General features: G+C 45.6%; 2 protein-coding genes and 1 non-coding gene across 7 annotated transcripts; 2 read left to right on the top strand and 1 right to left on the bottom strand.

The window, feature by feature from the left end:
- Positions 1–8771: 8771 nt before the first annotated feature.
- PET117 (PET117 cytochrome c oxidase chaperone) lies at positions 8772–11922 on the top strand. Its single transcript, XM_065892293.1, has 2 exons — positions 8772–8867; positions 11773–11922. Exons 1-2 carry the CDS (start codon positions 8772–8774, stop codon positions 11920–11922), a joined length of 246 nt encoding a protein of 81 aa, XP_065748365.1.
- On the top strand, positions 11773–51451 carry KAT14 (lysine acetyltransferase 14). 5 transcript variants are annotated; one of them, XM_065892289.1, is made up of 10 exons: positions 11773–12482; positions 14893–15011; positions 19538–19659; positions 33639–33820; positions 35411–35827; positions 35942–36507; positions 45649–45785; positions 46694–46869; positions 48639–48829; positions 50793–51451. In XM_065892289.1, the coding sequence occupies exons 1-10, from the start codon at positions 12224–12226 to the stop codon at positions 50964–50966; spliced, it is 2343 nt and encodes a 780-aa protein (XP_065748361.1). In that variant the 5' UTR covers positions 11773–12223; the 3' UTR covers positions 50967–51451. The 5 variants fall into 5 exon arrangements, with proteins under 5 accessions (XP_065748361.1, XP_065748360.1, XP_065748362.1 ...); XM_065892288.1 differs by having other exon boundaries at positions 12224–12482; positions 35408–35827; positions 50793–51066; XM_065892290.1 differs by having other exon boundaries at positions 12224–12482; positions 35408–35827; positions 46760–46869; positions 50793–50966.
- TRNAD-GUC (transfer RNA aspartic acid (anticodon GUC)) lies at positions 37434–37506 on the bottom strand. The gene has a single exon. It is a non-coding gene; the product is annotated as a tRNA-Asp (tRNA).
- Positions 51452–70634: the final 19183 nt, after the last annotated feature.

The following is a 70634-nucleotide window of genomic DNA, read 5'->3' on the forward strand; positions in this document are numbered from 1 at the left end:
AGCTGCGGGGACCTGGCCCTGATTCAAGCCCACACAACAGAAGCCAAATTACACACTCAGTGGTGAAAGCATTTTTTCAAATCCCGCCCTTGTGTGAGTGCAGGTGGAACAAGCACTGGGTGACCACATTGTTCAAACACAGGGAGATGACTGTACCCCCTGCCACTTAGTCTCCATTGCGTGTTTCTTCTCCAAGCCGCTGGTCTCCAACTGTCCTTCTTTTTGATGTTTCCTCTTACTTTGCAGAGACTGCAGGGGAGTGCAGAGGGTAGTATGCTATTCTAAAGAGTTTGGGGCTTTATCCTATAGGACTGGGGAGCCACTGAGAGGTTTTTAAGAAGGTCAGAGTCATATTTTTGTCTTAGAAAATAAGTGCAATCTGATGGCATTGGTTAGGTCTCCCAGTGGTTTTACTTAGCAAGAAGTATCGCGCAAGCAATCAATTTCAAAGGGACTTCAAGGTTTGAAAACAACTCAGCAAGGGTGCGGGAGCCTGCAGCTCCCGGGCTTCCAGAGCACCTGAGCTCCTGAAGTTTGCATGTCATCACGAGCCTCTTCTCCAGCTCTAATCAGAGCTGACTTTAAAGGGACAGGAGCTGTGAATGGAGCACCGCTGTCCCCTCCAGGAGAGCAGTGGTCACTCTGGGCACATCTGGGTCAGTCCAAAGCTGAAAAAGGCAGGAGCTGACATGATCACTGGATAACCAGGATACTAGAATAAGGGCAGATACACAAGGTTCTGAAGTTCTGTCTGCAAAGCAAATTGTGTTAAATTAGCCATGCTCCCTAATCTTTGTCCCATCCTGATAAACATTTAAAAAAAGGATATTTGTGCATCTCACTGGAATCAACTTGAGGGAGCTTAGATAATTCTAAATGGAGCTTTGTGGATAATAATTACTTACATTTTCTTTACTGATATAAAAAATAAAAATAAAAATCTATGATACTATAAATTATTGGGAAAATAATAAAAACAAAGTATTGGGTAGATTTAAATTGATAACAATTCTGTGATTTTTTTTTTTAAATGAAAAACTAGAGCATGCTTCCCTGCATCTAACTTTTTTATATCAAGTTTTCTGTTTAAAATGTCTGCACACAATTCCTGATTCAGACATTTTTTTTAAATTCCTTAACTATTTATTTATTTATTTTTAATTATTATTTATTTATTTTTGGCTGTGTTGGGTCTTCGTTTCTGTGCAAGGGCTTTCTCCAGTTTTGGCAAGCGGGGACCACTCTTCATCGCGGTGAGCGGGCCTCTCACTATCGTGGCCACTCTTGTTGCAGAGCACAGGCTCCAGACGTGTAAGCTCAGTAGTTGTGGCTCACGGGCCCAGTTGCTCCGCGGAATGTGGGATCTTCCCAGACCAGGGCTCGAGCCCGTGTCCCCTGAATCAGCAGGCAGATTCTCAACCACTGAGCCACCAGGGAAGCCCCCTGATTCAGACATTTTAAATGATAATCTCTTCAATTTTTTTAAGCATAGTTAATTTACAATGTTGTGTTAGTTTCAAGTATATAACAAAGTGATTCAGTTATATATATACATAGCTATACAGTAGGTCCTTCTTCTTTACCTATTTTATTTGGTACATTGTGTATAGTACTGCACACATGTTAATCCCAAACTCCTAATTTATCTCCCCCACCCCATCCCTTTTGGTAACCATAAGTTTGTTTTCTATGTCTGTGAGTTTATTTCTGTTTTGCAAATAAGTTCATTTGTATCATTTTTTTTAAAATTCCACATATAAGTGATACCATATATTTGTCTTTATCTGACTTACTTCACTTAATATGATATTTTCAATCCTTGATAGTCATCATGGAGAAAAAACTTTCTTGGTGCATGAAGTGGTGATAAAATGTGAAGCCATTCATAATTTTAGGTAAGATTTTGTATAGCAGTAGGTCATGCATATAGGTATGAGCACAGAATCCATGTACCACTTGATTAATCTTCACGGATACCCAGTAGCAGCACCCAGATCAGGAAACAGAATGACATCAGCATCCCAGAAGCCCCATTCACACCCCATTCTCCCAGTAAATACTCTCCCGCCGTGCCCCCCCGCCCCGCCCCCCCCAAAGCACTGTGCTGACTTGTGCAAGTGGGATTTATACAGATATGCTTGCACGTGTGTTCGGGTGCATACACGTAGCAGTTCTGCAGGGCCTCCATCTGGCGCCGAGGTTTCTGGGTCACCAGGTTCGCACCTGTTCAGCTCCAGCACATTCAGCTGAAGTGGTTCCAACAGACATTCCTACCAGGAGTACAGAGCGTTCCACCTGTTCTATGTCTTTGCCAACATGTGATATTGTCAGTTAAAGCCATTATTTTTTAACAATGATTCATAAATTCACAGCAGTCAAAGTTACATTTAAAGCTGTTACATTTAACAGCTCTTTTCTTCCATTAACAACCAGTAACGCTGACGTTTTTCTCTGACTATGTGACTGGATTTTGAATCCAAAAGAACTCAGCCACACCAAGTATTTTGAAACCACGAAACTCTAATGCACAGTCTGGGCAAGCAGGGTGAGAGCGCTCCCGCTGCAGCCAGCTGGGATGTCACCGAAACGCCCTCCAAGCTGCAAATGAACAGACTTTTCCTGAGGATGCAAAGACAAGGATTCCCCTCCCCCCAGGCCGAGGGGGGTGGTCCCCATCTCATGACTCCCGGGGAAATACTGAAGGCTCACTGGCCGGGGCGTGGCAGGCATCACCGCCCCACACCTGGCTTGGTGCACTCACGCTGCTGATTCCTCCTCTCAACCAGCAAGCCCAGGAGGCAGCAGGCATATCATCATCCCCACAGTACAGAGGGGGAAACCGAGGCCCCAAGAGGTCAGGGACTGTCCCCACTGAAGCCAGAAGCCCTTTGCTGCTGTAGAGCTTCGCTCACAGATGCCACCTTCTGAGAACAACATCCCACTGGAGGACTGCAGGCTCCTACAAAGGGAGGAATGGGAGACCTGAAAACTGAACCCCAGAGGCCCACGTGAACGGGGCACAGAAGTCAGGTGAATATCCCGAGAGGCCAATGCTATGACCTCAGGACCTACAGATCACCTGTGTGTCCATTCTTAGCGGCCTCCCTTTCTTTCCACTCCTCCCTTTCTTTAAGTAGCTGAAGTATGGAATTGGAAGAGTCTACATATACACGTTTTCCCTATCCACCGAAGATATGTTTTCTGTTTTAAACTTTTAAACCAGGTGAGTTTAATCTTTTATGTCTTTTGAAAACAAAACAAAAAACCAATTAGGTTGCTCTGTAACTTTCAGGCTGTGGACCCTGGGCAAGTTACCTACTGCTCTGTGCCTCAGTTGCCTCATCTGTAAAATGGGGATAATAATAGCACCTACTGTGAAGATGAAATAAGTTGATACATATAAACGGCTTTATGTTTTTTCACCTTCTTTTAACAACTTTATTGAAATAGTAATTAACAAACCTTGAAGTTTACCCTTTTAAAGTGTACAATTCAGTGGTTTAGTAGATTTACAGAGCTGTGAACCCATCACCATGATCTAATTCTAGAACATTTCATCTCCCCAAAAAGAACTCATTAGCAGTCACTCCACACCTTCCAACAGCCCCTGCCCTTGGCAACCAGTAATCTACTTTCTGTTTCTATGGATCTCCCTATTCTGGACATTTTATATAAATGGGATCATACAATACCTGGTCTTTTGTGACTAGCTTCTTTTACTTAGCATAGTGGGTTTAAGATATCAATATTCATCTGTGTTGTATTGGGTGTCAATGTTACATTTCTCTCTTTTTTGAGTGTGTATATGTGTGTGTATGTACATAATTTATTTTTCTTCTTGGTCCTTAAAATTTTGTCTAAAATTTCTTTTTTCCCCAACTTTATTGAGATATACTTACAAATAAACATTGTACATGCTTAAGGTGTACACTGTGATGATTTGATATACATTGTGAAATGATTACTACAATCAAGGTAATTAGTACATCCAACACGTCACATAGTTTACCTTTTTTTTGTGTGGTGAGAATACTTAAGATCTACTCTCCTAGCAAATTTCCAGTATACAAGTATTTTTAACTATAGTCACCCCTGTGTATATTAGATCCCCAGAATTTATTTATCTTATAATTGAAATTATAAGATAAATAAATTTTTCATGGGTCAACAGGCCCATGAAAAGGCACTCAACATCAGTAACCATCAGGGAAATGCAAATCAAAACCACAATGAGATATCACAGACACCTGTTAGAATGGCTATTATCAAAAAGATAAGAGAATTCCCTGGCGGTCCAGTGGTTAAGACTCCACATTTTCAATGCTGGGGCCCGGGGTTCAATCCCTGGTTGGGGAACTATGATCCCTGCAAGCTGAGTGGCTCGGCCAAGAAAAACAAAAACAAAAAACCAAAAAGATAAGAGATAACAAGCATTAGTGAGGATGTGGTGAAAGGGAACCCTTGTGCACTGATTGGTAGGAAAGTAAGTTGGTACAGCCATTGTGGAAAATAGTATGGAGGTTCCTCAAAAAATTAACTAGAACTACTGTATGATCCAGCAATCCCACGGTTGGGTATATATCCAAACAAAATGAAATCAGGATCTCGAAGAGTATCTGCATCCCCACATTCATTGAAACATTATTCAAAATAGCCAAGATATGAAAACAACCTAAGTATCCACTGACAGAAGAATGGATAAAGAAGGTGTGGGATATGTATACAACGAGATATTATTCAGCCATAAAAAAGAAGGAAATCCGGGAGGACATTTTATTATGCTAAGTGAAATAAGCTGGACACAGAAAGACACTATGCTGTCACTTATATGTGGAATCTAAAAATGTCAAAGTCACAGAAGCAGAGAGTAGAATGGTGGTTGCTAGGGGCTGGGGGGTGGGGCAAGTGAGGAGATGCTGGTCCAAGGATAAACAGCTTTAAAATGTGCATGGTGCCTGAATGTGCTGAGGGTTTGCACATCATGAAGTGACTCTTTTCACCCTCCCTGTAGGTGTGTGGGCCTCAATTTTAAATCTTCCACCCTATAGTAGAAGCTCTGCCTGTACTTATTTCTGTGATTACTTCAGGACCACCTCTCACGCAGTGGTTAAGCAGGACTTTTCCATTGAGTAGGCATTAGTGATGATTTACCACAGAGAGAAAGGGAGTGAAGAACTCAAGACAAGCTGGCACCTGGCTCCCAGAGTGCTGGAAGGTCCTGACAGAGATCTGGGTCTTGAACCTTCTCCTGTGTCAGGTGATGCTGACTCTGGAGCAGTAGATCCACACCTGGACTTAACTTTGGGGAACAGATAATTGCTGTCTTAGTCAGCTTGGGCTACTATAACAAAAATACCATAGACTGGGCAGCTTAAACAACAGACATTTATTTCTCACAGTTTCGGAGGCTGGGAAGTCTGAGATCAGGGTGCCTGCCTGGTCAGGTTCTAGTGAGGGTCTCTTCCTGGTTTGCGGGTGCCATCTGTTTGTGTGTCTAGTCTCTTTTCCTTCTTATAAGGACACTAACCCCCTCATGGGGGCCCCACCCTCATGACTTCATCTAAACCTAATTGCCTTCTAAAGGTGCCACCTCTTAATACCATCCCGTTGGGGATTATGATTTCAACATAAGAATTTGAGGGAGACACAAACACGCAGAACATAAGAACTGCTACTTGACTGATAACAATCACCTGTCTCCCTGTCTTTTTTATTGTGTTTATTTGATACTAGTCTGTCTTCCTTCCAGGTGTTCAGCTGTGTGAGGGATGGGGGCTGCCTTGAATCTACTGCTCCTGGTAATTTCAATCAGGGTCTGTTGGAAAAAAAATGAGCCAACCAGCAAGTCTGGACTTTCCATTTTGAAAATGTATTCATTGGTAGAAACCCTTCAAGTTGTCTCAGAAAACTGTTTTTATTCAAACATACTGGACACACTTAAAAATATACTGAGACTAGATGGAAATTGTTTAATGAAAAAAAAATTTGGTTTCAATGTTTGATGATGTGCAGTCACTCTCACAACTCTAATTTATGTGACAATAACCACAGAAAACATCCTGCTTAGGTTTACAAATAGTTAAACAGATAGTCCATTTCTGAATTTGATACCTTTAACACATAAAGGATTTTTTTTTCTTTTTGGGTGGTGACTGGCAGCTTGCGGGATTTTAAGGTGTTTTTTTGTTTTTTTTGCGGTACGCAGGCCTCTCAGTGTTGTGGCCTCCCCTGTTGCAGAGCACAGGCTCTGGACATGCAGGTTCAGTGGCCATGGCTCACGGGCCGAGCCGCTCCGCGGCACGTGGGATCCTCCTGGACCGAGGCACGAACCCACGTCCCCTGCACCGGCAGGCGGACTCCCAACCACTGCGCCACCAGGGAAGCCCGCTTGTGGGATTTTAGTTCCCCATACAGGGAATGAATCCAGGCCTGGGCAGTGAAAACGCAAATCCTAACCACTGGGCCGCCAGAGAATTCCCCATAACGGATTTTATTTTTTATTTATTTATTTTTTTTGCGGTACGTGGGCCTCTCACTGTTGTGGCCTCTCCCGTCGTGGAGCAGAGGCTCTAGACGTGCAGGCTCAGCGGCCAGGGCTCACGGGCCCAGCCACTCCACGGCATGTGGGATCTTCCCAGACCGGGGCACGAACCCGCATCCCCTGCATCGGCAGGCGGACTCTCAACCGCTGCGCCACCAGGGAAGCCCTTATTTTATTTTTTAAATTTTATTTTATTTATTTGGCTGTATTGGGTCTTAGTTGCGGCATGCAGGATCTTTGTTGCGGCATGAGGGATCTTTCGTTGCGGAGCATGGACTTCTTTCTAGTTGTGGTGTGTGGGCTCCAGAGTGCACAGGTGGGCTTCTCTCTAGTTGTGGCACAAAGGCTCAGTAGTTGCAGCACACGGGCTTAGTTGCCCCATGGCAAGTGGGATCTTAGTTCCCCGACCAGGGATATGAACCCATGTCCCCTGCTTTGGAAGGTGGATTCTTAACCACTGGACCACCAGGGAAGTCCCCCTATAAGGGATTTTAAAAAGTAGAATAACAATACATTTCAAGAAAACAAGCTGAAACATCAGTCATGATAGAATGAAAGGCCATCTCACTCTGACATACATTCTAAAGACATGCAGCTTTATTGAAGATGCACTGAGTTAGAGGAAAAAATACCTGGAATCTACCACAAGTAAAAAGCAGTCGAATATAGATTTTTTTTTCTTTAGAGAATAAACACCCAAATATGTCCTGAATTAAATTGCTTCTAACTCCAAGGTCAGCACAGGGACCCCGTTCTCCAATTCAATGGTGCTTCTTCCTCTGCTGAGAAAAATGCTGCAGACAAAATGACATTTGAAAAGGGTATTTGCGCTTTTTAAATTTATTTTTATCTTATTACATTTCTTTTTAAAAGTAATTAATTAATCCATTTATTTTTGGCCGCGTTGGGTCTTCGTTGCTGTGCACGGGCTTTCTCTAGTTGTGGTGGGCAGGGTCTACTCTTTGTTGCCGTGTGCGGGCTTCTCGTTGTTGTGGCTTCTCCTGTTGCAGAGCACGGGCTCTAGGCGCGCAGGCTTCAGTAGTTGTGGCACGTGAGCTCAGTAGTTATGGCTTGCGGGCTCTAGAGCTCAGGCTCAGTAGTTGTGGCACACGCGCTTAGCTGCTCTGCAGCATGTGGGATCTTCCCGGGCCAGGGCACGAACTCATGTCCCCTTATTGGCAGGCGGATTCTTAACCACTGCGCCACCAGGGAAGCCCTTATTACACTTCTTGAGAGCAACACTCACCTCAAGCCATTGACGCTCTCACAACAGACGATGGAACAGCAAGGCACTACAGAGATCAATGTCGAAGATGCCCTGGGGTGAGGCTAACGGAGACTCAGCCCAAATCAACAGCGTCCACAGTTGCTTGCCCAGGAGGAAGTTTGTCCTTTGGGAATTCTAGTGGGAAAGAATGACTTGATGATAATACCTTTTCACTGGAAAGCCCACCCTCTGTGTGCACCTTGCACAGTACCTTCTGCGGCGGTTCTCGACGCTATGCTTCGCTCGATCATTTCGGGCATCTGAGGGCGGGAACTGGGTGTAGAAGGGATGCCACAAGGATTATCTGGGCGACAAGGGAACAGCGCCTTTCGTGCCAGCAGGCGAAGACATGCCGCTGCCCAGAGAGCTTGCTCTGTAGCCAGAAGGCTTTTTGATGTCAAGAAAAACCAGACCTGACCCGCCACCCCACAGCGTCAAGGTGAAAGCAGGTGACCGTGTCTACAGCATCTAACGAGAAAAACTCCATCTCCTGGCACCTCCCCGCCGAAAGGGCAACGAGGGCTGCGTTTGGTGAGGCTGGCGTTGAGCGAGGCAGCCCCGCGCTCCGAAGGGATGCGCGCGGTCAAGGGTCCGCAAGGTACCGGGTCCGGCATCCCGCCCCCCGGACTCTCCCGCCGCTGGGGGCAGGTGATGAACTGAGAGGGCTCCCCGCCTTGGGTGGTGCTGGGGCCAGCTCTAGGCCGGGGCTCTTGGAAGTGTTATTACCCGCCCGCCCGCAGGGCAGGGAGGGGATGCCTGCGATTCCTTGGCCCTACCGGAAGCCGCGCTTTCCGCGGAACCTGGGCATTGCTCGGAGCTCGGCTCTCGACTGCTCGCGCCTGGCGGCAGCTGGGGCTCTGCGCTCGAGGGGTCGAGCCTGGCCCGCCCCGGCAAGGGCGCGCGCTCGGCGGCGGCCCTGGGCCTGGGGCACGGGGAGCGGAGGCTGCGGCGGCCGGCGTTGGAATGTCGGGGAGCTCGAAGGTGGTGCTGGGCGTCTCGGTGGTGCTGACGGCGGCCACCGTGGCGGGCGTGCATATGAAGCAGCGGCAGGACCAGCAGGTAGGTGTTACGTGCCCGCGCCTTCGGGCCCGCGCGGCGGCGGAGGCCTGGGGCCTGGGGTCCGGCTCCGCGTGGCGCCGCTTCCTCCTTGCCTTTCCTTTCTCCCCTCCCACCTCCGAGGCGGAGAGACCGCTCCCTGGGGCATCCGGGAAGTGTGGGCGGTGGTCCCCGGTGCTCTGGGCCGGCCCCGCCCCCGCCCCGCGGGTGTCGAAGAGCTGGTGAGGCTTCCCCCGCCTCTCGCTTTCGGGAATTGGGAGATATACTCGTGTGGGGGGTGGGTTTTTCCTTCTTAAGGAACAGTTTGCTATGGAAACTAGATTCTGGGGACGATAGAGATAGCGGCTTCCAATTTTTCTCTTTCCGGTGGTTTTATGTGGGGAAACAACCTTGACTTGACCGCTCAGGGGCCTGTCAGTCTTGCTGTGTCTCCTAGTCTTATTTTCTTCCTTTTCCCATCGGCTGACGTTACTGCCGGGCCCCCGTGCGCCACGCTCCGCCCCGGGCGCCTCGGGAAACAGAGATGAATATGCGCAGCTGCTCCGGGGGCGAAGGCCGAGCGCGAGCAGGGGCAGCCGGGGTGTGTGGGGCGGGGGGAGGGGTGCGGTGGAGCCCGGTTGGCCCGAGGTGGACGCAGGCCGCTGGGTAAGTCACTGTAAACAGGCTTGTTTGCGTGGGACCGCGCCGGGTGCTAGGGGTGCAGAGATGCAGCAGGTGAGGCCTTTGTCCCGTGTTCACACTCTGGAAGTCAGAGGAGAGGAAGCCTGTGATGATACAAGATTTTAGGGGAGGGAATGAAATGATTAATGGTGACAGGGCGCGGAAGAGATTAGAGATTGGGATTAATGTAGCCGTTCTAAGGGGTTAGCTTTTGGAACAGAAGCGGGAGATTTTCTTCTCTAAGAAGGAAAAGATGGTGGCTGGAGAAAATTTGAGATAGGCTAGAAGATGCTATGTCAGATGTAGCTCTGAGGTCAGCGAGCAGGGAGTTTCCGAGTATGGAGTACGGCTGGGTGAAAGCTTGGTTCTGATCTCCAGCTACACGTGCGATTGTTCCTGGAAGTTTTTACCAGGTAGCAGCCTGGGCCCTGCTCCTGACCTATTGAATCAGAATCTCTTGGGGATGCGGATCCCACTTAGGTATGCTTTAAAAGCGACCCAGGGATTCTAACATGCAGCCAGGGTTGAGAACCACTGTCAGAATGGGACAAGTGTAAGGTTTAGGTATTTGGAAGTTAGAGGTTGAGATTGACCGGAATAACCTGTGTTTGTTTTACGTCCAATTATTCATTGCGGGGTTACTTTCTAGCAGCGGGAAAGAGGAGGACAAATGTTTGACACAGTGGGTGTGTTGGAAGGTTCAAGGAAGCAAGAAATAAAACGATGACTGTTGTCCCCCATTGTTTCCTGACTGACTGCCACATACCAGGCGCTGTACTAAGCACTTTACATACATCAGCCTTGATCATCACAGGAGCCCAGCAAAACCAGCAGTGAGTACTACAGGAGGAGCCGCGTTCTAGGTGTTAGAGCTGTGATGGTGAAGAGGTCTCGGAGCTTAGTAAGGTAGTCAAGTGGAAGTTGCAGGAGGGATGTGCGAGGCAGTTGGCACAGACTTTGAAACCTGGAGGAAACTAGCGAATGCTGGATGGAGAGCAAGATCCCAAGCCGAGTGCTAAAGTCCCTGAGAAAGGAGGGGAGGACCTCAGAGCAGGTGTGGACGGTGTGGGCTTTGGGGCTTGGGTGGCGTGTGTAGGTGTGTCCTGATGGAAGAAGCACAGGAGAGGATGAGCTGGGGAGGGAGGAGTGGAATGAGAGCCTCCGATTCTGCCTGGAGATCTTGCCAGGGGCACAGGGTTCAGGACAGTTGGTTTTCAGTTGTGTTATCAGTCCCAGGACTCTTAAATTACCCAGCTTCCCCTGTAATGGGGACTGGAGCCCTAGGCCTGGAGGAGGGCCAGCAAGTAGGTACTTGGTGAATTGTTAAAATAGACATAGTAGTAATTAAAAAAAACCCTACCCAGGCCCTGCCCCCATTATTCTGCCTCACAAGGCCACTGTTAAGTTATTAGAGTATTTTATGACCTGTAAAGTGTAAGTTATTAGTAATGACTGGATTGATGCTTTAGAAAGTCTCATCTTAGATGCCAGGTCCATATTCTGGAATTTTCTACCTGTCTTTAGTGTTTATCAAAGTAACGACCATCAATGGGCCGTTATTTTTTCCTGTGCTGGTAGCGTTCTTTTTCCCCTTCTCTCCCCATTATGTAATTGTAATTTTTACCTTTTCTCTGTACATAATAGAAGAAGCCGAGTTCTTTACTTTCTTGCATCCTTACAGTTTGTTCAAATTTTAGTAATTTTCTTTCTTGGATGTTTATTATTCAATTAGGACAATTGCTACCAGGAATGTAGTTCACAGTTACTCAAGTAACTCTCATCAAGTTGTTTTTTCTTTTTCTTTGGCTGAGCCCTTGCTTGCAGGATCTTAGTTCCTTGACCAGGGATAGTGTCCATGCCCCTTGAAGTGGAAGTGCGGAGTCCTAACCACTGGACCGCCAGGGAAGTCCCTCATCAAGTTTTTAAAGCACCATATATTAACTAAACTTTTAAAATTCAGCATAGTGGCAGTTTTTCTTTTTTAATTGTTATTTCCCATTTTTATATTAAATGATGCAAAATTTCTTAAAGTATGATGAGAGGTCTATAATAATACTATCACGCTACCAAGTTAATTTGATGGTTTATTACATTTACATCTACACAGAAAGTTAAAATAGAAATTGAGTACTTGGAATCTGAGAGTTTTAAGTGTATTTTGGTAACACTGATTTTAGGACTTGAATGACACAAGGAAGGGAACCACCTGTTCCGAGTTTCACTAAAATCTGTTTCTTAACATTTTTAGAGGCTTCGTGACGGAGTGATCAGAGACATTGAGAGGCAAAATCGGAAAAAAGAAAATATTCGTCTTTTGGGAGAACAGATTCTTCTGACTGAGCAACTTGAAGCAGAAAGAGAGAAGATGGTGTTGGCAAAAGGATCTCAAAAAACGTGACTTGAAATGCGTGTGAGATATTGATGGAACAGACAGCGTTAAGTGTGTGTGAGTGTTGATGGAGAACAGCTTAGTGAGATCTTCAGCCTTTTTGTGGTCACCGTCCTTTTAAACTTGATCAGGAAAAGGACGATGGATCGTATATTCTAAATAATTGCTTTAAGTGCCCCTTGTGTCTCAGTAGAGTCAGGCAGACGCTCTTCTGAGAGTTTGTTTGTGTGGTCAGCAAGGAGCCCCTTCAAGCTTAGTGTCCAGAAACTGGGATTGTTCCTGAGAGCACTGAACCTGCAAGCCGGGAAGGATGGAGAGTAACATCCATCTGAGCAGTCTGATCAGTCGGCACGACGATGAAGCCACAAGAACGTCCACCTCGGAGGGGCTGGAGGAGGGGGAGGTGGAGGGGGAGACTCTGCTGATCGTCGAGTCAGAGGACCAGGCGTCTGTGGACTTGTCTCATGACCAGAGCGGGGACTCCCTGAACAGTGATGAAGGGGACGTGTCGTGGATGGAGGAGCAGCTGTCCTACTTCTGCGACAAGTGCCAGAAGTGGATCCCAGCCAGTAAGAGCTTCTCCTTTCCTTTCCTTTGTCAATTCCTGCAGGAAGGTTTGTTTTTCTAACCTGTGAGAGAAACATGAATGTGAAAGAGACCCCAATAAAAAGATAACTCCTATATTTATTATTAGTGTAGTTGATTAACTGCAAATTTATATAAAACATAAACACATTTGTACTAATATATATTACTGCCAACCTCTATCACGTTGTTAAATTAACGTTCTCAATTGTAACCCAAATAAAAATTAGAAAATTGGAAATTCTGTGTTACTTAAAGAATTAGCCACATTTTTCTATCAGGGTCACGTTATTGTGGTTTTGGGGCCAAATTCTAGGCCCAGTGTAGAGCTAAACTTCAGACTCATAAGCATAACTGGTAGTGTCTAACTTACATGGAAAACAACTGCTATAGTATGTTGATATAAGGTCAGAATTAGGAGATTAAATATGTATTATGCCTTTTTCTAGGGCCATTCGTGTTTTCTCCTTGCTGGCCTCCTTGATCTGCTGGCCGTAGATACACACAATAAGGTGCTTTGCCAGTCATCAGGGCTCTTAACCAAAACAGGATGTTTCCATTAGGTGGAGAGTAGTAAAGACGTATGTACTAGAGGGATACTCTGTGTAATAGAATTTGTAACTAGGTCAGAGAAATTTATATATGTGTATGTGTATATATATTGTTGTGAACTGGGTCATTTTCTGGTATGTGGAGGTGTTTTTAAGATGGATTCATCGTTAATAAATTAACACCATTTTCACAGAAAGCAAACCTAAAATTTATTATAAGTTAGCTAGTTTTTGCTTTCCAGCTGTCTCTGCTTATAGATTCAGGGTTCTGCCTGAAAGCCTGGGTGGCTTTCCCCCATCCTCACAGCCTGCGCTGTAGATGCTCTGCCTCCTGGGGCCCCTGCTAACTGCTCCAGCCTTTCTCCTTCGTGCCCTCCTATCCCCACATGGAAACAGAGCTTTGCACTTAGGGTGAGCTTTTCCTTCTCCACAAGCAGTTCGTTCTTTTTCTTATAAATTTATTTTATTTATTTATTTTTGGCTGCGTTGGGTCTTTGTTGCTGCACGCTCGTTTTCTCTAGTTGTGGTGAGTGGGGTCTACTCTTCATTGCAGTGCGAGAGCTTCTCATTGTGGTGGCTTCTCTTGTTGCGGAGCACGGGCTCTAGAGCGCAGGCTCAGTAGTGTGGCGTACAGGCTTAGTTGCTCCATGGCACGTGGAATCTTCCCAGGCCAGTGCTCGAACCCGTGTCCCCTGTGTTGACAGGCGGATTCTTAACCACTGCATCACGAGGGAAGCCCAAGCAGTTCTTTCTTATCCCTAGGACTTTGTGCATGTAAATTTCCTCTGTGGAACGCGTGTCTCTACAGCCTCTGTACTCCCCGCCCCACACACAAACACCTCTTCACGTGCCAATTCTAGCCATCCTTCAGGCCCCCGTCCACCTCACTTTTTCTAGTGCTGCTGTCTTCCTCATGTGGGTGGGCACCTCTTTTACGTGCTCTCACGTTGCCCCACAGCACCCATCACATCCCTCTCCAGGGTTTCCATGTCTCCCAGAGCATCAGCATCAGCTGGGGAACTTCAGAAAATGCTCTGCTTCCAGAGGTTGATTTATTTTGCAGGGGATAGACCCGGGCATATATATTTTTTTTTTAATTTTAAAAAATGTTTTATTGTGGTACGCGGGCCTCTCACTGTTGTGGCCTCTCGTTGCGGAGCACAGGCTCCTGATGCACAGGCTCAGCGGCCATGAATCACGGGCCCAGCCGCTCCGCGGCATATGGGATCCTCCCGGACCGGGGCACGAACCCGTGTCCCCTGCATCGGCAGGCGGACTCTCAACCACTGCGCCACCAGGGAAGCCCCCGACCTGGGCATATTTAAAACACAAAACTTCCTGGGTGGTTCTGATGTACAGTCCGGGTGGAGAGCCTCTGTGCTGCTGTGATTACCTACTCTCTCCTCTGTAGCCCTCACCATATCTGTAAGCCTCTGAGAGCCAGCACCGCGTCTGTCTCAGGTGTTGTGTTCCTGGTTCCTAGCCCAGTGGCACAGTGGGAGCTCAGATGTTTTCTTGGAAGAATGTGTGAGGAGACCTCCTGTAGGGGTCGGGAATGTTAACAGTTGGAACAGCCAGTGAGAACAATCCTACCTGCCTTTCCAGTGTCTCTTCTGAAAGTCCGAGGACCACAGAGCTATCTTCGTGGGCATGCACTTGATGTTAGAAGAATAAAAACGTTCTCTACTCCCTTCCCCATCCCCATCCTGCCCTCACGGGCTGGCTGAAAGAAAAGGAAAAACACAGCCTGGGAAACTTGGGTAATGGCTGGTAGATTGATGAAAACTTTGGGTTACCTCTGTTCTAGATCCACCTGTGATGTGCCTTTTTGTTTTCCTCCTAGGTCAGCTGAGGGAACAGCTCAGTTACCTTAAGGGCGATAATTTTTTTAGGTTTACTTGTTCTGATTGCTCTGAAGATGGCAAGGAGCAGTATGAGCGGCTGAAGCTGACATGGCAGCAAGTGAGTTAAAGCTCTTCCTCTAGAATTCATGGGGTTGGTCCCCGCCCGCCCCTGCGAAATTTATTGGAATAAGTAACTAGGGAATGAGGAACCTACATACGAGCTTCTGAGTTGTTTTGAGGGTCACTTTATTTCACAATGAAAATCATACTGAATGTGTGGAGAAAGGAGTTCTTAGTAAAAATACTGCCACTTAGTGAATTGGGTTTGAGATTCTGAAAATCCCACCCATGGTTTCATTTATACATAATACCAAACTCTGATTTTAATCGAAGAGGTTCACATTTTTTTTAGCAGCTATTTTTAGAAAAATAAAACCATTCTAAAAAATATAAAGATGCTGAATCAATATGCTACACACCTGAAACTAGCAACTAGTTGTATATTGTAGAGCAGCTGTACTTAAATTAAAAAAAAAGTAAAGATGGTCACCGTAATCCCAGCCAACTATAGCCCGAACAGTATCTTTTAACTGATCTCCAGGTTGTATTAATTTTTTGTTTTTATATTAATATGTTTATAACAAGGCACCAATGTTATATGCAGGCTTTAAGTTCTAAAAATGTATTAGACATCACTCACTCAGTTTTTATGTTTATTCATTCGACAAATACTGAGTGCACATGAGGAACCAGGCATTGTTCTAGGCCTGGAGAGTAGAATCTCGTGGAGACCAGCTGATCCTTCTAGCTGTTTCTTCGTGGTGAGTGAGACAGCCAAGACCCTAGCCCCAGGCAGTAGACATTTATTTTAGATGATAGGCAGACAAATAAACAAGTTAATTACCCCTAGCACTTTTTGCTGTGAAGGAAATAAACAGGGTAATGAGAAAGATTTTAGGTTGTACCCTCCAAGGCACTTAGGGTGTTCCTTGTAAATTGTAGCTGTGTTTGCAGCCAGAGGCTATGTGTTAATTATCAGTGCTTTATTAGGACATCTGTTGAAATCTGTCAGTGGTGATCTTAGGGAGCCTTTTTGGACTTGCCTGAAAATATGTAAGTAGAAAATGAACGGAAGTTTGTATTGAGGATACAGTCTCATGAATATTCTAACTGGGATTTTTTTAAAAGTGTGCATGGGATACTGTGTCTAGGCAAGGTCAGATTAATATTAGTAGATTATTCTGATGTGTGCACACGTAGGCAGATTTGCATTTGGCCTGCAGGTAGCTTCTCATAAAATTGTAAAATGGAAGAAGAGCAGATGTATGTAATTTGTTACTTTCAAGACTATGAGTTTTCTGTGGAGATTCTTTTTAGAAGAAAAAGTGGCTTTTGATTATATTGCTCAATATATTGGCAGTATTGGCTCAATTTGCTTTTTTTTCTTTTTTTTTGCGGTACGCGGGCCTTTCCCTGCTGTGGCCTCTCCCGTTGTGGAGCACAGGCTCTGGACACGCAGGCTCAGCGGCCATGGCTCACGGGCCCAGCCGCTCCACGGCATGTGGGATCTTCCCGGACCAGGGCACGAACCCGTGTCCCCTGCATTGGCAGGCGGACTCTCAACCACTGCACCACCAGGGAAGCCCTTAATTTGCTTATTTAATCAGACTAACATCTCTTGAAAATTATTTTTTCACTTCCAAAAGACATATGGATAATAAATACCCTGGGATAATGAAGTGAAAACTGGGACCAGACACATCTGTTTCTTGGAAAACTACTGCCCATTGTTTCTAGTTGCATCTCTTTTTCTTTCTCTCTCTCTCCCCCTCCCTTTCTTCCTGTCTCTCCCTCTCTCCCTCTCCCTCTCTCCCTCTCCCTCTCCCTCTCTCTCTCTCCCCCCTCTCTCTTTCTCTCTCTCTCTCCCTCTCTCTCTCTCTTTCCCTCTCCCTCTCTCTCCCTCTGTCCCTCTCTCTCTCCCTCTCTCCCTCTCTCTCCCTCCCCCTCTCTCCCTCTTTCTCCCTCCCCCTCTCCCTCTCCCTCTCCCTCTGTCTCTCTCACACAAGAGCTAAAAGAGGATCCGTTGGTGGAATAGACTCTATTGATGTCATATTCCAATTGGAGTGTGGGTTTTCTTTGTTTTAAGTCTTAAATTTTGTTGATTTATCAAAATAAGAAGTAGAAATGCTTGTTTATATTACAAAATGCCAACAGTGATGGGGTGACTAAAAGGCCCCTTCCACACATTTTCTGTGTCCTCCTCCTTGGTGATGTGTGAACAACAGTCTGAAAAGTAGGGAAGCTATCAAGTAGGGTAGTTTTTACGTTCTCGTCCTAGACACGCTCATTATCTTTCTACATGCTCTTCAGCAGATACTTGGGAGGTGCCCTCTGGGCTGTGCCAGCCTGAGCAAGGCCTTGGAGCTGTGCTGGTTCCCAGGGCCAGCCTGTTACTATGAGCTTGGACTGGTGGTGTAAGAGCAGAAACGCAACTGGGATTCGTTCTTTAAGATTACAAATTCCAGAAGAGCGGGAAAACCGTGTCCTTCATGATTGGATTTTTAGTTTGCTCAGTAAATATGGTGATAATAGGAAAAGTTATTTGCAAGTAAGTATGTGAATTTTAACTTTCGAAAGTCATGAAACGTTTCCAAAAAAAAAGTACCGGAAATGAAACAACATACTTGTGTCTGTACCACGGCGATTAACAGTGAATACATGTTTCCAAGTTACTCTAGGAGTCTGAGTGGGCAGAAGAGCTCATTCCATCCTTTTCTTAAGGTATTTCTTGAGCAATAGCGTTCTTAAATTGTAGTAAAATATATGTAACAGGGCTTCCCTGGTGGTGCAGTGGTTAAGAATCCGCCTGCCAATGCAGGGGACATGGGTTTGAGCCCTGGTCTGGGAAGATCCCACATGCTGCGGAGCAACTAAACCTATCACAACTACTGAGCCTGTGCTCTAGAGCCCGCGAGCCACTACAACTGAGCCCACGTGCTACAACTACTGAAGCCCGCGCGCCTAGAGCCCGTGCTCTTCAGCAAGAGAAGCCACCACAATGAGAAGCCCACGCACCTCAGCGAAGAGTAGCTCCCACTTGCTGCAACTAGAGGAAGCCTGTGCACAGCAACAAAGACACAAGGCAGCCAAAAAGAAATTAATAAATTTATAAAAATGTATATATACATAACAAAGCTTACCCTTTCCACCGTCTTTAAGCATACAGTTCAGTGGCATTAAGCACATTCACATTGTTTTGCAACCATCACCACCATCATCTCCAGGAAGTGCTCATCTCCCAAAGTGAAATCCTGTGTCTATTAAACGACGACTCCCTGTGAACGATAACTTTAAAGGGAGAGGTTTGTTGGCTGATGCAGACCCGATGCAAAAATGAGTGGAACGATTTGAAAAGTCTGTTCATGGGGTTAATTGGCAGACTGTCTGCAAATTTTACAAGTTTAAGGATGGGGGAAGTTGAGACTTGGTAGGAGCATCAGAATCACCGCGCCCCTTTGAGGGTGTGGTTGTAGGTCTCCCTGTTGGGCCATCGGGATTTGGGGCTGTGAACATCGATATCGGGGAGCGTGAACTGCAGTCTGTTAGACCCTGTACAGCCTTGGGCGGCTACTCATGGAAAGAAGAGTTATGGAAGGATTCTCTTCTTAGGTTCTGCCCCCTTTTCAATTGCGCTGGCCCAAAATTAATCATTATTTTTATTAGGTTGAAAACATGGTTTTGAATAGCATGTGTAGTTTCTTGTCCATTTATGATTACAAAATTGCATTTAGATGCAAAGAGAAATGTCTAATAGGATAATCACTGAAAATGTTAAAAAGGATTATTTCTTGATGGTGGATTTAAAATGATTTTTACTTCCTTCTTTGCTCTTTTCTCTTTTAGTGAAGTCTTTTACAGTGAGACTGTGTTATTCATATTTCTGCAAAGTACTTTCCCATTTGGGGCTGTGAATTCATTATCTGTTAAATACAAAGTTGGATTAGATGTGCAGCTGGGGGTGTCCTCCTCTCTGAGGATGGGCCAGGCAGCCAGGCCTTTCAGGTCCCTGCCCCTTGTCTATTCTGATTTCATCTCAGGAACAGTTTCCACAGCTGAGAAAGGCTAAACCCAGAGTGGATGGTACCTCATGTTAACTTCAGCTCTGAAATTCTGAGAGTCTATTGTTTCTGCCCTCTAAAGAGCTTAGAAAAGTATATGTGCAGGGGTGATGCTTGGAATATTTAGTAAAGGTCAGCACTGTCTGTCAGAAATGCCGGCTGGAGCAGGCCCTGTGGCCTCCTGATACCATTGGTTAACACGGTGTTCAGCGCTGACTTTGAGTGGTGGAGGGGGACTGGGATGGGGGCTGCTTAGGGCAGTAGTCACTCATCACCAGTTCAGCCACACAGCAGCCTTGCACATGTAACATGGGAGGAACAAGTGCACGTGATTAAGGGGAACAGTGATGCTCATCTATGGAAAGCAAAAAGGGAAGTAGGATTCTATCCTGAGAATATTCCAAGATACTATCCTTCCTTTTCCCCCCTCTATTCATACTCAGAGTATAAAACAACACACGTTCCCCCCTGAAGTTTACCATCCCTGTCTGTGCTTTTCTCCCAGCCTATTCTGCTTCTGTTTCAGGTGGTCATGCTGGCGATGTACAACTTGTCCCTGGAAGGTAGTGGGCGTCAGGGCTATTTCCGGTGGAAAGAAGACATCTGCGCTTTCATTGAGAAACATTGGACTTTTTTGCTTGGGAATAGGTAATGTGATTTTTAAAAAATCTTATACTTGAATGAAGATGTAAAGAATAAAGTATATGAGACTTGAGACAGCCTAATGCTGGCCTTTAGAGAATTAGAGTAATTACTTGTGGCAGTTACTGAGAATTTTTTAATCCAGAAAATGTTGTTACTTGAAGTTAAAAATCGAAGTAGAAGTTTACATAATGACGAGGGTAGGTTTCCATACTTCTTATCCTACCTTCGGAGGAAACTGTTGGTTTCTACTGAGCAGGAAGACAGTTGAACAGATTCTTAGAATGTTAAAAAATAGAGACTTTGATTAAATGAGGCAGTTTAATAGTTGGATAGGTGACTAATTTGAGGATAGAGGAATATTATGTCCTTTAAAATCAGTGCCTTGTAGGAGGTCAGAAGACGAGAAATGATGGCAGTTATTGACGGCACTCATTTAAGTTGCTCTTGGTTAATTATTAGTATTTGTGTTTATTAACTCTGGGAGGTAGAAATCATTGTATACTGTTTGGTATTCACAGTGCTTGGCCAAGTCTGGGCACATTAACACGCATATGGTTTATTCCTTTGATACTCTTTTCATCATGATGCTTTGAATTTGCTGCTGAGTGCTTCTCCGTGACCCCTCCTTGGTTCATCAGACTTAGGGATGCCGGGGCACAGACATACACACCAGATGTTTTAACTAAGGGTCCATGTGCATCTAGCAAGATTTTTATTGCTATTAGAGGTTAGCAAGTTTGCAGTTGCATTGGTGGATTGTTTGAGATTCTTTCTTTTTTTAAAAAAAAAAAAGTATTTTATTTATTTGGCTGTGTTGGATCTTAGTTGTGGCATGCGGGCTCTTAGTTGTGGTATGTGGGATCTAGTTCCCTGACCAGGGATTGAACCCGGGCCCCCTGCATTGGGAGCATGGAGTTTTAACCACTGGACCACTAGGGAAGTGGTGTTTGAAATTCTGATTGTTAGTTGCCTTCTGAAGTCCTGTGTCAGATTCATAAATCTTGCATGATTGGGTCAGTGTGGACATGATAAAGGTCAGAGCAGGGAGTTTGTGCTTGTCCTCACTCGGAACTCCTTGCAGCCCGTTTTCTCGGGTGCTGAAAAGTCACAGCTCTGCCAAAGTTGCTGAGGAATCATGGAGGGGTGACCTTCTGCAGGCTGCTGTGAGGGAAAAATAGAATTGAAAAATAGAACTAAGAAAAGAATTGACAGCATAACTGGTTCTTTTTCTTAAAGAAAGGAAATCTGTTGTCTTAGTTTAATGATGTAGCTCTATTTATGGAACTTAATACACCCCATTTATAAGGGACAAGGAAGGGAAAAAAACTGATAAAATTAGATCTTGGAATGTTTTCATGATCTTTCATTGCTGTTCCGCCTGGTGGATTGTCTTCTGGAAGAAGTTGGATTTAAATTGCCTGTTTTAAGGAAGTTGGCGTATTTTAGCAGCAGGTGTTCAGTTTCATTTGTTCATTTCTAGAGCGTGTTCTGAGAGGCATCAGCTGAGGCTCTTTTTCTTTTCAATACTTCTGCTGAAAGACATTAATTACTCTCCAGCTTCTTGTAATTTAACCATTAAACTAGTGGGTTTTGGCCATATTAGTGTATCACTTGAATTATCGTTTACTTATTTAAATCATGTCACTGAAAAAAAAGAAACTTCACACCACCATGGTAAGTGGAAAGTCTATATCACTTACATAAATAGAATGAAACTGTAAAAATAAGTGCACTAAAAATAAAGCAATGCTATTGACTTGTAGCTAGATCCCATGACCTGTAAAGGCAATCTGAAACACTCTTTCTTTTTTTTATCATATGATACCATCTATATGTTTTTTTCATCCAGGTGTATTGATATGTAATTGACATACAGCACTTGTATGAGTTTAAGGTGTACAGCATAATGATTTGACGTACATACATCATGAAATGATGACCACAAAGTTTAATGAACATCCATCATCTCATAGATATAAAATTAAATAAATAGAAAAAATTTTTTTTCCTGTGATAAGACCTCTTAGGATTTACTCTCGACAGCTTTCCTGTATAACATTCAGCAGTGTTAATTATATTTATCACATTGTACAGTACATCACTAGTACTTATTTATCTTATAATGGGAAGTTTATCCCCCCACCTCTGGAAAATCTGTTGTCTTTTTCTATGAGTTTGTTTTTGAAGTATAATTGATCTACAACACTACATTTGTTCCTGTTACACAACATAGTGATTCAGTATTTCCATATGTTTCAAACTGATCACCATGGTATGTCTAGTTACCATACGTCACCATACAAAGATACTACATAATTATTGACTGTTTTTCCGTACACTATACATTTCATACCTGTGACTTATTTATTTTGCAACTGGAAGTTTGTACTTCTTAATTTCCCTCACCTATTTCTACCCTCTCCCCACTCTCCTCCCCTCTTGCAAGCACCTGTTTGTTCTCTGTATCTGTGACTGTTGCTGTTTTATTATGTTTCTTCATTTGTTTTTTTTTTCGGCTTCCACATATAACTGAAATCGTATAGTATTTGTCTTTCTCTGACTTATTTCATATAATACCCTTAGCATAATGCCCTCTAGGTCCATACATGTTGTCACAGATGGCAAGATTTCATTCTTTTTTATAGCTGAATAATATCCAATTGTGTATGTGTGTGTATCATATCTTTTTTTTCACATCTTTATTGGAGTATTATTGCTTTACAATGTTATGTTAGTTTCAGCTCTATAACAAAGTGAATCAGCTATATGTACACATATATCCCCATATCTGCTCTATCTTGCATCTCCCTCCCACCCCTCTAGGTGGTCACAAAGCACTGAGCTGATCTCCCTGTGCTATGCAGCTGCTTCCTGCTAGCTATTTTACATTTGAGAGTGTATATATGTCAGTGCTACTCTCTCACTTCATCCCAGCTTCCCGTTCCAACTCCCCGTGTCCTCAAATCCATTCTGTACGTCTGCGTCTTTATTCCTGTCCTGCCTCTAGGTTCATCAGAAACTTTTTTTTTTTTTTTGGATTCCATATATATGTGTTAGCATACGGTATTTGTTTTTCTCTTTCTGACTTACTTCACTCTGTGTGACAGACTCTGGGTCTGTCTACCTCACTACGAATAACTCAGTTTCGTTTCTTCTTATGGCTGAGTAATACTCCATTGTATATCTGTGCCACATCTTCTTTATCCATTTATCTGTCAGTGGACATTTAGGTTGCTTCCATATCCTGGCTACTGTAAATAGTGCTGCAGTGAACATTGTGGTACATGACTCTTTTTGAATTATGGTTTTCTCAGGGTATATGCCCAGTAGTAGGATTGCTGGGTCATATGGTAGTTCTACTTTTAGTTTTTTAAGGAACTTCCATACTGTTCTCCATAGTGGTTGTATCAATTTACATTCCCACCAACAGTGCAAGAGGGTTCCGTTTCCTCCACACCCTCTCCAGCATTTATTGTTTGTAGATTTTTTGGTGATGGCCATTCTGACCGGTGTGAGGTGATACCTCATTGTAGTTTTGATTTGCATTTCTATAATGATTAGTGATGTTGAGCATCCTTTCATGTGTTTGTTGGCAATCTGTATATCTTCTTTGGAGAAATGTCTGTTTAGATCTTCTGCCTATTTTTGGATTGGGTTGTTTGTTTTTTTGATATTGACTTGCATGAGCTGCTTGTATATTTTGGAGGTTAATCCTTTGTCAGTTGCTTCGTTTGCAAATATTTTCTCCCATTCTGAGGGTTGTCTTTTGGTCTTGTTTATGGTTTCCTTTGCTGTGCAAAAGCTTTTAAGTTTCATTAGGTCCCATTTGTTTGTCTTTATTTCTATTTCTCTAAGAGGTGGTTCAAAAAGGATCTTGCTGTGATTTATGTCAAAGAGTGTTCTTCCTATGTTTTCCTCTAAGAGTTTTTTTTTAAAAATTAATTTAATTATTTTTGTCTGTGTTGGGTCTTTGTTACTGCGTGTGGGCTTTCTCTGGTTGCAGTGAGAGGGGGCTACGCTTCGTTGCAGTGCACGGGCTTCTCATTTCAGTGGCTTCTCTTGTTGAGCATGGGCTCTAGGGTGTGTGGACTTCAGTAGTTGTGGCATGTGGGCTCAGTAGTTGTGGCTCACAGGCTGTAGAGCGCAGGCTCAGTAGTTGTGGCACACGGGCTTAGTTGCTCCATGGCATGTGGGATCTTGCCTGACCAGGACTCGAACCCGTGTCTCCTGCATTGGCAGGCGGATTCTTAACAACTGTGCCACCAGGGAAGTCCCCTTCTAAGAGTTTTTACTGTCTGGCCGTACATTTCGGTCTTAAATTCATTTTGAGTTTATTTTTGTGTATGGTGTTAGGAAGTGTTCTAATTTCATTCTTTTACATGTAGCTGTCCAGTTTTCCCAGCACCGCTTACTGAAGAGGCTGTCTTTTCGCCATTGTATATTTTTGCCTCCTTTATCAAAGATAAGATGACCATAGGTGCGTGGGTGTATCTTTGGGCTTTTCTATCTTGTTCCATTGATCTATATTTCTGTTTTTGTGCCAGTACCATACTATCTTGATTACTGTAGCTTTGTAGTATAGTCTGAAGTCAGGGAGGCTGATTCCTCCAGCTCTGTTTTTCTTTCTCAAGATTGCTTTGGCCATTTGTATTTCCATACAAATTGTAAAATTTTTTTGTTCTAGTTCTGTGAAAAATACCATTGGTAGTTTGATAGTTTAATGCATTTAGACTGCATTGAATCTGTAGATTGCTTTGGGCCGTATAGTCATTTTCACAGCGTTGATTCTTCCAATCCAAGAACATGGTATATCTCTCCATCTGTTTGTATTGTCTTTGATTTCTTTTATCAGTGTCTTATAGTTTTCTGCATATAGGCCTTTCTCCTTTGGTAGGTTTATTCCTAGGTATTTTATTCTTTTTGTTGCAATGGTAAGTGGAAGTGTTTCCTTAATTTCTCTCTCAAATTTTTCAATGTTGTATAGGAATGTGAGAGATTTCTGTGCATTAATTTTGTATCCTGCTTCTTTACCAAATTCATTGATTAGCTCTAGTAGTTTTCTGGTAGCATCTTTAGGATTCTCTATGTATAGTATCATGTAATCTACAAACAGTGACAGTTTTACTTCTTTTCCAATTTGTATTCCTTTTATTTCTTTTTCTTCTCTGATTGCCGTGGCTAAAATTTCCAAAACGTATGTTGAATAATAGTGGTGAGAGTGGACATCCTTGTCTTGTTCCTGATCTCAGAGGAAATGGTTTCAGTTTTTCACCATTGAGAACGATGTTGGCTGTGGGTCTGTCATATATGGTCTTTATTATGTTGAGATAGGTTCCCTCTGTGCCCACTGTCTGGAGAGTTTTTATCATAAATGGGTGTTGAATTTTGTCGAAAGCTTTTTCTGCATCTATTGAGATGATCATATGGTTTTTCTCCTTCAATATGTTAATGTGGTGTATCACATTGTTTGATTTGTGTATATTGAAGAATCCTTGCATTCCTGGGATAAACCCCACTTGATCATGCTGTATGATCCTTTTAATGTGCTGTTGGATTCTGTTTGCTGGTGTTTTGTTGAGGAGCTTTGCGTCTATGTTCATCAGTGATATTGGCCCGTAGTTTTCTTTTTTTGTGATATCTTTGTATGGTTTTGGTATCAGGGTGATGGTGGCCTAGTAGAATGAGTTTGGGAGTGTTACTCCCTCTGCTATATTTTGGAAGAGTTTGAGAAGGGCAGGTGTTAGCTATTCGTATTTTCATCGTATTTTCATCGTAGGTCATCGTATTTTCATTGTCATTTGTTTCTAGGTATTTTTAAACTTCCTCTTTGATTTCTTCACTGATTCTTTGTTATTTAGTAGTGTATTGTTTAGCCTCCATGTGTTTGTATTTTTTACAGTTTTTTTTTCCGGTAATTGATATCTAGTCTCATAATGTTGTGGTTGGAAAAGATACTTGATACGATTTCAGTTTTCTTAAATTTACTGAGGCTTGATTCGTGACCCAAGATATGATCTATCCTGGAGAATGTTTCATGTGCACTTGAGAAGAAAGTGTATTCTGTTGTTTTTGGGTGGTATGTCCTATAAATAACAAACTATCTGGTCTGATGTGTCATTTAAAGCTTGTGTTTCCTTATTTATTTTCATTTTGGATGATCTGTGCATTCGTGAAAGTGGGGTGTTAAAGGCCCCTACTATTATTGTGTTACTGTCGATTTCCCTTTTTATGGCTGTTAGCATTTGCTTTATGTATTGAGGTGCTCCTATGTTGGGTGCATAAATATTTACAATTGTTATATCTTCTTCTTGGATTAATCCCTTGATCATTATGTAGTGTCCTTCTTTGTCTCTTTATTGTAAAGTCTGTTTTTTCTGATATGAGTATTGCTACTCCAGCTTTTTTTTTTTTTTTTAGTGGTAGGTGGGCCTCTCACTGCTGTGGCCTCTCCCATTGCAGAGCACAGGCTCCGGACGCGCAGGCTCAGTAGCCATGGCTCACGGGCCCAACCACTCTGCGGCATGTAGGATCTTCCCAGACCGGGACACGAACCCGTGTCCCCTGCATCGGCAGGCGGACTCTCAACCCCTGCGCCACTAGGGAAGCCCACTCCAGCTTTCTTTTGATTTCCATTTGTATGGAATATCTTTTTCTATCCCCTCATTTTCAGTCTGTACGTGTCCCTAGGTCCGAAGTGGGTCTCTTGTAGGCAGCATCTATACGGATCTTGTTTTTGTATCCATTCAGCCAATCTGTGTCTTTTAGTTGGAGCATTTAATCCATTTACATTTAAGGTAATTATCAATATGTATGTTCCCATTACCATTTTCTTAATTGTTTTGGGTTTGTTTTTGTAGGTCTTTTCCTTCTCTTGTGTTTCCTGCCTAGAGAAGTTGCTTTAGCTTTTGTTGTAAAACTGGTTTGGTGGTGCTGAATTCTCTTAACTTTTGCTTGTCTTCAAAGTTTTAATTTGGGACTTCCCTGGTGGCGCAGCGGTTGGGAGTCCTCCTGCTGATGTAGGGGACACAGGTTCGCGCCCCGGTTTTAATGCATTTAATGTTTTCCTAGAGGGCTCTGAGACTGTTCCCAATTCTTTTCATTCTTTTTTCTTTATTCTGCTCTGCGGCAGTTATTTCCATTATTCTCCATTCTTCTGCTTCAGTTTTTCTGCTATTGATTCCTTCTAGAGAATTTTTAATTTCATTTATTGTGTTGTTCATTATTGTTTGTTTGCTCTTTATTTCTTCTAGATCCTTGTTAAAGGTTTCTTGAATTTTCACAATTCGATTTCCGAGATTTTGGATCATCTTTACTATCATTACTCTGAATTCTTTTTCAGGTACACTGCCTATTTCCTCTTCATTTGTTTGGTCTGGTGGGTTTTTACCTTGCTCCCTCATCTGCTGCATATTTCTCTGTTCTCTCATTTTGTTTAACTTACTGTGTTTGGGGTCTCCTTTTTGCAGGCTGCAGGTTCGTAGTTCGTCTTATTTCTGGCGTCTGCTCCCAGTGGGTGAGGTTGGTTCAATGGCTTGGGTATGCTTCCTGGTGGGGCGGGACTGGTGCCTGTGTTCTGGTGGGTGGGGCTGGATCTTGTTGCTCTTTGGGCAGGGCCTCATCCGGTGGTGTGTTTTGGGGTGTCTGTGAACTTAGTATGACTTTAGGCAGCCTCTCTGCTAATGGGTGGGGTTGTGTTCCTGTCTTGCTAGTTGTTTAGTATGGGGCATCCAGCACTGGAGCTGAGTCTTAGTGTTGAGACAGAGATCTCTGGGAGAGCTCTCTCCAATTAATATTACATGGGGCTGGGAGGCCTCTGGTGGTCCAGTGTCCTGGACTTGGCTCTCCCACCTCGCAGGCTCAGGCCCGACACCCGGCCGGAGCACCAAGACCCTGCCAGCTTCACAGCACAGAAGAAAAGGAAGAAAGAAAAAAATTAAAAACAGAGCCCCAAAACAAATGGTAAAAGCAAAACTAAACAGACAAGGGACTTCCCTGGTGGTGTAGTGGTTAAGAATCTGCCTGTCAGTACAGGGGATGTGGGTTCGATCCCTGGTCTGGGAAGATCCCACGTGCCACAGAGCAGCTAAGCCTGTGCGCCACAAGTACTGAGCCTGTGCTCTAGAACCCGCAAGCCACAACTACTGAGCTCACGCCCAACAGCTACTGAAGCCCATGCCCCTAGAGCCTGTGCTCTGCAACAAGAGAAGCCACCATGTACTGCAATGAAGAGTAGCCCCTGCTCGCCACAACTAGAGAAAGCCTGCACACAGCAACAAAGACCCAACACAGCCAAAAAATAAAAAATAACAGACAAAATCACACAAAGAAACATATACACACATACACACACACACATACTCACAAAGAGAACAAAAAAAAAGGAAGATAGCAACCAAACCAATAAACCCACCAATGAAAACAAGCACTAAAAACTAAACTAAGAGAAACATAGCACCAAAAACAAATCAAATGCAGAAAGCAAACCCCAAGACTGCAGTAGCTCCCAAAGTCCACCACCTCAGTTTTGGGAACATTTGTTGTCTCTTCATGCATGTATTCCACAGATGCAGGGTTTATCAAGCCGATTGAGGGGTTTTACTCCACTGCTCCTGAGGTTGCATGGAGAAATTTCCCTTTCTTTTCTTTGTTCGCACAGCTCCTGGGGTTCAGCTTTGGTTTTGGTCCCACCTCTACGTGTAGGCTGCCCTCAGGCCTCTGTTCCCTGCCCAGACAGGAGGGTGTTAAAGTAGCGGCTGATTAGGGCTCTCTTGCTCACTCAAGCCAGGGAGAGGGAGGGGTACGGTAGTCATAATTGGAACGTGGGACGTGCCTGTGGCAGCAGAGACCAGCATGATATTACAACAGCCTGAGGCATGCTGTGTGCTCTCCCAGGGAAGTTGGCCCTGGATCACAGGACCCTGGCAGTGGCGTGCTGCACAGGCTCCCAGGGGGGTGTGGGTAGTGACCTGCACTTGCACACAGGATTCTTGGTGGCAGTGGCGGCAGCGGTAGTGGTCCATGCCTGTCTCTGGGGTGCGAGATGATAGCTGCGGCTTGCACCCATCTCTGGAGCTTGCTTGGGCGGTGCTCTGCTGTCTGTGGGCACACAGAGCAAGAAGCCCTTCTCCTTGTGCACTCTGAAATTATGATCTCTTGCCTCTCCGGCAGGTCCAGACTTTTTCCTGGTCTCCCTCCTGGCTAGCTGTGGCGCACTGGCCCCCTTCAGTTTGTCTTCACGCAGCCAACCCTAGTCCTCTCCCTGAGGTCTGACCTCCAAAGCCCAAGCCTCAACTCCCAGCTCCCACCCACCCCGATGGGTGAGCAGACAGGCGTCTCAGGCTGGTGAGTGCTGGTTGGCACCGATCCTCTGTGTGGGAATCTCTCTGCTTTGCCCTCTGCACCCCTGTTGCTATGCTCTCCTCTGTGGCTCCGAAGCTTCCCCCCTCCAGCACCCGCAGTCTCCGCCTGCGAAGGGGCTTCCTAGTATGTGGAAACTTTTCCTCCTTCACAGCTCCCTCCCAGAGGCGAAGGTCCTGTCCCTATTCTTTTGTCTCTTGTTTTTTCTTTTGCCCTACCCAGGTATGTGGGGATTTTCTTGGCTTTTGGGAAGTCTGAGGTCTTATGCCAGCATTCAGTTGGTGTTCTGTAGGAGTTGTTCCACGTGTAATTGTTTTTTTGACGTATTTGTGGGGAGGAAGGTGATCTCCACATCTTACTCCTCCACCACCTTGAAGGTCTCCCCCTCACATCTTCTTTATCCTTTTATCTACTGATGGGCACTTGGGTTGCTTCCGTGTCTTGGCTACTGTAAATAATGCTGCAGTGAACATAGGGGTGCATATATCTGTTCAAATTAGTGTTTTGTTTTCTTCGGGTAAGTACTCAGGAGTGGAATTGCTAGATCATATGGTAGTTCTGTTTTTAATTTTCTGAGAACCCTCCATACTGTTTTGCATTGGCTGCACCAATTTACATTCCCACCAGTAGTGCACAAGGGTTCCCTTTTCTCTACATCCTCACCAATATTTGTTATTTGTTGTCTTTTTAATCATAGCCATTCTCACAGGTGTGAGGTGATAGCTCATTGTGATTTTGATTTGCATGTCCCTGATGATTAGTGATGCTGAGCATCTTTTCATGTACTTGTTAGCCATCTGGATGTCTTATTTGGAAAAATGTCTTTTCAGATCTTCTGCCCATGTTTTAATCAGATTGTTCATTTTTTTGATGCTAAACTGTATGAGTTTTTTGTGAGGCCTCTTTCTTGATCAAAAAGGGAGACTATGTGTGTTAGTGAGAATTTAAAGCAGCTAACTTTCTCCTTGATCTAACCAGAGGAGTGAAAGAGAATTAAAAATTACTCTGTGACTCCTTGGCACTCAGTTTCCTGCCTCAGTGCTGTCCTTCCCTTTGGGAACTCTGCTTTAAGCATCAGTGATTGGAAAAGCCCCCAAACCACTCACCTGAGGTGGTCTCCAGTGCTCAGATGTGTCCATGTATGAAAACACAGACTCACTGCCTCCGCAATTAAACATTTCTCATAGCTGCTAAAGATTTACAGTCTGCTATCCATGGAGCATACTTTAAAATTCTTAATGTTAACCATTTCTCATTTGCCATAGGATCTGAGAGAATAGTATACTGTATAATGAAGTTTTAAATTTGAATACATTTTCTTTCAGATCTTATATGTCCTTAATATTTTATTAAGGTTTAAACGTATAAAGGTTTATTAAGGGCTAACCTAAATAACTTTATGTACCTATTGTAGAAGCAAGTTAAAAAGTACACAAAAGCTTAATTACTACAGTTTAATTGCTATTTTATATGTGGTCATTTAATCTGGTTTTACAGTCCTGGCCTTGAATTTTTCCCAAAGTTATAATTTTGATTAGTGAAGAATAGTTTGGATATTTTTTCTATTACCATATTTCATTGATTTTAAGATAAACAGTTTTTCACACTTTGACATCTCTGACAGCTGGATACATCTTAGAAGTGATGGTGTGTCATAGCTTACTTGATAGCTAGTTTTCCTTCTTGTACACAAAACAGTGTGTCTTAAAGTCAGTGGATCTTATGTTTGATGAAATATGATAAAACACATTCATAGTATTTAAAATTAAAAATATTATACAGGCATATCTCAGAGATGTTGCAGGTTCAGTTCCAGACTGCTGTTGTAAATATCACAATAAAGTGAGTCACGTGAATTTTTGATTTCCCACTGCATATAAAAGTTATGTTCACATTATGCTGTAGTCTGTTAAGTATGCATAGCATTATTTTTAAAAAAGCAGTGTACACACCTTAATTAAAAAATACTTGGGCTTCCCTGGTGGCTCAGTGGTTAAGAATTCGCCTGCCAATGCAGGGGACACGGGTTCGAGCCCTGGTCTGGGAAGATCCCACATGCCACGGAGCAACTAAGGCCATGCACCACAACTACTGAGCCTGTGCTCTAGAACTCACAAGCTGCAACTACTGAAGCCTGCATGCCTAGAGCCTGTGCTCTGCAACAAGAGAAGCCACCACAATGAGAAGCCCGTGCACTGCAACAAAGAATAGACCCCGCTCACCGCAACTAGAGAAAGCCCACACACAGCAACAAAGACCCAACTCAGCCAAAAATAAAAAATAAATTAAACAAAAATACTTTATTGCTAAAAGATGCTAACCATAGTCTGAACTTCAGCAAGTTGTAGGAGTAACATCAGAAGTCACCGATCACAGATCACCATAACAAATACAATAATAATGAAAAACTTTTAAATACTACAAGGTCTAAAATATGACACACAGACATGAAGTGAGCAGACGTTTTTGGAAAAATGGCACCGATAGACTTGCTTGATTCAGGGTTACTACAAACCTTCAGTTTTTAAAAAACACAGTATCTGTGATGTGCAGTAACATGAGCTGTGCCTGTATGATGAGGGTTCTGGGAAGATGGCAGAGTGGGAAGCACCAGAAATCTGTCTGCCCACCTAGGTAGCAGTTGCATTGGCAGAATCCAGTGTACCTTTATTGGAACTCTGGAGTCAGCTGAAGGCTTGCAACTTCCAAAGGAAGCCTTGGACCATAAATTACAATCAGTGTTGGCCAGTTTTAACTGTGGCAGACAGCCATGCACATATTCCTGGAGCAGCTTGCACACAGTATGGGATCCGGGGTGGACACAAAGGACGCTGTCCTCCAAATATCATATCTGTGCTGATCACTGACTGCTGCTTCTGATCACAGAGGTGCTGATAAAGGCGTGGGCGGCCTTTGTTGTTGCACCTCCTCCATTGTTGCAAGCCCCTCCCCGTCTGGCTGAGGTGACTTTAAAGGGACTTATAGGGCTGGCACCTACCTCCCCACTTTCACTTTCCTCTTTGTCCCCTTTTTGGAGCCAGACGTTGGAGACTAAGACATTCAAAAGCACCCACATATACAGGGGAATTAGCCACCCTGCATGTCCAGGGGGAGGCACAGGCTTAGACATGAACTGAGAGGACCTTGAGTTTCTGCTCCGGCTGATCTTTGGCACAGAGACAGCCTGCACCTGTCAAAAACCAGTAAACCCCGGGGAAGGAGGAGAGTCTGGTGTTCAGAGTTAACACATTATTAGATTCAAATGTCCACTGTCCAACAAAACACAAGGAATACAAAGAACAAGGAAAGTATGGCCCATTCAAAGGAAAAAAATAAACTAACAGAAATTGCCCCTGAAAAAGACCTAATGGTGGACTTACTGGACAAAGACTTTAAAGCACTGTCTTAGAGATGCCCAGAGAACTAAAGGAAGAGGTGGAGAACATCAGGGAAGAGATGTATGGACAAAACAGAAATATCAATAAAGAGATAAGAAGTCCTGGAGCTGAAAAGTACAATAACTGAAATGGAAAATTCACCAGAGGGATTCAAAGCCAAATAGGACAATGGGAAGAAAAGTGAACAGATCCCAAGGGGCCTGTGGGACAGTGTTGGGCAGTGTAAGAAAGCAAGTGGGATGGGTTCGTTCTGGTCAGACCGCTGGGCAACAGGAGGGGGGCCTGGAAAGGTCAGAATGAGGTGAGACCTCGTTCTGCTCTGACCCAGAATGCTGGGGGTCATTCTCCTGTCTCAGATATGTGCTCATGCCTTTATAAAGTTTTTTTGTTTTTTGCGGAGTTCTTTTGGTTTGTATTTTTCTAGTACATCTCTGTTCCTAAGGATACTTTTTTCTCTTGCCTTCCTAGCAGTATTTTTCATCTGTTAGACTGACTTTCTTATGAAGAACTGTTCTTTAGGATTTCCGGTCATTGATTTATGTTTTCAAGGTGGAAATAGAACAGTTTCCTTAAAAAAGCACTTTTAACAGGAACCTGAATAGTTGACATTTTATATATCATTTAAAATTTTTGTTGTATACACTGTTGTGTAGTTACTTTGAAATGCTTGCTGTATTTTGGGGGGGTTTGGTCAGAGTTGGTAATTCCCCCAAGGTTCAACTCTGTGTTTGTGGGACATACCATATAGTTTTATTCCTACTTTACTATGCGAAGGCAAGTAGCAGACTGAGGGATGCATCCTCCTCCATGGGTAAAATGAACTGTTTACCAGGGCTAATGACTCTCCTGCTTTCTTTCCTGAGAGTTGTGTTTAACTCATACATAAAAGCAGCTCAAGTTAAATAAAATTAGCCTGTAGAACTCCATAATCATGGATAAGAAGTGTTTTATGAGCTTTGTTTGAATTAACTTCATTTAATCGCCACAGCAGTCTTGCACATTCTATTATCCTAATTTTAAAGATGAAGAAACTGAGGCAGCTAGAAGGTGATGGAGCTGGGATTTGAAGCCACGCAGAACCCCGAGCCTCTCCTTTATCCATTGTGCTCTGTTCCTTCAAAGAGGGGAAGTTCCATAGCCTATCACAGACTTGGAGGCAGAGACTGCACTGTCTATGTAAGGATAGAGTTGAAAAGCCAATAATTTTTACATTCTTGGACTCTCCAGGAAAAAGACCTCCACCTGGTGGAGCACGGTGGCGGGCTGCCTTAGCGTGGGGAGCCCCATGTACTTCCGCTCGGGAGCTCAGGAATTTGGAGAACCGGGATGGTGGAAGCTCGTCCACAACAGGCCCCCTACCCTGAAACCCGAGGGAGAGAAGCTGTCCATTTCCACTCTGAAAGTGAAAGGTACTGTCGTACACTGGCTGAGAGGTGCCAGTGTAGACAATCCGCTTTGACCAGGCACGGAGCCCTTGCCTCCCCGGAGCTGCTCTGCCCCACAGTTTTATTCTAACACAGTTTTTTATGCCGTAAATAAATATTATACAAAAAATGTTTTATAACTGCCTAATCAAGTTACCAGTTTAATAAATTTCCTTTAGTATCTGAAAGGTTCTCTATTTTCAATCTGTTTATTTATGGTTTTAATCTTTTTAGTATGGAAAATTTTAAATATACAAATGTGAAGTAATATAGTGAAGTAATATAGTGAGTCCCCTGGTACCTTTGTCTTTACTTCAGCAGTTATCACTGGCAATCTTGGTTTTTTTGTTTGTTTGTTTGTTTGTTTTAAATATTTATTTATTTATTAGGCTGTGTTGGGTCTTCGTTCCCCCTCAGCATGTGGGATCTTAGTTCCCCAACCAGGGATCAAACCCTCGTCCCCTGCATTGGAAGGCGGATTCTTAACCACTGGACCACCTGGGACGTCCCAGTCTCATTTTACCTTGGCCCCTGGGTCCTTTCTCCCAATCCTCCACACATCCCCACCCTCAGATTATTTAGAAGCAACTTCCAGGCATCAGCACTTCCTTCTTAAATATTTCATGATTTATCTCTTATCCATAAGGACTCTCTTTTTTAGCCTAACCATAATGCCATTTTCACACTTGTAAAAAATTAACAGTAGCTCCTTATATCACACATTGATCTGATTTTTTTATCTGAAAAATTTTTAATGACCTTTTAAAGTTTTCAAAATATAATTGGAAACAAATCTCATAGTATTGAAGGTGTAAAGTCTGAAAGTTCCCCACATGCCCACCCTGCCTGCAGCTTCATTCCAGCGGAGCCACTGCTGTCTCTTGTGAAGCTTTCAGAAGTCCTCTCTGCATATTGAAGCATTTTTTTTACTAAAAAAAAACCCCATAAACTGATTCATACTATATTACTTGTTCTCCATTTTTTTCCCCACTTACCAGTCAGTATACATTGGACATCTTCCCATAACGGTACATGTAGATCTACCCTATTTTTTTTATTTCATTGCATTCCATTGAATGGCTATGTGATAATTTATTAAACCTTTACCCTGTTGATGGACATTTTGGTTATTTCTGTCCTTTTTTGGTATTTAAACAATACTATAATTACACACATTTGCCAGTTTTTTGTGATAAATTCCTGGAAATAGGTTGCTGTATCAAAGGGCATATTTTTTCAAAATTTTAGTCATATTGCCAAATTACCCTCCAAAAAGTTGTAATAAAATTTATGCCCTATCAAAAAGGCATGAACTATCCATTTTCCCCCTACACTCTCTGAGCATTATCAAACTTTTAACGTTTACCAATTCCAGTAGGAGAAAGACGGTGCAGAAGTGTTTACATTTGCATTATAATTCCTTTTTCCTGGTTAAGAGAAGTCTAAGTCTTAGTTTAGGGCATTCATTGAACATTTTTCTCTTTCAAACATGGAAGTAGAGTCATAATAAGGTAGAAGAAGCAGCTAACGTTGAATAGCTATTAAAAAATTTAGATATTTATTCTTTTCCAGCAGCCTCGAAACCAACTTTAGATCCCATCATTACTGTCGAGGGACTTAGAAAGCGGGTGAGTCGGAATCCTGTGGAATCTGCCATGGAACTGAAAGAGAAAAGGTCTCGCACTCAGGAAGCGAAGGACATCCGGAGAGCCCAGAAAGAGGCAGCTGGCTTTCTTGACCGCAGCACCTCCTCGACACCTGTGAAGTTCATCAGCCGAGGACGTAGGCCGGATGTGATTCTGGAAAAAGGAGAAGTGATCGACTTCTCGTCCCTGAGCTCCTCCGACCGCACCCCGCTGACAAGCCCATCTCCTTCCCCGTCTCTGGATTTCTCTGCCCCTGGGACCCCTGCCTCTCACTCAGCCACGCCCAGCCTGCTCTCAGAAGCCGATCTGATTCCAGACGTGATGCCACCACAAGCCTTGTTTCACGGTAAGATGGCCCGTCCTCGGGTCTCTTGGGTTGTGTGTGGCTCTGATGGCAGTGTGTGCGCTGTCCCTGTGGGCGGCGGGTCTGCATTCCCCTTCTGCTTTCTGCTCTGTGCAGATGACGATGAGATGGAAGGCGACGGTGTCATCGACCCTGGGATGGAGTACCTCCCGCCCCCTCCCGGCTCGGCCGCGTCGGGGCCAGGGGTTGGAGGCAGGAAGAAGGTCAGAGCCCCTGAGCAGATCAAGCAGGAGGTGGAGAGTGAGGAAGAGAAGCCCGACAGGATGGACATCGACAGCGAGGACACAGACTCCAACACGTCCTTGCAAACAAGGGCTCGAGAGAAAAGGAAGCCCGTGCTGGAGAAGGACCGGAAGCCCAAAGGGCCCAGGTTCACCCCCGTGAGCATCTACGAGGAGAAGCTGCTCCTCAAGCGGCTGGAAGCCTGTCCTGGGGCCGTGGCCATGACCCCGGAGGCCCGGCGGCTGAAGCGCAAGCTGATTGTCCGGCAGGCGAAGAGGGACCGGGGGCTGCCGCTCTTTGACCTGGATCAGGTTGTGAATGCCACGCTTCTGTTAGTGGACGGGATTTATGGGGCCAAAGAAGGAGTTTCCAGGCTTCCAGCTGGACAAGCCATGTACAGGACGACCTGTCAGGACTTCAGAATCCTTGACCGGTACCAGGTAAGTGTTGGCCTCGCTCTCCAACTCCTGGGGCCACAGCTCCAAGGAGCACGTGGGCATGTGGAAGAAAACAGCAAGGGAGAGAGGTACAAAAATGGCTGGGCTGTATTTTTTTTTATTTGTCCAATATGAACATCCTTTCATACATCTGAGTTTGGATTTTTGTTTTCCTTTTGGGGATTCCAGAAGGAACCTAAATGTTTTCTTTGTATCTCTTAGTCCCTGAGGGTGGCTGTACATGGTTTGGGTCGTGGCTTTGATGGACAGGTTTGTTGAGGACATAAAACATACTGGACACTGAGCTGAGCAGGAGTGAAGGCATGTGGACATCTGTGTAGCTAGGTGACACCCTGCAGAAAGAGCAGCTGGGGTCAGTGTGGGTCAGCGTGGCCGGAAGATGCCTGTGTGTGAGCGCTCCCGGGAACAGTTGATTCCACCCAGAAGTGCTGGAATCCGTCTTCCCACGGCAGGAGCAAGGCGGCTTCTCTCCTGTATCTTTGGTGGAGTTTGCTACTAACCATCCTTTAATTGGTTTTGCTAATCTGATGGCTGTAAAATGAAGCCTTGTTTTTTATTTACATTTCTTTGATGACAGGTGAAGTTAAACATTTTTCCTGTTTCCTAGTTGTTTGTGAATTGCCTGTTTGGACTCTTTGCACATTTTCCTATCTGCTTCTTTGGACACTAGTGGGGTCCGGTCTTTGTTGCCAGTGTTCTGATATTACCCAGTGATGATACCACATGTGGGGCTTTTCTTCCCTGGGGCTGGGCCTTTGCTCTGTGGGCCTTGCCATTTGAAACGCTCCTTCTTTTTATTTTTTAAAATAATATTTATTTATTTATTTGGCTGCATTGGGTCTTAGTTGTGGCACGTGGGATCTTCTTTGCGACATGCAGGCTCTTTAGTTATGATATGCTTGATTTAGTTCCCTGACCAGGGATTGAACCCAGGCCCCCTGCATAGACAGTGCAGAGTCTTAGCCACTGGACCACCAGGGAAGTCCCTGAAATGCTCCTTCTTGAGTTCTGGAATTTCCTAGCTTCTGTTTTCTCTGGTTTGTCTCTTTAGAGCACCCCTCTTGTTTGGATATTGGACGCTCTAGACCAGAGATTTGCAAGCCTTTTCCGTAAAAGGTCAGATAGTAAGTAGCTGTGGCTTTGCAGGCCAGCCCTGCTGTGCAGTGTGAGAGCAGCATACATGATACATGATGAATGGGCGTTGCTGTATGCCAATAACATGTATTTACAAAAGCAGGCTGGATTTGGCCTGTGGGGTCTGTAGTTTGCCAAAGACCCTTGCTGTAGCTGGATCCCCTTAATTTTCTTTATTTCCCTATTTCCCAGCTTTCCTTTCCTGGGAAGTAGTAACCTGCCTGCCTACATCCTAGAAGCCTCAAAGGGAGGATCAGGAGCTGACCACGCTATTGTTAAACTTCACCTGAATTTCCCTGTTTTCAGGACAGAGCTTCCACCCTTGGCTGCCTCAGAATCTCTTTGGAGCCGCCAGAGTCTAGCCTGCCTTAGGTTTTGGCTCTGCTGGTCTTAGTCACTTGCCAGTTACTCATATGCTTTCATTGCTGTCATCTGCTCACCTCTTCTTTGTGCTCATAGGTTTGTCTTTTTAATCCCTATACTTAATTTTTACAAGTATGAAATGCATTGTAATTTTTAAAAGTGTGAAATGCATCGTACCCATAGAAGAATGCATAGAACATATGGATATAATTTAGAGGTTAATAAGATAAATAACTCTGAATCTAGCTCCTGGGTTAAGACACAGGGCATTAAAAACACCTTAAAGATCCTTCTGGGCACTGCTTGCTCCCCCCAGAGGGAGCTACTTTCTGACTTTCAGTGTTAATCATTCCTCTGCCTTTTTAACGTCTTTATCCCTAAACAATGTACTTTTAGTTGTTTTTCTGTTTGTTTATTTGTTTTGCAAACTAAGTAGGAAGCACAGATGGAGCTGTGCGAGGAAATTGCCGCTATTAGATGAAGGCTTCCAGGAGAAGATAAGCTTTACGGGCTTTTTGGGTCACTGATGTAGATTGAATTGTGTCCCCAAAAGTGTATATTGAAGTCCTGACCCCTGATGCCAGTGAATGTGACCTCATGTGGAGATAGGGCCTTTGCAGGTATAAGTAGTTAAGCTGAGGTCACACTGGAGTAGGTTGGGCCCTTAACCCAGTGTGACTTCTGTCCTTCCAAGAGGAGAGACACACAGGAGACATGCCATGTGATGACTGAGGCAGCTTTCACAGCTTTTAGAGTGATGTGTCTGCAGAGCTAAGGGGCAGCAAGCCTTGCCAACCACGCCAGAAGCCGAGAGAAGGACATGGAATAGATTGCCACCCAGAGCTTCTGAGAGACCACGGCCCTGCTGGCACCTTGATGGCTGGCTTCTGGCCTCCAGAACCATGAGAGAAGGAATACATAACATTTCTGTTGTTTAAGGCCCCCTGTTTGTGCAGTGTTGATACGGCAGCCTCAGGAAACTCATCCAGTCGTGTTCTGGCTTCAGCTGCCGTGACGTGACCCCTTCCTGGGGAAGTCGGTAGTTAAGGTCGTTAAGGAGTCCTGGGAGTCTGAGCATCAGCGGGCTGCAGTGTGTACCAGGGAATGTGCGGAAATCTGGTCGGGGTTGCCGGGAGGTGGGTCCCGGGGGGTTGGGTCCCTGTCCTGCATCAGGGCTGCCGTGCTTCCCTCCAGCTTGTCAGAGGTCAGGGCGGTTATCTGTGGGGTAAGTGTCCTCCGCTGACCCAGGGAGCCTGTGGAGGGAGCAGGGGAGCCTCACATGCGTTGTGAACCAAGCTGAGCACGGACAAGCCTCCTCAGGTTTACAAGACGGTCCAGTGGGGCAGAGGCTTAGTGACGGTAGCCTCAGGGTGTCTGCCCCTTGAGTCACACTTGTCGCTCTGTACTGGCCGTCATCGTGGTCCTGGCATCTCCCCTCGCCGGAGCCCCATCTTCCCCTCTGCTGGATTGAACCCCCTGTTTCCTGCTCCCCATCTTTACCTTTTCATAGGTTTATTCCCTTCTTTAGTGAAGCACATCCTAGTGGCTTCCAGAGGAAAGCTGCCCGGGAAGTAAACTTTGAGACCTTGTGTGTCTGAAAGGCCTTGAATTTAGAGCCAGAATCCCCAGCTAGCGCTGGGTAAAGCTGAGCGCCAGCTTAACAGCAATACTGGAAGGAAGCCGGCAGTGGAGCAGTGCTTTCAGAGTCTTCGGGAAAGCTAGGTTGAACTGGGAATTCTAGGCCAGTCAGTCCTCGGCCGAGGACCCCCAGTATAACTTCCTTTAGGCCCTTAGGCCAGTCAGAGTCCCTGTAGAAGACTCCTCAGTCTCGGGACCCTTGTGGCCACCGGGAGAGGGGGGTCTCAGCCTTCAGCTGGTGCAGGCCTCACCCTTCAGTGCCACGTGAGCTGCCCGTCCGGAGCCTGGTTAGGCCTTCTGTAGATCTGGGCCCCAGACTCCTGTGGGAGGGCAGCCACCCTGTGGGTGGGAGAGGGGTTGGAGGTTTGGGGCCTTCCTGCTTCACCCACAGCTTTTACCTGCTCCTTAGTTTTTCCCAGTTCCAGAGGAACCTGGTGCTGCCACCTGCGTAATTTAGGAGGATTCTGCAGTACAGGTTGGGCCGGTTCTCACTTCACTGAAAGCCAGCTTGGGATTTTGGCTTTAAATCTGCTACTTTGTGTCCATCTGCTTCCCAGTTACTTTGGTTTCTTCTCCTGATCTTTTTGTTCTTGCCTGCTTGTCTTTTTTTTTTTTTAAAGTCTGTTTCTTGTAGTTGGGTTCTGGGAGGAAATAAAATTGGATGTTTATGTTTAATCCCCCATCTTAACCTGGAATTTTAGTATCACTTTAATGCAGTTACATAGGGGAGCCGCCGTAAATGCATTTGTTCAATCCATTCTCTTTCTTGTCTTCTGATCAATATATTCATAGCTATAACTGTCCCTATGATATTTTAGCCATGATTCATGACCTTTGAAATGATGTGATTTTTTTATCAGTCAGTACTTTGTGTTTCATAATTTTTCTCAGCATTTCCTCTTTAACCCAAGAGTTATTTAGTGGTAAATAGCTCATAGTTTTCTTAGATACATGAGAATTTTTACAGTATCTTTTAGTAATTGATTTAATTTCTAGTCAAATTATATTTAATTTCTAGTCAAATTATCTAGTGAAATTTCTAGTCAAATTATATCTAGTCAAAGAAAATAGTCTGTGATATTGAATCTTTTCTATAAAGAAAATTGTATGTTCTATTTTTATTCTTTTTATAGGTCCTAACTTAAGACATGTATTGATTTTTCTCTGTTAATTTTTTAATATTATCATGTGCTCTTCACCCTGCAAACAAAAAAATACCTTTGCGTGCTCTCCTTTGCCTTTTTTCTTTTGTGTTGCTTGTTTAGGTACCAGTAAATCTCACTAAAGTGTTCACTCAGTCTCACTTCCCATTGCTTCTTCTGGGTTAACTTCTTGCTAGAGTACTTCCTCTGATAGTTCTTGAAAATACGGTCTTTTTGAGGTTAATTTTTTTTTTTTTTGCTGTACGCGGGCCTCTCACTGTTGTGGCCTCTCCCGTTGTGGAGCACAGGCTCCGGACACACAGGCTCAGCAGCCATGGCTCACGGGCCTAGCCACTCTGTGGCATGTGGGATCTTCCTGGACCGGGGCACGAACCCGTGTCCCCTGCATCGGCAGGCGGACTCTCAACCACTGCGCCACCAGGGAAGCCCTGAGGTTAATTTTTAAACCAGTATGCCTCAGAAGATCTTCACTTCACTCTTGCATTTAAATGCTAACATAGTTGGATATAAAATTGTCATTTTTTCTTTTAATGTTTTAGCATTATTACTCCATCATCGTCTTGCTGTAGTGTCGTTCCTGGAGCCACAATGTCAGGCTTACTCTTGTTTCTTTGTAGGTGGCCTCCTTTTTTATTGTCCCATGTCCTGGTAGCTTTCCGATTTTTCCCTTTGTTTTTGATCTTGACTTGTGTTCATGCGTTTCCAGTGTTTTTTGCTCTCATTTATCTTGCTTGGCACCTCTTCTTTTTCAGTTACACGTGTCCGACATGCTTCTTGGCGTTTATCCTCCTTATTCTATGAGCTCCTTGGGACTGTGGTTTTGGTTTGGTGTCTCATTAACTTGGGGAAATTCTCAGTTGTTATTGCTTCAGGTGTTTCTTCTGTTCCTTTTTCCTCCTTCTGCTATTCCCATTATGCATATATTACACCTTTTGTAGTTGTACCGCAGTTTTTGGATATTCTGTTCCGTTCTGTCTTTCTTCCCTTTGCTTTTCAGTTTTGGCAGCTTTTCTGTTGACATGTCCTCAAGCTCAGGAAGTCTTTCCTCAGCCACGTCCGGTCTACCAGTGAGCCCATCAAAGCCGTTCTTCATTTCTGCTACAGTGGTTTTAATCTTAACATTTCTTTTTTATTCTTTCTTATAAATTCCATCTTTGCTTAAATTACCCATCTGTTCTTTCATAACCTCTACTTTGTTCATTAGAGCCCTTAACATGCTAATCATACTTATTCCCAGTTCAGTAATTCCAACATCTCTGCCATATCTGAGTCTGGTTCTGATGCTTCTGTCTCTTCAAACTGTGTTTTTGCCTTTTAGCTTGCCTTGTAATTGACAGCCAGGGATGGTGTCCTGGGTACAAGGCACTGTGGGAATAGGCCATTAGTGATGTGGTGGGGAGGTGTTCTACAGTCCTCGGATTGGTCCTCGGTCTCTAAGTGAGCGTGTGCCCCTGGGCTGAGACTCCACAAGGGCTTCTCAGTTTTCCTCCCCAGTTAGGTGGGACAGGGTGGCTAGAGGGGGCAGGGGCTGGCTATTCCCTTCCCTCAGGTAGGTTAGGCTCTGGCAGAATAATTTCGCCTGAGGGCAGCCTTGTTAAGGAGCACAGATACCCTGACAGTTCAAAATGAGCTACTGCCAATGGCAGCAGGAGGGGATTTTTCTTTGATCTTCACAGTGAGCACCTGGTAGAGCCTCCTAGAGGTAGAACTCAGGCAAGTGCGGGGCCTCCCTGGTCTCTGTTCTCTCAGACTTGTCCCCGCTGAGCCGCCAGCAGTTCATCGATTGCAGGTAAGGTTTTCCCCTCCCGGCACTGCTTCCCGAGGCTTCTTACTCCAGTAGGTTGTGAACCTCTGTATCCACTTGTCTGTCTCCAGTCTGTGAGGCAACGGTTTGCCCTGTGACCTTACTTCTCTGATGGGTCGGAGAAGAGTTGTTGATTTTCAGCTTGTGCAGCCTTTTCCTTGTTATGGTGGAGTGAGGACTTCCGAGCTCCTTACATGCAGGACTGGAACCCGAAGGGGAACTCATGCTTCTTTATTTTGGGAAATTCCTCATCATGCTCTTTAAATACATTCCTCCTTTATTTTTTTCCTCCCCTTCTGGACTCCTAATATGAATGTTGACGCCATTACTTCTTTATCTCTTCATTTGGTTTTTTGAAGAGACCTATCCTTAACATTGTTTGTTGAGTGCTTACAGGCAGACCTCAGAGATGTTTCGGGTTCAGTTCCAGACCACTTCATTAAAGCAAATATTGCAACAGAGAGAGTCACGTGAATATTTTGGTTTCCCAATGCATGTAAAAGTTATGTTTACAGTATAGTGTAGTCTAACAAGTGTGTAATAGTATTATCTCTAAAAATCCAATATATATACCTTAATTAAAAGATCCTGTATTCCTGGGGCTCCCCTGGAGGTGCAGTGGTCAAGAATCCGCCTGCCAATGCAGGGGACACGGGTTCGAGCCGTGGTGCAGGGCTAAGCCTGTGCGCCACAACAACTGAAGCCCGTGTGCCTAGAGCCCGTGCTCCGCAAGAAGAGAAGCCACCGCAGTGAGAAGCCTGCGCACCGCAACAAAGAGTAACCCCTGCTTGCCACAAATAAAGAAAAGCCTTCATGCAGCAATGAAGACCCAATGCAGCCAAAAATAAAAATAAATAAAAGAAATTTATTCTTTTTTAAAAAAGATACTTTATTCCTAAAAAGTACTAACCATCATGTGAGCCTTCAGTGAGTTGTAATCTTTTTGCTGGTGGAGAGTCTTGCCTTGATGTTGATGGCTGTGGACTGATCATAGTGACTGTGGCAGTTCCTTAACATCAGTCAACAGTGAAGTCTGCTTTATTGATTGACCCTTCCTTTCATGAACAGTTTCTCTGTAGCATGAAGTGCTGTTGGATAGCATTTTATCCACAGTTAGAACTTCTTTCAAAATTGGAGCCAGTCGTCTTAAACCCTGCAGCTGCTGCTTTGTCAACTAAGTTGCAATATTCTAAGTCCTTTGTTGTCATTTCAGCAGTTTTCACAGCACCTTCACCAGGAGTAGATTCTAGAGTAGTGTTCCAGGCAGAAGCTGAGGATGTTTAAACTGGTGTGGAAGCAAGGGAGAGGAAAGGGGTGGGGACTGTGTGCATCCAGGTCTTTCACAGACCTCACCTTCCCATTTAACCTGATGCTGTTTCATGGGCTCAGGGGCTGCTGTAATCTCTGCTGCATTACAAACCAGCCCAAAGCTTAGTGGCTTAAAACAGTAACTATTGGGCTTCCCTGGTGGCGCAGTGGTTGGGAGTCCGCCTGCCGATGCAGGGGACACGGTTTCGTGCCCCGGTCCAGGAAGATCCCACATGCCGCGGAGCGGCTGGGCCCATGAGCCATGGCCGCTGAGCCTGCGCATCCGGAGCCTGTGCTCCGCAACGGGAGAGGCCACAACAGTGAGAGGCCCATGTACCACACACACAAAAAAAACAGTAACTATTTAATTCTTCTTCTGAGTCTGTGGGTTGACTGGCTCAGCTGGGTGTTCTTCTCCTTCATGTGCTGAAGGAAGGGGCACCCTGTGGCTCCACTCAGCTGGGAGCTGGGTCCTCCAGAGCCTGTCTCCATGTGGCCGCCAGCCCTTCAGTGGTTGCGCCTGGGCACCATGGCAGCTGGGCTCGAGGAGGGAGGAAGTGGAAGCCGCCGGCTCCCTTATGGCCTGGGCTCAGAAGTCCCAGAATGTTACTTTATGCCATGTTCTGACTGGTCCAGCCTGTCCCAGGCTCACCAGATTCCAGGGGAGGGGACATTGGCTCCGCCTTTCCATATGGGGAGACACTTGTACCTTCAGGCACAGGAGGAAGCATTGAGCCATATTTGGAAACTGTATACCACAACTTTGAATTTCACTTTGAAATGCAAAGTCCTGGAAGAATTTCAGAGTTGGCCTTTGAAAGTTTTGGTGTCCGGTTTGGGAAAGTAATCAGAGCAAATTATTAAGGAAAGAATTCTTGCTCTTCTTCCAACAAAGTTATTTTCTATGCTAAGAGCAAGCTGTTTCTACAAAAACAACTCAGGTTTCTAAACTTCATCCAACCCTTGGCAAACCACTTTATAAATGTGCCTTTTAATCTTTCCATCTGAGCTCTTTGCTATAAAACCCTAATTTTCTGTTACGACATGACCGAGGGCCCTGGAGCAGCAGTGCCTGGAGAGCAGACGTCTGCAGACCTTCTGTGGGGACATCCTCTGGAGGAGCAGGACTGCGTCCCCCTTGACCCTCTGGTCGGGCCTCTCCGCTCATGCTGTGTTTTACGGATGATAATCTGCAGCAGTCCTACTTTTGTCAGATTTACTTGGTAGAGACATATTGTAATAGATCCACATACAGATGCAGCAGTGATTGGCCCCCACGCCCCTGTGATAACAGAGACCACTCATGAGACAGGAAGCCTAGGTGTGTTACCCCTCCCCCCTGATGCTTGGACTGGTGAACATTTGATGAGTGGATTGACTGCCTTTATAGACAACATGAAACCTGGAGAGGCTATAAATCCAGGGATCAATTCTGCATTTCACCTGTCTAAATCTCTTAAAATCTTTACAAAACTTTAAAATTTTTTAAATTATTTTGCTTTTAAACTATTAAACCGGGATTAGTTTTTCATATCCATTTTTATGTCAAGGTACCTATGAAGTTTGTATTGAACCTTGAGCTTTCCAGTTAAGTCCTGTGGAAAGACTTACTTTCTGACACATAAAAATGTTGTAAGTACTACTTATCTGTGGAAATTAAACCAATCCTTTGAGTAATTTTATTTTTATATAACTAACATGTCTTTCTCATAGACTGCCTTGCCATCCAGGAAAGGATTTCGGCACCAGACCACGAAGTTTTTGTACCGTTTGGTGGGGTCGGAAGATATGGCTGTGGACCAGAGCATTGTCAGCCCTTACACTTCTCGGATCCTAAAGCCTTACATCAGGTATACAGAGAAGAGCTGTGATGTCGAGTGTGTCGTGGGGAGTAATGTTTGTGGTTTTCAAGCCCTGTTCCCCCATTGGAGCGAATAAAGACCAAGACCTGTGAGCTGGCATCAGCAAGGACCGAGTCTGTGCTCTGTGTCCAGTCTCATCCTTGGCTTGTTTCAACTGTACATTTTTGCAGAAAGGATGGTCCTTTGAAAGAAACATAAAAGGCAAGGATAAGTTAACTCTGTTAGATTTCATTATGATTATCATACTCATTGTTTTGTTTTAAATTTCAAAGTTCTATATATATTTAGTCTGTGAAATGAAAAAATGGGATGATGTCTCAGTCGGGCCTCTCTGTGGACTGCTGATGAGTCTCCTTGTGTAGGCAGCGCCCTGGACGCCGAGCTGGCCGGAGAGGCCCCAGCACCGGGCTGTGCATGATTGATAGTTGTCTCTGCTGACCACGCTTGCTCTGCAGCCCCCAGTCATGCGGTCCTCCTGGCACAGCCCCGCCCTCCCGGGCAGACGCGGGGAAGCAGCATGCGAGCCTCCTCCAGCTCCTGGTCCCCAGTTGTCCTGGCAGGGTTGGGCCTTCCTCTCCTGGGCTCTGTCCTGTGTCCCAGCACTCAGAGCGTTGAATTAGGATGCTGTTTCTGTTTCCCCATTCTGTTCATCAAGGCTTACCAGCACTAGTAGAGTTCCTGGCAGGTACTGAGGGGTTGAGTCTGACAAATATTGATAGAATGAATTTTAAATTTCATACCAGAAATGTATTGTAGCTGTTAAGTCAGCCGCCATATATAAAGTAGTGCAAATTAAGTTAAAATTTCAAGCAGATCAAAGAGTTTTGTGAATCAAATGGCTGGGAATAATGGGTATTTTTCTTGACTTCAGTTTGTTTATTTTCTGGGTTCTGGAGGCGTGATTATGAAACAAAGCCACCCAAACTGCAGCTGCTGTCCCAGATTCGTTCCCACCTGCACAGGAGTGACCCTCACTGGACGCCAGAGCCGGACGCACCTCTTGATTACTGCTATGTCCGGCCAAATCACATCCCGACGATAAACTCCATGTGTCAGGAGTTTTTCTGGCCTGGTATGTTCTCCCCTCCCGAACTAGGCAGATCCATTTTCTGTGTCATTCATTTTAGCAGTTTTTAAAATTAGTGTATGTCGTGTGACCCCCAAAACCTTATATGATTTCATTCAGTTTGTCTCTACTAACATAGAAATATTAAAATATAAACATCTCTTTCTTTCCTAAGGTCAAGAAGAAGCGAACAGTTAAAGTAATAAACAGTGTTTTTGTTTGTTCCTCTTCCCTGTTTGTCTCTGGTTCCAGAATAAATGATTCACCCTCTTTTGCTTCCACATGTGTCTAGATCCCAGGTAATGTCCATCAGTACCACACAGGCTGGTAGCTTGGGCGTATTTGGACACTTGTGATTTTTGCGTAATAATTCTGTGTGTTTATTTAGCTGGTCCTTTTGAGAGTGTTAGCACAGCCAAAAATTGTTTTTATTTATTTATTTTTATTAATTAATTTATTTCTGGCTGTGTTGGGTCTTCATTGCTGCGTACGGGCTGCTCTTCATTGTGGTGCGCGGGCTTCTCATTGCAGTGGCTCCTCTTGTTGCAGAGCACAGGCTCTAGGTGCATGGGCTTCAGTAGTTGTGGCTCGCGGGCTGTAGAGTGCAGGCTCAGTAGTTGTGGCACATGGTCTCAGTGGCATGTGGGATCTTCCCGGACCAGGGCTCGAACCCGTGTCCCCTGCATTGGCAGGCAGATTCTTAACCACTGCGCCACCAGAGAAGTCCCAAAAGTTGTTTTTTAAAAAGCCAAACACTCCTTGGGCTTCCCTGGTGGCATAGTGGTTGAGAGCCCGCCTGCCGATGCAGGCGACACGGGTTCGTGCCCCGGTCCAGGAAGATCCCACATGCTGCGGAGCGGCTAGGCCCATGAGCCATGGCCGCTGAGCCTGCGCATCTGGAGCTTGTACTCCGCAACGGGAGAGGCCAAAACAGTGAGAGGCCCGCGTACCGCCAAAAAAAAAAAGCCAAATACCCCAACCACAGACTTTGAAAATAAGAATAAATCCAATGTGATTCGTGATTTTATCAGCCTTAACATATTGTCTCTGAAGCCATCGATCAAAGGAACACAGTTTCATTGCTAAATATAAACACGTTCTTTGTGGATCTGTTTTACTGCACTGCTTTGGAATGTAAAGGAAATAATACATGTCTTCTAGGAGCTGGATGAGATTTTGTCAGGATGTCACGGTGCACGTGGTGGGGGCTGGGATGGGGCTGAAAGGAGCATTCTGGGAGTGTCTGCTACTTCCTGCCCCTACACTGGGTGCCTTCCAAACGTTAAACATGGAGTTATGTTATATTTTACTCCTTTATTGTAAAATGTGGCATTTGTACTAAAGAGCTTGTCAATTGTCTGTGTACGGGCGGTCTCGGGATCTTTCTTCAGCCCCCTGGGGTCTGGGTATCTCTCATCTTACCCAAGGCAGATACCGAGGCGGGGCGCTTAGGGATGCACCAGCTGGCACTCGCAGCCCCGGAGGCTGAGTGCAACACTAGGTGCGTCCAGTTCTGAGCTTGTGTGCTCTTTCCTACCCACCCTGTCCTGCTTCTCTTCTTGTAACATATGTACGTAGACCAGGCGATGCTAATTTTGATATTTTCTAAAATTCACTTTTTTATTTTTATGATCTGAATGTGTGGTGTCTATGGTAATGTCTCTGTCTCCAGTATGGGTGTTTTAGCACGCAGATGCAGCTGAAAGCACAGACTGAGTGGCCTGTTGCTCACTAGCCCCCGAGCCTGGGCTGACCCTGCTGGCCTCTCTCCGTAGGTGTTGACCTGTCCGAGTGCCTGCAGTACCCGGACTTCAGCGTCGTCGTCCTCTATAAGAAAGTCATCATTGCCTTTGGCTTCATGGTCCCCGATGTGAAGTACAACGAAGCGTACATTTCATTTCTGTTTGTCCATCCTGAGTGGAGAAGAGCAGGGATTGCGACTTTCATGATTTATCATCTGATTCAGGTATGTTGTCTCTGCTCACTGTCTGTCCACCTGCCTCTGGGTTTCCTTGAAAGGCTTGGAGGAGGAGGAGGCCAGCGCCAGGTGACGCCAGTGAAGAGGAGCCGGTCTGTGTCGCTCACGAGGTTATTAACACCCAGAGAGAAGCCTTCACCCCCTAAAAGAGGGTCACTCCTCAGACCGAGGTTTCAAAGAAATCAGTTTGTGACCATGTGTAGTAAATGAAATGAGGAAAGTACCACAAGTGGGAGCCTAAAGCACTTGTACCGTCCGTATCGTAACTGCTGCTGCTCTTGGAATCACCACCACGGTGACTCTGAGAAGTGGAAGTGAGAAGTGACTTTTAGTTCTTAAGTAATTTTAAACATTTTAGCCAGAGTGTCAGTCAGTGGTATGTGCATTCTGTTAATGTTGCTTGTTTTTATTTTACTGTTGCTGTGAACCTTCTAGGTAATTCATCCTTTGATATATCTGTATCACCTTTGAGGAAAATAGACCATATATTTATATACTAACACCAGAAAAACATGCAAGGATTTTTTTTTTCCCCCAGAATTTATCTGGTAGCTTATTTAGAAACCATTGGGTATGGAGCATTGTGTGTCACGTGGGCAAGATTCTTTTTAAATAGAAGATGGAGATGATTCAGTGTTTTTTTTTTTCCAGTTTTTAATGAAACTTGCTCAGTAATTCCCAGATGTTGGTGAGAACCCTTTATCGAGGAGTTGCATTCTCCTCTCCTCTCTTGGCAGTTAGTGTGAGGCTGTCTCCATTATCCCCGCCACACCCTGCCTTCACCCACCCCGTGCGCAGGGCCGACCTCCCCCTTTCCACCCTGTCCTGGTAGGATGGCCACGGGCTCCTGCCTCCTCCTTCACCAGCAAGGGCCAGTGGATAGGGCAGGGGTGTGATGTTCTGGTAGCACACCCAGTCCTTACTGAGCCTCCCTGGCTGGGAGGAGGAGTGTCCGTCTTTGTATGTGGGTGCCTGGCCCCCAGCCAGACCATAAACCCCGGCCCAGACACAGTACCACCCAGACGGTCAGCTGTGCTCGGCGACAGGGCTGCTGGGATTGTGCCAACTTGCAGCGTAAAGAGGACTGTCGTCCTTGGTGTGCTTGTCGTTTTTTCTTGTCCTAAAAATGCCTTTGGATGCAGAATGTGAGGGAAGCAGGGAAGAGAAGGTATCTGTCTGCCTTTGACCTGGGATTGTAAAATCTCAGGAACTCATCAAGTCCAGGATCTCAGTGGCTCTTCATTAAAGAGCAAGTTCTGAATTTATGTGACTTTTGGGGTACTTTCTTCTGTGTAGCTAATTAAAGAATCTAAGAACTTGCCTAGACTTGACAGAGCAAGCATCACTCTTTTCCCCTAGGATTAGGCCCATGCTAAATGCAGAAACCTCAGTTCTGAGAAGTTTGGGAGTGATGAGAGTGTCTTTGGGATTCAGAATGTCTGTATAAGGTATTCAAGTTGTATAATTAAACAGAAGTCTTAATATTTCATATCTGGCTACATAATTTAACATCTAGAAGGTCTAGGCAGGGAATTTTTACGATTCCCTTGTAGGATGACATCTGGTTTTTAAAAGCAGAATGTCTCCTCTTGTCCTCTCTTTCTTCAAGATTGTTGTGATGTTGGTATTGATATGCTTGATGTATTTAAATGCAATTGAATATAAAACAATTGACAGCGAAATATCCCTGTTGGCTCTTTGCTCCAAAGAGAAAAAGAACACATCCAGCTTACCGTCTGTTTCCTTGGCCTTGAACGTTTCGGCGCAGTGTTTTGGTGGTGGCAGAGACGGGTCAGGTTTCCTGCTGTTGCTGGTGCTGCAGTGTCTCAGCTTCAGGCCCCAGTGTCTCTGGTTTCTGTAACTGACTGCCTACACTTAAAAGTTACTTCACCCACTCATTTTCCCTCCGGCTTTTTCATTTTCACCTTGTGTTTTTCCACTCTTTCGGCAGACCTGCATGGGCAAGGACGTAACCCTTCACGTCTCAGCGAGCAACCCTGCTATGCTGCTCTACCAGAAGTTTGGATTCAAGACTGAAGAATATGTTTTAGATTTTTACGATAAATATTACCCCTTGGAGAGCGCGGAGTGTAAACACGCGTTCTTCCTGCGGCTGCGACGCTGATGTGAGTGCACCTCTTCACAGAGGGCACACATGCTCGCAGAGAAGGGCCATCAGTAGACCCCTAGCAGCAGGTGCTCGCTTCACCGCGGGTTCTGATCTCAGCTGAGCTGAGAGCAGCGTGGGCAGTGGCGTCAGTAGTGGGCGCCCCTTTGGCTGAGTCGCTGTCCAGCCCTTTCTGGACAGGCCTTTGTCCACACCTTGGACTCCACAGTCAACTAAGACTGGCAGGTGCGCTGTCCTTTGCCCAACAGCCTGTTGAGCCAGGAAGGTCCAAACTGATGTTCTTGGGGAGAGAGATTCTGTTCCGTTTAAAGTGTGAGAAATGTGATCGCGGTTAAGGGTTTCTGCGGTGCTTCCTTCAGAGGCACTGTACTGTCCTGGGGTGGTGAGATGATCACACGGGGGACGCCAGCCCGTCCCAGCCTGGCTGTGCTGTCACTGAAGCCAGGGGGACCCCTCGGGCACTCACTGACTTTGGTCATGGTGTTTGTGTGTGACGTTGCCTCAGCTGTGCCCCCGTGAGCATCCCCCACCGGGGCCCTGGCATGGGAGGTGGGATCCCGTTCTCCCCTCCTGTGGCCAGAGTAGCTGAGTGGCCTGGCATTTCAGTTGTGCCCCTGGATGGAGGCGAGCGGCGGTGGGAGGGGAGCCGGCCATGGACGGTCCCGTCTTGTCTGCGGAACGAGGCTGTTGGTGGGTTTGTGAGTGTTGGAGCTGGACTGTCAGGTGTTTTTGGATTTAGCAGGAACATTTCCAGAAGTATCCGATGTTCTCAAATAAAAATCTTTCCTTGTGACAACCCATGTCCAGAGCTTCAATCTCATCAGTTTACTTTCAAACTCTTTTTAATTAAGAGCGGTAGTTCTTATCTTTTGGGGACATGAATCCCTTTGAGAATCCAAAAAAGGCTGAACACTCTCTAGAAAACTCTGCACATTTCAAAGTTTGCATTGGTATTCCGTGGACCACAGCATCTCTGTTCTGGAAGCTGTGCTTAGAGGGAGCTTGAATCCCCTCGTTCCAGGGTAATGTGTGTCGTCCCTGCAGGAAGAGTCTGCAGCTGTCCTGTCGCTTATCTCTGTTAACCTAGCTGGGATCAGGGCTCCCTTTCCCCTCTCCCGCATGAGGCCCCAGGCTGGACATGCCGAGTCACTCAGGTGCCAGGATCAAAGCAGCGATGGTCAGCCTCCAAAAAGGAGTCTTCTGGGCTCCTCCTCACCCTCTCCCCTTCCACAGGGTCAAAATCAGCATTTCCCAACCTGACCCTGCGGGGACCCCCAACAGGCTGGGAGGGATCGGCTGTCACCTGCCGCCTGCTTGGCCTTTAAGGTTTAGGTTCTTAAGATTATAGGTGTGTTATATTCTACTATCTGAGTGTGTCTTTTTTATGGCTAAAGTGATGGATTTTTTCACCCCAGAGCTCGAGGAAGAGCTGACACTTGTGGGAGACGGGCGGTTTGAGCCCCAGCCCGTACGTGCCCCCGGGTGTGTGTGTGTCCGTGGACCTCCCCTTTCATACTTTCCTCCGCAGTGAAACTCCAGGGCTTTAAGACAGACCAACCTGCACTCTGAGTGACACCTTATAGTTCGTGTCATTTTGAGAGAGAACTTCCAGGTGAGGGTGAGTGGCGGCTGAAAAGCAGATATACTGCTCGTATGTTCACGTTTGGCCAAAATGTCTAGTATTCTAGTTAAAGTGAATGTGGCTAAAGGCTACATTAAATCAAAGGTATGTCTAGCAAAAGGCAGTGGGCTCCAAGTGGGATGGAAAACAAAGGCCTGATCTCAGAGAGTATCAGGAAAAACAAGAATTGCTGGCAACTGGGGCCTCTGGGGCGTAAGCCTGAGGCGGGGCCTCCTGGCTGTGCCACTGGCTGCCCTGAGCAGCACCCAGCACCCAGCCTGGTGGGCTCGGGGGTGGGCATCGTTGAGTAGACAAGGTACAAGGTGCTAGGAGTAGGAAAAACGTGAGCCCTGTTCTGAGCTCTGAATTCTCCCAGCGACTCCATGAGGTGGTCGTGCCGTTGCCTCAATTTTAGGGAAGAGAAAGTGGGCTTGAGAGGATGAGTAAGTCCGTGCCAGGGCACACAGACAGAAAGCAGAGGACAGGACCGCAGTCCTGGCGCCGGCTCCTCCCTGCCTGCGGGGTGTGTGACGTTGGGGAGGAACTCTCCCCGGGGCCTAAAGCCCCTGGACCCTGACAGGCGGCCTGGATTCAGAGCTGATTCGCTTCCCACTCTGACCTTCCATGTTTTCCTTGCTGGGCTCCCAGGTCAGGGTCCGTGGTCGTGTGCAAAGGCAGGTGTGTGTGAGTGTGAGTGTGAATGTTTTTTGGGGGGAGGGGCCTGAAACTTCATCAGACGTTCAGAGGTGTGTGTGAGCCAAAAAGCAGTAACTAGCCCTGTTCAGACTGGAGGGAAGACCTTTCTGGAGCCAGCTGGGTGGTTGGAACAAAGGTTCAAAAGGAATGACTCACCAAACAGTATCTTAGAAATGTTTTATTTTAATTTTGACATAATTTCAGTCTTGACAGAGAAGTTACAAAAGAGTACAGAGTTCCCAGGTACCCTTCATCCCAGTTCCCTAAATGTTAACATTTCACACGTTTGTGCCCCCTGTACACATACATGTGTGTGCACATGCACACTTTTTTCTGAACCATTTAAAAGTAAGTTGCAGATACTGTGCCCCCTTTACCCTTAATAAAAGCTAGGAATGTTCTTACCTAACTGCTGTACGGTGACAAAATCAGGGAAGTTAACCTTGATCTCTTGCTGTTACTGTACAGACCTAATTCACATTTCACTGATTGTCCTAATACTGCCCTTTATAGCAAAAGAAGATCAAGATTGCATGTCACATTCAGCTGTCAGGCTCCTTTTGTCTCCTGTGATCAGGAACAGTCCCCAAGTCTTTGTGAATGTGGACATTTCTGAAGCATCCTGACTAGTTGGTTTGCACAGTGTCCCAGGATTTGGGGGCGTCTGCTCTTTGCTCCTGTTCAGGTTCTGTAGGCACTCGGGCAGGAATACCATGGACATAAGTCCTGTTTCTGGCAAGGTTAACTTTTAGTTAAGGCAGGCAGGGTTCACTTTGCAAGTACGTGTCTTATAGAGAGGTTCACTGAGGATATGTCAGTACCCTGCTACTCAGACTTTGCACCCCTGGTCTTAGTATCCAGACAATGCGTCGTAGCCTTCTAGGTTCATATCTCCTTGAGGAAGCAGCTTTTAGAGTGGGTTCCGCAGTGGCCTGAGCTTAAGTGAGGGCCTGTCACCCTTCAGTAAGATGCTGGCAAGAGCTCCTGCCTCCCCAGGAGCACAGCAGGGTGTCCTGGGCAGGTGGGCCGGGCACTCAGTGTTACAGGTGGTGCTTCTCAACACTCACCAGGACTTCTCTGGTGACCAAGAGGCCAAAGGATGTCTGTGTTACCTAGTGCTACGTAAGGAACCACCACAGACTCTAGCCACTTAACACCATAGCAGTTTCTTTTCTCTTGGGATTCTGAGGGTTTTCTGGCTGGTTCTCTCCATGTGGTGCCGGCTGGGGCACTGGGGCAGCCCCTGTCATCTGGGAGCTCAGCTGGGGTGCTGGCCGGGGGGCTTCAGTTCTCTTCCCGCCTCCCCGTGGGACTGCTTACAACACCTCATGGCGAGGTAGCTGGGTTCCAAGAAGGAACATTCTTCCAACTTTCCAGGAAGACAGACCCCACTGCAAGTGCTTCTCAAGCCTCTGCTTGCATCGTGCTTACTGCTGACCCATCAGCCGGAGCCAGTGACGTGGCCGAACTCCTAGACCACACCGGAGGGAGCACTTCACAAGGACAAATACTGGGATATGTGGTTCCCGAGGGGAGGGGGATGGCAAGCACCAAAGTATAGTCAACCAAAAGGGTCATTATGGAAAAGCCTGTGAAGTTGTGACACCCAGAGGGCAGCTGCCCGGCTTGGAATTGTTCCCCTTTGGGGCAACTGGGTGGGCTGTAGCTGGTGGACACCTCATCCATGCTAGGAAGGCAGTGAGGGCGTACCTCGAGGCCAGAGTGCATGCAGGAGCTCTAGGTGGCCACGGTTTTTTGTTTTTTATTTTGTTTGTGGGCCAGTCTAGAAAACAGGAAGGGTTGAGACAGTTTCAGATAGATTTCTGGTGAGGCCTCTCCCTGAGGCTGGCTGAGGCTCCCCCTCAGGATTGGGGAAGGCTTCCCCTTACATCCATCCCATTTTATAGTAAATCATCCCGCCTTCTTTTTAAAGTTTTATGGAGGTGTAATTTGCATACTATAAAATTCACCAATTTTAAGTGTACAATTCAGTGGTTTTTAGTAGATTTATGGAGTTATCACTCAATCCAGTTGTAGAACATGGGGCCAGAGAGGCCCCTGGTGCTCATTTGCAGTCAGTCCCCACTCCTGCCCCAGCCCAGACGACCACCAATCTGTTTTCTGTCCCTATAGATTTGCCTTTTCTAGATGTTACATGTCAAATGACCCTTTTTGCTTTACTTCACGTTGGCTTGTTACCAGTTACCAGAGAGGCTTCTCTAACCCAGCATAGCCCATTGCTTTAGATATTTTGGTATAAATCCTACAAGGCCTTTTGTCTTATGCACATACATATGCCCTTGCATGTGTCATTTTTTTTCATATACTAGTTTTTAAAATGAACTGTGATCATATTGTATATCTTGTTCTATAAGATACACGACTTTTGGGGTTTTTTTTTTTTACGTGATCACAGATAACATTCCACATTGTCATATGTTCTAAAAAATCATATATGATAGAATTATATTTTGTTATAGGCATGTACCATAGTTTAACAAATACCCCTGTTTCCAAATAATGCAATCATACCAACAGGCTAAAGAATAAAAATCACATGGTCATATCACATGATACATGACAGAATCCAATACCCATTCATGATAAAAATTCTTAGCAGGGGCTTCCCTGGTAGTGCAGTGGTTGAGAGTCTGCCTGCCGATGCAGGGGACACGGGTTCGTGCCCCGGTCTGGGAAGATCCCACATGCCGTTCTCCGGAGCCTGTGCTCTGCAACGGGAGAGGCCACAACAGTGAGAGGCCCGTGTACCGCAAAAAAAAAAAAAAAAAAAAAAAAAAAATTCTTAGCAAAGTAGGAATACAGGGGAACTTCCTCAACTTGATAAAGGACTTATGCAAAACACCTACACCTAAACATCATACTTAACGGTGAGAAACTAGAATACTTAGAAACTAGAAGCCCTCCAGCTAAGCTGGAACAAGACAAGGGTGTCCTCTCTTACCACTCCTTTTAACATCGTACTAGCTAATGGAAGTTCTGGCTAATGCAAGAAAATGAAATAAAAGGTATACAGATAAGGAAGGATGATATAAAACTGTTTGTATGCAGATGACATGGTTGTCTATGTAGAGAATCTGAAAGAATTGATAAAAAGTTGACCCCAGGGCTTCCCTGGTGGCACAGTGGTTGAGAGTCTGCCTGCCCATGCAGGGGACACAGGTTCGTGCCCTGATCCGGGAAGATCCCACATGCCGCGGAGCGGCTGGGCCCGTGAGCCATGGCCACTGAGCCTGCGCGTCCAGAGCCTGTGCTCCGAAACGGGAGAGGCCACAGCAGTGAGAGGCCCGCGTAACGCAAAAAAAAAAAAAAAAAGACCCCAAAGTGGAACTAACAGGTGAATAGCAAGATTACAGGTTATGGGGTTATTTATACAAAAGTCAGTCACTTTCCTATATGCTAGCAATGAATTAGTGGAATTTGAAATTAAAAACAGTACCATTTACATTAGCGGGTATAAATCTAACAAAATATGTACAAGATGTATATGAGGGAAACTACAAAACTCTGATGAAAGAAATCAAAGAACTAAGTAAATGAGGCAGTGTTCCATATTTATGCACAGGAAGACTCAACATTGTCAAGATGTCATTTCTTGCCAGCTTGATCTGTAGATTCAAAGCAATTTCAGTCAAAATCCCAGCAAGTTATTGTGTGGATATTGACAAACTGATTTTAAACTTTATAACCAAAAGACCCAGAAAAGCCAACACAATATTGAGGGAAAAGTATGAAATTGGAGGACTGACACTACTCAACTTTGAGACATACTCTAAAGCTACAGTAATCAAGACACTGGTATTGGTGGAAGAACAGATAGCTAGATAAATGGAACAGAACAGGGAGCCCGGAAATAGACTTCCGTAAATATAGCCAACTGATCTTTGACAACGAAACAAAGGCTATACAGTGGAGAAAACATAATCTTTTCAACAAACAGTAATGGAACAGCTAGGTATCCACGTGCAGAAAAAAAAAAAAGAATCTAGACACAGATCTTAAATCCTTCACAAGAATTGACTCAAAATGGATCATATAAAACTGCTAACATAGGAAAAAATCTAAATGACCTAGGGTATGGTGATGACTTTTTAGATACAACATGAAATGTTACCAAACCAAAACTTGGGTCCACTCGCCGGCGTTCAGTAAAGCCAAACAACTGACACCAGGTTGTGGCGAAAGAAAGAGCAGCATTTATTGCAGGGCGTGCTGTACAAGGAATCGGGATAGCTAATGCTCAAAGCACACGAACTCCTCGATGGTTTTCAGCAAAGCATTTTGAGAGGTAAGGTGAGGGAAGGGAGTCCCAGGGTAAGTGATCATCTCTGATTGGTGAGGTCACAGGGTGGTGTCACAGGGGTTCACATGATCAGTCTTTAGGCTGTAGTAGGCCTGGGGGGCTATGTACTCATGGTCAAGTAGTTAACCTCTTCTATCTAGTGGGGGTTTTGGCATCTGTAGAACAACTCAGGAAATGTGCATCAGGTACTATTATTTGGGTACTTCAGAGAGGAGCTGAAGCAGAGGATGTGGGGGGAGGGGTCTGTCCCAGGGAAGACCCCTTAGGGTCCTGGTTGGTTCTACAAAGGCACAATTCATGAAAGAAAGATTTTCTAAGCTGGACTTCATTAAAATTAAAACTTCTGCTGTGTGAAAGGATACTGTCAAGAAATTAAGAAGACAAGCCACGAACTGAGAGAAAATCTTTGCAAAGCACACATCTGATAAAGGACTGTTATCCAAAATATACAGAGAAGACTTAAAACTCAATAATAAGAAAATGAACAACCTGATTTTTAAACAGGCAAAACCCCTAAACAGACACTTCACCAGAGAAGATACACGGAGGGCAAACAAGCATGTGAAAAAATGCTCCACATCATGTTATCAGGGAAATGCAAATGAAAACAATGAGATGCTACTACACATCTATTAGAATGGCTCAAATCCACCACTCTGACAACACCAAATGCTGGCGAGGATGTGAAGCAACAGGAACTCTCATTCATTGCTGGTGAGAAGGCAAAATGGTACAGCTGCTTTGGAAGGCAGTTTGACAGTATCTTACAAAAATAGGCGTACACACTCTTATCACATGATCCAACATTCACACTCCTCATATTTACCCAAATGATGTTAAAATGTATGTTTATACACAGACCTGCACATGAACCTTTTTTCATAATTGCCAAAACTTGGAAGCAACCAAGATGTCTTTCAGCAGGTGAATGAATAAACTGGTATGTCCAGAAAACAGAATATTTTTCAGCACTAAAAAGAAACAAGTTATCAAGCGTGAAAAAACATGGAGGAACCTTAAATGCATATTACTGAGTGAAATAAGCCAGTCTGGAAAGGCCGCTTGCTGTCTGATTCCAATTATATGACATTCTGGAAAAGATAAAACTGCAGACAGGGAAAGGATCAGATTCTGGGGGTTAGGGAGGGAGGGTGGGATTATTAACAGGCAGAACACAGGATTTTTAGGGTGGTGAAAATGTGTGATAGCATAATGGTATAACGATGGATATACGTCATTATTCATTTGTCCAAACCCATAGTATGCACAACACCAAGGATGAAATGTAATGTAAACTATGGAGTTTGGATGACAGTGACGTGTCCGTGTAGGTTCTCCTGTAACAAAGGTACCACCTTGGTGGGGGATGTGGATAATGGGGGAGGCTGTGTATGGGGGGCAGGGATATTTGCGAAATCTCTGTACTTTCTGCTCAATTTTTCTGTGAACCTAAAACTGTTCTAAAAAATAAAGTGTTAAAAAAAAAAAAGGTACTGCAATTAAAATGGGCAAATGATTTGACTAGACAGTTCTCTGAAGAAGGTATACAAATAGCCAGTAAGCATATGAAAAGATGCTCAGCATCATTAGTCATTAGAGAAATTCAAATGATATTCACAGAGCTGGCTAGAATCAAGAAGACATAAATAATCAGGTGGCTAAGGCTATGCAGAAATCAGGGCCCCCATACATTGCTGGTGAGAATGTAAAATGGTGCAGTCGTGTTGGAAAACAGCCTGGCAGCTTTTCAAAATGTTAAATATAGAATTACCATATGACTCAGCAGTTCCTCTCAGGAGAAATGAAAACATATATCCACACAAAGACTTGTACATGAATATTAATTATGCACAATAGCCTCCAGGTGGAAACAGCCCAAGTGACCCTCAGCTGATGAATGGATAAACACATGTGATAGATGTGTACAGTGGAGTACTACCCAGCAATAAAAAGGAGCAAGCACTGATAAATGCTACAACAGGGGTTAAACATCACGAATTGAAACATTTCAAAGAAGCCAGACAAAAGAACACATGTTGTATGATTCCTTTTATATGAAATGTCCAGGAAAGGCAAGTTAATAGAGACAGAAACTAGATTAGGGATTACTTACTTGTGTCGCTTCATGTTACATCACAGTCCTTTTTTTCAAGTTGCTAAATGGTTTTCGTGACCATTCTTTAATGGTTCTATTTTCTTATTCTTTTAGTGTTCCTCATTAAGATTCCTGCTTTTATATATAACATTGCAGTGAACACATTTGTGCTTAAGGTTTTTTGCCATGGATTGGATTTTTTTCTTCTGGTTAGATCCCAGAAATGGTATTCTTAAGTCAAAAGATGTGAACATTTTCATTGTCACTTTGTCATTGCCAACACTGTCATTAATGTGTTAAGGTACCAGTCTCACCTCAAACTACCAGGATTAATTATTATCACTTGAAGTACTTGTTGCTAATTTTTACATAGGCAGTAATTTGCTCTTTAAAAAATTATTAGTGTGGTTGAACATTTTCCATTTTTTGTTTCCTAGTGGCATTCCTTGTTTTATAAATTGTTTGCATCCTTTGTCTGTTAATCTCCAGGGAGTAGGGAGATCTTGGTGTTTCTCATCATTTATTCATATGAGTTCTTCCCGCAGTTGAAGTGGTGATTCTCAACCCAGTCTAACTGGCTGGTCCCATCTGGGGAATTTGTGGAGAGGGTCCCTCAAAATTCCCCTTCATGTGGTATTCAGGAGGGAGGTGGAGGAGGGGGTAAGAGAAGGGAAGGACCAAGACAGAAACAAAACAACTCAGAGGCAGGTAGGTCCTGGTCCTCAGCCAACCCCGTGTCCTTGTTTCCCCCAGTCCTGGGAGAGCAGGCTGCAGGGAAGAATTGGACATCTGTTCTCTGCCTCTGGGGCCCTTGGCCTGGTTCCCTCATTTATCTGCTCTCATTAGTCGACGAAGGCCTGGTCTCCCCAGACTGGCCATCCCAGGAGCCCCGCTTCCCTCTTGGGCCCCCCCTCCCCAGTCCGACGGCAGTCCCCTCTTTCTGCCCACCCAGCCCGGATACCCTTTTGGGCCTTTTGGAAATTTCTGCCCTCTCCTAGTTCTCAGGTCATTTGAATCACTGAGGTGTGTGGCATGGCTGTAAGAAGCTTGGCTTCTGGTCCATTCGGGCCTAAGTCCCGCACCTGCTGCTTGCTGGCTGTGCCTCAGTTCCCTGTTTGCTAAAAACCTGTGATTTGTTGTAAGGAGGACCCGTGAGAACATGAGGAGTACTCGGCAGGCTGCCTGGTAGCTGGGGGCCACGGAACAATGGTGGTTACCCTCAGGGGAGGGGGGAGACCCTAGTTAAAATGAGGCTGTTGCTTAGTGTTTCTCAGCCTCGGCCACAAAATCGCCCACACCTGGGTCCCGTCCTCTGAGAATTTGATGTCGTTGGGCTGGGGTGTGGCTTCCCAGCCCAGGCGATTCTGATGGCCAAGGTTGAGACGCACAGGCTGGGAGGACTAGTCCGGGGGGGATCTGCCCGTCATCTCCCGCCGCCACCCCGGGCCTCCCAAGGGGAGGCTCCTCATCTCACTTTCCAAAATGCATCCCTTCTCCAAGCCCGAAGGCCTACCTGAGCTTCTGGTAACTGACCTTCCCTGGATGAAGCCAGAGCAGGGCCCACTTCCTCTCCTGACTCGGGGTTTAATTCCATTTTATTGTCGCACCACTTTTTCTTTTGCACATGTTGGTGTTTGTTCTTTTCCTGCCTGCACGTCTGTGGACAGAAAACCAGACTCGTTGTCTTTTGTGACCCTTGGGGCATCTTGGAGGCTCCCGACTGTAAACTAGTGTTTGGGAAAAGTGCATCTTTCTCCCCAAGCTCGTCAGACATCCCCGGGGCTGGAGAGGACAAGGCCGGGGGAGTGAGGCAGGCTGTGCACGTGGGCTTGGCAGGATACTTTCGGCTGCAAGTAGGAGAAGCCCCGGCTCAGACTGGCTCAGAGGACCACCAACTGTGGTCTCACCCAGCAGACATCCAGAGGAAGTGCATCCCATGGTCACGCAACCATTAGCGTGTTAACCATTAGCGTGTTAACCATGTGAGCTTGGGCTGGCAGCTTAAACTCAGTGTCCTCGTTTGTGAAAAAGGACCGTTGCCCGTGCAGCGAGTTAACATTAGTAAAGGCCTTACAATGATCCCTCATGTGAAGGAAGTGTTTTGTATGTGTCGGCTACTCTACGATCAGTCATCGCTGCGTAACAGATGGGAAATTCTCGGTGGTCCACAGCAATCAGCATTTCTTTCCCGCGCATCTGCAGGTTGGCAGGGCTTGGCTCGGCCCCTCCCGTTCAATCTGTGCATACAGCTCAGGTCTGCCCCACAGGTGTATCCCCTGGGTCACAGGGAAGCAGTGCAGCAGGTGCTGGAGCGATGCTCTTCACATAATGGTGGCAGTGACACAGGATAGAGGAAGAACACCAGCGTCGGTCGGGAACTGGCACGTTCTCACTCTGCCCCCTTTCATTTGGCCCAAGCAAGTTCCATGTCCCAGGCCAGTTTCAGCAGGGAGGGGAGGTAAATTCTACTCACGCCAGTTAATGGTAGTATCAAGTCACATGTCAAAGGATATGAAGAATTAATAAACAGTGTGTCATCGGTGGATTAGATCAAAGATTGTATTAACATTGTTAAATTCAAAATGTTTCCTCATTTCTCTTGTGATTTCTTCTTTGACCCGTGGGTTATTTAGAAGTGAGTCATTTAGTTTCCATATCTTGGGGGAATGTTTTCATATATCTTCCTGCTACTGATTTCTAGTTTAATTCTCTTATGATCAGAGGACATACTTTGTATCAGTGTTAAATTTCTTAAGCCAAAGGCTATGCTGTGGTGATGTAATAGAACATCTCTTTTCTTAGAAAATACATGCTGCAGTATTTAGCGGTAAATGTCCATGATGCATGTAACTTACCCTCAGATGGATCAAGGAAGAATTCTGTGTGTGTGTGTATGTGTGTGTGTGTGTGTGTGTGTGTGTGTAGATTGCAATTAACTGAAGGTGGGACAGGGAACATGCACAAATCATAAAGCTAAAGGGGTAAAATGTTAACAGTAGGTGAATCTGGGCAATGGATATATAGGTATTCTTTGTACTATTTTAATTTTTGCAACTTTTCTGTAAGTTTAAAATGATCTCCGAATAAAAAATAAAAAGAAAGGAAAAGCTAATAGTCTCACCCCTATTCCACTCCTCCAGGTGTGTATCCTTCCATATGCTTTCCTTACCCACACTAACATGTACTAATATTTATACACTTAGATGGGATTTTTATCATTTTATTAAAATAGGATTATTCTCAGTGCATTAATTATCGTGCAACTTGATTTTCTCAACAATACATCGTAACAGTCCTTCTAGGTCAAAAATTTAGGTTTAATCTAGGTTTAATTTATTTTGAAACAGAGGTTTATAAGTACCACAGTTTCTTCAACCATCCCCCTACTGTTGGATATTCCGGCAGTTTCCAGTTTTTTTGTCACCACAAACGAGGCAGCAAAAACCATCCTTGTACGTATCACCCACGGTGTTGGTGCCCAGTCCGTGACTCACTTCTGGAATTAGAATTTCAGTCAGAGTCAGGTAGCACCACAAACCCTTTGCAATTCATCGTGTTCAAAGCTGTCGCACCGTGGGAGTGAGGCTGGTCTCCAGAGGCCAGCCATCTGCTCACCCTCGTGTCCAGTTGCACGCAAGCCCAGCATTTCTAAGGCGGGCCAGAATGTCCTCTGGAAAGCTTAAAAAAAAAAGAAAAACAGTGCCCCCCCCCACCCACGTTTCTCTTTGGACCTGAAGAGACTGCTGGAACGGTCTGCTGTCTTGTGGCAGGGGCCCCATATCGAGGTGGCCGGGGAGTCCAGCATTTCCACGTGTCAGCCAGACCTGGCACGTCCTGCCTCAGCTAGTTCATGCACCTGCTAATTATATAACTTTATATAACTTTAAGAAGGTTTTGCTAGAAATTTCAGGCAGAGCCCAGGCTTCTGTAGGTGGGGCCAAGTGGCTGGTTGGATTCTCGAGTGGAGACAACTTGTAGTCCAGTTGATGTGGCTGAGATTGTAGTTGTGATCTTCACACAGGACAGTGTCCCGCAGCAGGGATGACAGTTAATATCCATAGGATGTTGCCTCGTGCCAGGCAGGGAGCTAAGCGCTTTCCATAGAGCATCTCGTTTAACTCCCACTGTGACCCTGAGGTACAAGAGTCGTATAATCCTATCGCATCACTCACCTGTGGCCACAGCAGTTCTGCATGAAACCACCCCAAACCTTAGCGGCCTGAAACAACCACCAGTTATTTGCCTGCGATTCTGTGAGTGAATGATTTAGGCTGGGCTCACATGGACAGTCCTGGCTTCGGCTGGGCTCCCTACTAGGCTTCTGGGAGTTGGCTGGCTGTTGGCTGGAGTGACGGGGATTTTCATCCACGTGGTGTCTCATCCCCCAGCAGGCTAGCCTGGGCGTGTTTACGTGCTGGGGGAAGGGGTGAGAGCGGGAGAAAGACAGAGTACCAAGGCTTGCTCAGGTCTAGCCCAGAATCGGCACATCATCACTTTTGCCACATTCTCTTGGCCAAAGCAAATCACACGGTCAGCCCAGATTGAAGAGGTAGCAAAATCACACCACCTGTGGGTGGTTGGAGCTGCAGTCACATTGCACAGGGCATGATACAAGGAGGGGTGAAGGTCTGTGGCCATTTTGGTGGTTTACCTCACCGGCTTTTGCAGGTCAGATGAGTCAGGAACAGAGAGGTTACTTAAATCGCCCGAGCTCACAGAGCCAGCAGATGGCAGGTCCGGACCTGGGCGGGCAGACAGCAGCGCCCCAGCATCCAGCCCCTCTCCCATCTGCCCGCGTCCATGAAGGCTTCCTGACTGCGGAATCATCTCGCCATCTCTGAAAATCCCCAACACCCAGTCAACCTCAAGGAGAGAATCATCTTCAGAGACCCTTGGCTCCTTGAAGGACAGGCATGTGACAGAAGTTGGAGGAGGTTTTGGACAGATGGCCCGGCAGGTGGTTGGGGGGTTGAGTGGATCGGTGGGTGGATGGCTTGTTGGCAAGTAGATGATGTGAGAGGGCTGAGGACAACTGTCACCTCATCTCCGCTTGGGTTTTTTCTGAAGTGGAGGGGCAGGAAATAAATCTGAGCCTCCAGGTGGACTTTCTTGGGGCCATCAGCCTGAGGGCCTGAGGTGTGGGATCCACACTGGGATGAGGCGGCCTTTCCAATCAGAGGTCCTCTGAGCTGGAGACGGTGAGTGCAGAGGAGGGAGAGCCCCAAGCGAATTTTACAAGAGAGTCTTCAGTGCCAGGGTTTGGACCAATCATTTCCCAAGTCTCTAGCCCCGTGCAAGGCACCAGGATTCCCAAGAGGACTCTTATATTCAAGGAGTTTACAGTCTGAGTCCCCTCATAGGGCCCTGGGCAAGGCCAGGGACACAGTCTGCAGGCACAAGTCCTGGCTGATGGCCAAAGAGAAGAGAGCAGCCTTCTCCGTCCCTCTTTGTGGGGTCACCTGGGTGGCTGTGCTGTGGATCCCTCATGTGTGCCCAGGCTGTGTGTCAAGTATCCCAGACCATCCCAAAGGGGTTTGTGGGAAAGGCCTTGACTCTGCTCTGGAAGCCACCCCCAGCCATCAGCCTGCCAGGTGGGCCAAATGCACTGGTTCATAGTTGGTCATGTCACTGTCCATGACCCTGTTTCCTTCCCATAGAACTCTGAGGAGATGGGATGGGGGCCAAGGAACCCTCCAGCGCCCAGAAGAGGCCTTGGAGAGCAGCAGCCTGAACAGCTGTCTCACCACCTGCCAGCTTCCACCCAGCACCACCAGGCTCTTTTTTTTTTTTTTTTTTTTTTTTCAAATTTGTGTATTTTATTGGGTCAGCTTGATGACTTTTTTACCTAGTTATATGAGATACCTAGTTGAAGACACCGGCCCTTTCCAGCACTGCAGAAGGTCACTTGTGCTCATCTTTACTTTGCATGGCCACCATTTTTCTGACCTTTAGGTGAGTTTTGCAAGTTCTCAACTCATCCTGCATCCCTTGCTTTCCCGAGGTTACGCTCATCGTTAATCTGCACTGGTCTCTCCCCCGAGGGCTCCTTGAGGGCTCCAGCTGCTCTAGCTGGAAAGCCAATACTCGAGAAGCAAGTGTTAATGGAAAGGAGGGTTTGCTTTATTCCAGTTGCCAGCAACGGGGGGAGAAGGCGGACTCCTGTCCAAAGGCCAACTCCCCACTGCCCATCAGTGGGCAAGAGCTTTTATAGGCAGAGAGAGGGGGCCGCATGCAGCACAGCACAGTCAGCTCTGACAGTCATCTCAAAATGTCACCAGTGGTCTGATCAGCATCATCTTGATTGTTTTATGCACAGTCCGTCTTCAGTTCCAGGGTCGGTTTGTTGCCATTTCTTTGAGGCCAGTTCTCGGAATTGCGGCAGTTTATGTCATGGCTACAGCCTGGTCATCAGGTAGTTAACTTCTTCAACCTGGTATGGGTTTCGGTATCTATAAGATAGCTCATAGGACATGGCTCAGAATATGATCTATAGCCCTTGAGGAGGAACTAAAGGTCCTTGACTTTGTTTAATGGCTTAACTATTATTATTTTGTCCTGTTTGACTGCTTTCCTTTGTTTCTATATTTTCTCATTTCTCTGATTAAATTTATTCTTTGGCTAAGGTTTTCTACGGACAAGAGGCAGGTGAAGTTCATGGTGGGGGGCGGGTGTAGGGAGGTTGTGTCCTGTAAAAGCCCTATAGGGTCCTGTTCCATTTCAGGAGTGGGTCTTAATCACCTCTGTCCCTGTTTCCCTTCCCTCCAGACTAACACAGAGCAGGGTGCCCAGTGGATGTGCCTTCCATGAAGGCCAGCCTGCCTCTGTACAGCACGGGGTGATGGGTAAGAGCACAAGCTGCCTGCCTTCCAAGCCCTGACACTCTCACTTACCACTGTGTGACCTTGGGCCAGTTACCTAACCTCTTTGTACCAAACCAGGGAGGATAATATTACTTGCCTTACAGGATCACTGTGATGATTAAGTGCATCAGTATTTATAAAGCTCTTCCAAATGTCTGGGGCATAGTGAGGCTGTTTAAGTGTTTGTTAAATGAAGACATGAAAAAAAAAGATATTTTCCACCTGAGCAGCTGAAGGCAAGGTCTAGTCCTGTTTTTTGACCACCATCTCCTGAGTCAGGAGTCAGCATATTATAGCTTCCCTGCCACCAGGTCTTGTAAGTAAAGTTTGATTGGCGCACAGCCACGCTTTCTGGCTTGTGTGTTGTCTAAGGCTCGTTCACGCTGTGGTGGCAGAGTTGAGTAGTTGCAACAGAGACCATTTATCCTCCGGCCTTTTCCAGTGTGAGCTTACTGACCCCTGCCCTGAGTCTTCTAAACCCACCATCAGCCATGGTCTGCTGCAGCTTCAGTGCGAACTGTTCTGACGGAAAAAGTGGCTTCTGTGGATGTTGCATGTTTAAATGCCTCAGCTGTCCTCTCTGTGCAAACCCACTTGACCCCCAAGGGTTTCCTTGGCCTTAATCCTGGTCCTCAAGAGACCCTCAGGAGGCTCGGAGGTGGCCCTTTGTTTGGCTGGTGGGTGGGTTTGAACTATCATCTCTGAGTGGGGACAGGTGAGGAGAGAGGTGCAGACATGCCCTCGGGGATTAAAGTTCCACCCAGAGCGATAGCGGCTCCCTCCTGCCACAAGGGCCACAGTCCTGTTTAAGTTAGGCTGTTAAGTGTTGGCCTTAGGGCCAACTCTGGCGAGCTTGCATTCCTCCGGCACTTTCCACCAAGCTTGCCGTTGCAGATTACTCAGGAAGGCGCCAGAGAGTAGATTGTGAGATGCAATTTATTATGTAAATCTGGAGCTAGTCTTCCCAGGCCATGGGTTTACTGGGGCGTCGCTCTGGGCCTTGCAGATACTCCCGTTACTCCTGGCAACAGATCCACCTGCCATTCACAAGCTCCATTTCCTGGGTCCTATTGCCAACAGGAAAACAAAACCGAACCTAAAAAACCAGCATGAAGGCAGAACTTACTTGAGGGGAGGCGTGCAGGGGGAAAAGGACAGCAAACCTTAGCATTTCAGTAGGAAAAATCTGCTCAGATATCCCTGGAGGGGTGGGAGTGTACATTGGAGCCACCTTTCGGCAAGGCAAATTGCAGTATATACCAAGAATTTGAAAACAGTCCCAGCCTTTGACCAAATCTACCCTCTGGGAGTCCGCTATCGCCACAACTCTGGCGTGTAGCAAGCCACCCCTAACGCAGACTTACAATCATCAACACTTCTCTTGCACACAGAGTGTCAAGAGCTGTGAAGGGTCTCAGATGTTATCCTATTTCCAAGTTACCAAGTGAGCTGGACTGTTTCACGGGGGCTGGTAGGAGACGTGAGTCTTCTGGGTCAAAGGTGAGGGGTGGTTTGTTCACCTCAGCCATGGCAGTCGCCAGGGCTTCAGCATTTGCCCCAGTTCTTCACGTTCTGATTCTCACACGGCAGCGCAGTTAGGACAGGGGACACCTGCACACAGTGGGTGACACAAAAACAAACATCGATTCAAGGTGGGTTGTAGACATAAAAGGCAAAACAATAAAGCTTCCAGAAGAGCATCTTGAGATAGACAAAGAACATTAGCCATTTGGCCTCGATTCCCAGTCCAGGCGTCTCTTGGCGAGGCCAGGCCAGGCCAGACCACCTCCGGGCCACTGGGTCTGCTCATTCCTCCACCCGTTCATTCATCACAAGTTTTCTGAGAGGCAACCATGGACAAGGCCAACACCAAGCAGTAAAACAAAAAAACAAAAACATTAACCGTGAAGGAAAAATTGATCAATTGGACTTTATTAAGAGTTTATTTCATGGAGCTTGATGGTGTTTCCAACTTTGCTGGTGGGGCACAGGGATTCTGAGTTATTTCAGAAGATGAAGAAAGAGAGAGAGGCCGCTTGAGAAAATGAACAAGGTGATCCTGGCAACACCCTCGGCGGGCCCAGCTTCCTGGCTGCTGTCTAGGGCTCTCCCCTCCACCGCCGGGTGCACAGCGTGAGGGCCTGAGACCTGGCTCTGTTACTTACTGGTCGTTTACTAGCATGTCACCCTGGAGAGTTACTTCACTTGGCATATGGCAGTGATGGGAGATGGAGGGCCGGCACTGGTGCTGGCAGCCACCCCAGCAGAGCCCTGCACACTGGCTGTTCACATCTGCCAGCAGAAGCCATTGATGGACTCCATGACTGCAGTGCCACCACCCAGAGGCTGACACAACCATCTGAAAATGGAGTGAGTCAAAATGACTCAGTCTGCAAATGCTTTATTCAAAGCTGAGTTTTTAAACCAAAGCACAAACCATGGCAAGTAGGAATATTCATTCAAAGGAACAAAAAGAAAAGCTCAACCTCTGTGTACTTATTTAGAACCACCTACCGATGTAAAAGCAAGACCTAACTCTGCCATCTACTAGAGGTAAATTGAAGTGTAATCAACCCGCATGGCTGGATGTCCTCACCTGGTGAAGAGTGTCCTCGGGTGGCTGGGTCCTGTCAACTGAAGAACAAGTTATCAAAATAGAGCAGATCTCTCTAAAAGCAGCAGGATTCAAGGGGGAGGGACAAAGACCTTAACAGAGAGTCAAAGATTTGTGCCATTTAAAAAAACTGCCACAAAGGATGAAACTACCTATCTTATAGGCTGGTGATGAGGATTAGTGTTGAACGTAATCCAGGTATTAGGCACATGAACGCATAGTCACTAGTATTATTATGGCTGTTAAGTAGTGAATGATTTGAATGTACCATCTGGTCAGTTCTTTTAACTGTGACCATCAGAACTTCAGTATCATGTAGCTTTTCTGCATGAGGCGTCCTGAAGCTGACTGTCTTGGGTCACAAGCAGACTCTGGGCTGAGGACTTGAGTGTTAATGGTTTAATAAGGATGTGCTTCCTGGGAAGACTGGTGTGGGAGTAAGGGAAGCAGAACTGGGAGGGGTAAGCAGCTCTGTGCTTTCAAGTTAAGTCCTGTGGCTTCATCCTGGGGGCTCAGGAGTGTAAGTTATGCCTCGGAGTTTCCCTGACCTGAGACAAAGGAATTCTGGCATCCTCCAGACGTTGTCTGGAGGGCTGCGCTCAGGGGAGAGTATTAACTCCCAGATGCTTCTACCAACACTTTACCAGCTTTTTACCAAGAACACTGCTCTATTGAAGAGTATCACTGTGAATCATGGAAGCACATTCAAGGGGTGATAGCCAAACACTTAAAGGGACGCAGAGGGGTCTGGGCAGAGCCCTGACAGGCTCTATTATGCTTACTAACCCCTATTAGGCTGAAGAGACATCAGCAAAGGGTCTCCTTTCATGCTGGTTAGGAAAGGAACCAACATCTGTTCAAAGGCCACCATGTGTGAGGCCCCACAGGAGAGCATTTAAAAAACATCGAAATCGGGGGCTTCCCTGGTGGCACAGTGGTTAAGAATCCGCCTGCCAATGCAGGGGACACAGGTTCGCGCCCTGGTCCGGGAAGATCGCACATGCTGCAGAGCAACTGAGCCTGTGTGCCACAACTACTGAGCCTGTGCTCTAGAGCCCATGAGCCACAACTACTGAGCCTGTGTGCCACAACTACTGAAGCCCGCGCACCTAGAACCCACGTTCCACAACAAGAGAAGCCATTGCAGTGAGAAGCATGCACACCACAACGAAGAGCAGCACCTGCTCGCCGCAACTAGAGAAAGCCTGTGTGCAGCAACAAAGACCCAACGCAGCCAAAAATAAATAAATAAATTTATTTTAAATTATAGAGAGGTAAAGAAACACAAGAATTCTACTCCTTAAAAAAAGAAAAAAATGGGCTTCCCTAATGGTGCAGTGGTTGAGGGTCCGCCTGCCGATGCAGGGGACACGGGTTCGTGCCCCGGTCCGGGAAGATCCCACATGCCGCGGAGCGGCTGGGCCCGTGAGCCATGGCCGCTGAGCCTGCGCGTCCAGA

The sequence above is a fragment of the Phocoena phocoena genome, chromosome 15 (genome assembly GCF_963924675.1).
Source record: "Phocoena phocoena chromosome 15, mPhoPho1.1, whole genome shotgun sequence".
In the NCBI taxonomy this organism is placed as follows: Eukaryota; Metazoa; Chordata; class Mammalia; order Artiodactyla; family Phocoenidae; genus Phocoena; species Phocoena phocoena.

What these genes read in the sequence shown, in the direction of transcription:
- PET117 (XM_065892293.1), top strand. Translation starts at nt 8,772, where the DNA reads ATGTCGGGGAGCTCGAAGGTGGTGCTGGGCGTCTCGGTGGTGCTGACG. An exon ending in AGCAGCGGCAGGACCAGCAG is followed by an intron (nt 8,868 to 11,772) that starts GTAGGTGTTACG and finishes TAACATTTTTAG; the next exon opens with AGGCTTCGTGACGGAGTGAT.
- KAT14 (XM_065892288.1), top strand. Translation starts at nt 12,224, where the DNA reads ATGGAGAGTAACATCCATCTGAGCAGTCTGATCAGTCGGCACGACGAT. An exon ending in TGAAGCTGACATGGCAGCAA is followed by an intron (nt 15,012 to 19,537) that starts GTGAGTTAAAGC and finishes CTTCTGTTTCAG; the next exon opens with GTGGTCATGCTGGCGATGTA. An exon ending in ACTTTTTTGCTTGGGAATAG is followed by an intron (nt 19,660 to 33,638) that starts GTAATGTGATTT and finishes TGGACTCTCCAG; the next exon opens with GAAAAAGACCTCCACCTGGT.